This window comes from Myotis yumanensis, unplaced genomic scaffold, assembly GCF_028538775.1.
Source record: "Myotis yumanensis isolate MYYU_CA2020_CCGP unplaced genomic scaffold, mMyoYum1.0.hap1 SCAF_9, whole genome shotgun sequence".
Classification (NCBI taxonomy): Eukaryota; Metazoa; Chordata; class Mammalia; order Chiroptera; family Vespertilionidae; genus Myotis; species Myotis yumanensis.
In genome coordinates, this window is record NW_027223760.1 from 77,335,717 (window position 1) to 77,401,405 (window position 65,689).

At 39.8% G+C, this 65,689-nt stretch overlaps 3 protein-coding genes across 5 annotated transcripts; 1 reads left to right on the forward strand and 2 right to left on the reverse strand.

Annotated features, from left to right (window-relative positions):
- Positions 1 to 32,821: 32,821 nt before the first annotated feature.
- CUNH7orf25 (chromosome unknown C7orf25 homolog) lies at positions 32,822 to 35,775 on the reverse strand. 2 transcript variants are annotated; one of them, XM_070424738.1, is made up of 2 exons: positions 35,656 to 35,775; positions 32,822 to 34,696 (listed from the first exon to the last, which is right to left on the reverse strand). In XM_070424738.1, the coding sequence occupies exon 2, from the start codon at positions 34,673 to 34,675 to the stop codon at positions 33,380 to 33,382; it is 1,296 nt and encodes a 431-aa protein (XP_070280839.1). In that variant the 5' UTR covers positions 34,676 to 34,696; positions 35,656 to 35,775; the 3' UTR covers positions 32,822 to 33,379. The 2 variants fall into 2 exon arrangements, with proteins under 2 accessions (XP_070280839.1, XP_070280838.1); XM_070424737.1 differs by lacking the exon at positions 35,656 to 35,775 and adding an exon at positions 34,804 to 35,389.
- A 670-nt stretch (positions 35,776 to 36,445) lies between these two features.
- On the reverse strand, positions 36,446 to 48,315 carry PSMA2 (proteasome 20S subunit alpha 2). The gene is made up of 8 exons (XM_070424741.1): positions 48,248 to 48,315; positions 46,194 to 46,270; positions 45,104 to 45,236; positions 43,373 to 43,495; positions 42,555 to 42,636; positions 41,113 to 41,186; positions 40,053 to 40,110; positions 36,446 to 39,965 (listed from the first exon to the last, which is right to left on the reverse strand). Exons 1-8 carry the CDS (start codon positions 48,286 to 48,288, stop codon positions 39,849 to 39,851), a joined length of 705 nt encoding a protein of 234 aa, XP_070280842.1. The 5' UTR covers positions 48,289 to 48,315; the 3' UTR covers positions 36,446 to 39,848.
- A 176-nt stretch (positions 48,316 to 48,491) lies between these two features.
- Positions 48,492 to 60,693, forward strand: MRPL32 (mitochondrial ribosomal protein L32). 2 transcript variants are annotated; one of them, XM_070424739.1, is made up of 3 exons: positions 48,492 to 48,647; positions 50,616 to 50,797; positions 60,174 to 60,693. In XM_070424739.1, the coding sequence occupies exons 1-3, from the start codon at positions 48,530 to 48,532 to the stop codon at positions 60,426 to 60,428; spliced, it is 555 nt and encodes a 184-aa protein (XP_070280840.1). In that variant the 5' UTR covers positions 48,492 to 48,529; the 3' UTR covers positions 60,429 to 60,693. The 2 variants fall into 2 exon arrangements, with proteins under 2 accessions (XP_070280840.1, XP_070280841.1); XM_070424740.1 differs by lacking the exon at positions 60,174 to 60,693 and adding an exon at positions 52,172 to 53,124.
- The last annotated feature ends 4,996 nt before the right edge of the window (positions 60,694 to 65,689 follow it).

Sequence of the window (65,689 nt, forward strand, 5' to 3'; positions counted from 1 at the left end):
AAGACAGTCTATTTAATCAATAATGTTGGGAAAATTGGACAGATACATACAAAAAAACTGAAACTACACACCTTACATAATATACAAGAAATAAAATGACTTAAAGACTTGAATGTAAGACTCAAAACCATAAAAATCCAAGAAGAAAATATAGGCAGTAAAATCTCACACATTTCTTGTAGCAATATGTTTCTGATGTTTCTCCTCGGGTAAGGGAAACAAAAGAAATAATAAACAAATAAAACTACACCTAACTAAAAAAATTTTGCACAGCAAAGGAAAGCATTAAGATAAAAAGGCAATTCATTGAATGGGAGGATATATTTGCTGATAGATCTGATAATGGATTAATATCCAAAATCTATAAAGAACTCATAAAATTCAACACACAAAAAAATGAATCCAATTTTAAAAAGGGCAAACAACCTGAGTAGACACTTCTCCAAAGAGGACATACAGATGGCCAATAGACATATATAAAAGGTGCTCAATGTCATTAATTATCAGAGGAGTATAAATTAAAATCATAATGAGATATCATCTCACACCTGTTAGAATCAATAAATCAACAAACAATAATGTTGATGAGAATGTGGAGAAAAAGGAACCCTTGTGCACTGTTGGCATGAATTCATATTGGTGCAGCCCCTATGGAAAGCAGTATGACATTTCTCCAAGGAAAATACACAAACAGCCAATAAGCACATAAAAAGATGCTCCAAGTTACTAGTCATGAGAGAAATGTAAGTCAAAACCACAATGAGACACCACTTCATATTCAGTAGGGTTCACTAGAATCAACAACTAGATTATAACACTTGTTTGCAGTATTTTCTTATAATCCTTTGCATTTCTCTGGTGCTAGTTTTTACTTCTCTTCTTTCATTTCTAAATTTGTTTATTTATGTCCTCTCTTCTTTATGAGTCTGTTTAAAGGTTTATCAATCTTGTTTATCATTTCAAAGAACCAGTTCTTAGTTTTATTAACCTATTTTATGGCTGTTTTTTAAGACTTTATTTTGTTTATTTCTGCTCTGATCTTTATTATTTCCTTTCTTCTACTCACTTTGGGCTTTGTTATTTATTTATTTTTTTTAGTTTCTTTAGGTGTAAGATTATATTGTTTATTGGATATTTTTCTTGCTTCTTGAGCAAGAAAAGGCCTGTTTTGCTATGAATTTCCATTTTAGGACTGCTCCTGCTGTGTTATTGTGGATTGCTATGTTCTCATTTTCATTTGTCTCAAAGTATCTTTTCTTCCTTGATCTCATTGTTAACCCATTCATTGTTTAGTAATATTTTATTTAGCCTCCATGCATTTGTGTTTTTCTGGGGGAGGAGGGAGGTTTCTTGTAATAGATTTCTAGTTTTAGGCCATTGTGGTTAGATAAGGTACTTGATATGATTTCAATCTTAAATTAATTGAAACTTGTTTTGTATCCTAACATGTGTTCCATTCTATAAAATAATCCAAGTGCCTTTGAAGAGAATGTATATTCTGCTGCTTTGTCATCAATTTATCTGATAATATAAATTAATCTGGTCTAGTGTGTCATTTTTAAGGTCTCTGTTTTGTTTTCCTGTATTCAGCTTGGAAGTGTTTCTTCATCTTGGATTTTTTTTTAATTGTTTGAGGAAGATAGGTGTTAGTTCTTCTTTGAATGTTTGATAAAACTCCCTGTGAAGCCATCTGGACCAGGGATTTTGTTTGCCAGTAATTTTTTTATTACTGCTTCAATGTCATCAGTTGTTATTGGTCTATTCAGGTTTTCTAATTCATTTTGATTCAGTTTTGGAAGAGTATGTTTTTCTTGGAATTTGTCCATTTTGTCCACATTGTCAAGCTTGTTGGCATATAGTTGTTCATAGTATTTTCTTGTAATTCTTTGTATTTCTGTGGTGTCAGTTGTTACTTCACCTCTTTCATTTCTTTTTTTCCCACAGATTACTTAACTTTATTAGTAAAGAAATGAAACCTGAAATGATTTTCCTATTAGAAAGATAATCATTTAAAAATTATAATAATTAGTATTGATAGAGTTTTGGAAAAACCAGCATTTTCAGATATGGTTGGTGGGAATAAACTGAAAAAAACCTTTCTAATTGGCAATTTGGCAGAATACTCAAAAGCCTTTAAAAATTGCTCTTATAAAAAATTCCCTAATTACTATTATTTTTTAAATAATTCTTTATTGTTGTACCTCTTACATTTCTGATTTTATTTATTTGGGTCCTCCCTCTTTGTTTCTTTATGAGTCTGGCTAAAGGTTCATCAATCTTGTTTGTCTTTTTAAAGAACCAACTCTTGATTCCATTGATCTTTTGTATTATTTTTATAGTCTCTATGTCATTTACTACCACTCTGATTTTTATTATTTCCTTCCTTCTATTTACTCTGGGAATTTCTTGTTGTTCTCTTTCTAATTCTTTAAGTCATAGGGTTAGATAGTTAATTAACATGTTTTCTTGGGGTTGTTTTTTGTTTGTTTGTTTGTTTGTTTTTTGGTAGACTTCTAGTGCTATGAACTTCCCTATCAGGACGGCTTTTGCTGTGTCTCATAGATTTTGGGTGTGTTCAACATTTTTTCCCAGGAAGTTTTTAACCTCTTCCTTGATATCATTGGTAACCCATTCATTGTTTAATAATATGCTTTCTATCTTCCATGTGTTTGAATTTTCTGAGTGTTTTTATTGTAGTTGATTTCTTGCTTCATGCGGTTGTGATCCCAGAAGATGCTTGATATGATTTCAATCCTCTTGAACTTTTATAGATTTGTTTTGTGTCCTAACATGTGGTCTATCTTTGAGACTGTCCAGTGTGCACTTGAAAAAATGCATATGTTCTGTAAATGTTAATTAAACCCATCCGACCCAGTGTGGTATTTAAGGTCTCTGTTTCCTTGTTGCTTTTTGTCTGGAAGATCTATACAATGAAATCAGTGGGGTGTTAAAATCACTACTATGACTATATTGCTGTTGATCTCCCCATAAAGTCCTCCAAGAGCTTTTTTTATATATTTAGGTGCTCCTATATTGGGTGCATATATGTTTTTAAGGGTTATATCCTCTTGTTATATCAATCCCTTTAATACTATTTAGTGGCCTTTTTTGTCTCTTGTTATGGCCTTTGCATTGAAATCTATTTTGTCAGATATAAGTATTGCTACCCTTGCTATTCTTTTTCATTTCCATTCGTATGGAAAAAATTTTCCTTCCCTTCCCTTTATCCTGTGTGAGTGTTTTGTTCTGAGGTGGTTCTATTATAGACAGTATATATATGGGTCATTTTTTCTTATGAAAATATGACCCATATATATATATATATTCAGCTACCCTATTCTTTTTATTGGAGCATTTAATTCATTTAAATTTGAGGTTATTATTGATAGAAACTTATTTATTGACATTTTTGTTCTTTATACCTTTGTTTTTTTCTCTCTCTACTTCTTATTATTACAATAGTCCCTTTAACATTTCTTGAAATGCTTGTTTGGTGGTAACAAATTCCTTTAGCCCTTTGTTGACTGGAAAACTCTTTATTTCACCATCTATTTTGAATGATAGCCTTGCTGGATAGAAAAGTCTTAGTTTCAGATCTTTGCTTTTAATTATCTTTAATACTTCATGCCATTCCCTTCTGGCCTGTAGAGTTTCTGTCAAGAAATCATCTGACAGCCTTATGGGAGCTCCCTTGTAGATCACTGATTGTCTCTCTCTCTTATGACCCTTAACAGTCTCTCTTTTTCTTTAAGTTTGCCATTTTAATTATAATGTTTCTCTAAGCAAGTCTCTTTGGGTTCATCTTGTTTGGTACTCTCTTTGCTTCCTGAACTTGTATGGCTTTTTCCTTCACTAGCCTAGGGAAATTTTCTGTCATTATTTTTTTCAACAGGTTCTCTATCTCTTGCTCACTTCCTTCTTCCTCTGGTACCTATATGATGCAGATGTTGCTCCATTTCATGTTGTTCCAAAGTCCCCTAAAACTGTCCTCAGGCTTTTTACGTAATTTTTCTTTTTCTGCTCTGATTGAGTGTTTTTTTCTACCTTATCTTCTAATTCTCTTATTTGATCCTCTGTTTCATCGCACCTACTTTTTATTCCTTCCAACATATTCTTAATGTCAGATATAGTGTTCTTCATTTCTGCCTGGTTCTTATTCATAATTTTTATATCTTTTTATCATGCTGATGTAGGTTCCACTAAATTCCTTGTAATTCACACTAAGTTCCTGGTAGTTCCCTGTAAATTTCTTATAGTTTTCAGTAAGTTCCTTTAGCATCTTTATAACCATTACTCTGAGCGCCATATTTGATAACTTGCTTACCTCCATCTCATCTAGGTCTTTTTCTGACGAGTCTTCCTTTTCTTTACTTTGGGGGTTGTTCCTTTTTCTCCCCATTTTAGTCATCTCTTTATGTTTTATCTATGTATTATATATACTTGTTATGACTCCCAGTTTTTGTGTGGTGGGTTTTGGTAGTATATGTTCTGTGGGACCCAGTGCTACACTTTCCTCATACTGTTCAGCTGTATGCTCCAGGTGTGACCCTTTTGTGGGTTATTGAGTCTTGATTATTGTTGTCCCATTCATGGGAGGACTCTCCTCTCAGGCCAGCTAACTGTGAGTCTCAGCCACTACTACATCATGTAGCTCTTATACAGGTGCTGATGGGGCAAAATAAAACAAAACCAAAAAGACAGGAAACAAACAGGAACATACAAATATCCTCACAACAGTAATGAAAACAACAGAAGAGAAAAGAGAATTTGAAAAGAGAAGAGAGAACACAAAGACTAGGGCAAAAAGACAGGGGGAAAGGGATAATATTGCTAATAGTAAAATTAAAAATAAAGAGGATACTGGAAGATATAAGGGGCAGAAAAAAGATTCTGAAAGGAAAGAAGGGAGAGCAAAAAATAAGAGTAGAGTGTAGGAAAAGAAAATGGCAAAAAAAAAAAGAAGACAGAGAAAGAAAGAAAAAAGTTATGCAAAGGTAACAAGAAGAGAGAGAAAGGTAAAGCAAAAGAAAGAATGAAAAAGAAAAGAGTGGAGGGAGAAAGATATAGTAAAGGAAGGAGGCCAATAAGAGATCTGAAAGAAACAAGAGAGAAAAAAGCAAAATCTTAACAATTATAAAAATAATATCAAGGCAATAAACCAGAAAAAAATAAAGAAAATATTGGAAAAAAAGAACAAAAAAACAAGCAAAGCAAAACAAAACAAAATATTTCTGAAAGTCAGCCAAGTGCAGTTCATCTGGGCAGCTTATGTTGTCTGAGGCTCACTGTTTTGTATGCTGATTTCAAGCCTCCCGGGAGGTACTTTTGTGTCAGCCAATGTCAGGAGCTGTCCAAGCTTGGCTCTCAGTGTCCTGTTGTAGCTGGCCATTCTGAGGCTCTCTGAGGACGGTCTCCACCTGTCTGCTACTCTACCTCCCCCCTGAGGTTGCCTGGTCTTTATGCGGTGTCTTTAGAAGAGAGTCTTTAGGGCAGAGCCAGGCTAGCATGGCTAAGGCTAGTGGGCCCCTTAGAGATTTTGCCATCAGGTCCTCGCTGAGGGGAAATTAATCTCTACTTCAAAGCCAAACTTTTCAGTCTCTGTCATATCCTCCAACTCCAGTTCCCCCTAAAATGACCTGGTGCCTTTTGTGTGTGGGCAGTTTCAGCTGCCCTGGGCTCAGTGGGATTGATCAATGTGTCTGGTGAACACATTGCCTGCCAAGCCCCCAGGAGAGGGGCTAAGCATATCCTCCTGGTCCTAAACAATAGCCGCCCCCCCCCCCCCGCCCCCGCCATCTTGGAATATCCTCTGAGCTGTTCCCCCTACCACTACTGAACTGCACTAGCAGGGGAACCTGGGGCTTAAGAGAGCTGCTCCAAGCCCTTTCCTGTTGGGGGAGTGCTCCCAGGCTGTAGGAATAGAGGTACTTCCCCCTCCTTTCCCAGCACCGGCTGGGCTGGCTGAACTCAAAGGGCCCTGGGATCAGCCTCTCCACAATGCAGTCACAAAGCCCAGACTTGCTGGTCTGTCTCTCCAATAGAAGCCTTCCCAGTAGATGCCATGGGATGCCGTCCAAAACTAAAAACAACAAACAAAAACCTGCTCTGCGAGGACCCAGCGCCCTTGCACCTCAGGTCCAAGCAGGAGGGGTTACAATGTCAGCCCTACATGGATCCCCCATCTCTCTGCACAGCTGATCTCAGTAAAGTTGGGGCCAAGATTCCCAGGTCTGCTCACGATCCCAGCTCTCTCAGTGCGGGTCAAAAATCCCAGATCTTCCCTGCCACCAGCTCTAGTTTTTCTGTGGTGGTGGGGGAGCCCTCTTCCCCTTCCCCACACCACACCACTTACACGCTTTCTGGGGCTCTGTACAATGCTTTCAGGAAAACAGAGGGTCCCTTTAGGTCACTGCTGGATACAGCCCAGAGGCCCCTTTCTATTCTGGAGGCACACACTGCGGTGCAGCCTTTGCAGCAGTCACAGCCCAGGATGACTCTCTCTCACGGGGTTGCCAATATTAGGCATGCTCTTGCATTGGGAAAATGCAGACCCCGCCTCCCAGGCAGAGCCCCCCTGGATCCCTCTGCCCAATGCTGCTCAGGCTCTCCTTCCAGGCTCTGCTGTTGAGATCCCTGCACATAGATGCCAGACCACGATCCCAACAGGAGGGAGCTTTGTAGCCACTATCCCTGGGGCCTCTCAGCCCAGCACCAGCTCCTGGGGGACTCCCCACTTCTGAGAATCTCCCTCTCATACCAGTCTGTACATTGTTTCTCTAATGTTCCTTAGACCAAATATGTCCCGTCAGCTACACTTCTCTTGGTGTTTCAAGCTGACCATGCAGTGTTTAGCTGTAAATCCAGTCCAGGACTGGGAGAAGGGCATTCAGCCTCTTGTTGGAGCACAGCAATCTTAGATCCTCCAGGGGTGTCCACTTTCACCACTCTTATTCAGCACAGCACTGGCAGTCCTCACCACAGCAATCAGACAAAAAGAAAAAGTACTATGCATAGGAATTCAAAAGAAAGAAGTAAAACTGTCCTTATATGTAGATGACATGATATTGTATCTGAAATGCCAGGATTTTTCAGGAATAGTCTCATTAATTGCCAAGCCCATTGAGTGCTGTGTTTTGAGTTCTTATTTGGAGGTTATTGTGTTCATACCTCTTCGCCACTGGAAGGTAAACTCATTGAGTGGCCATATTATTGACTCTGAGTTCATGCTGCATCTCCAGAATGGTATCTGGCATACAAAAGGCACTCACCCCCTACTTTTGAGTAAATAAATAAATCTATCTATATATATAAAAGCCTAAGCGACCGAACAACCAAATGACCGAATGACCTGTCGACTGGTCACTATGATGCACGCTGATCACCAGGGGGCAGACACTCAATGCAGGAGCTGCCCCCTGAGGGTCAGTGCGCTTCCACAGCAGCTGCTCAGCTGACAGATGGGCGCCAGATGCCAGGCTCACGGCTGGCAAGCGGAGGTGGGAGAGGCAGCGCTACCAAGTGGCAGCGGCAGGCGCAGCAGGGCCAGGATGAGTGGGAGGAGAGCAGTGCACTGCCTGGCCGGGGCTCAGGCTACTCCCCAGCCGCCTGCCACTTGGCGCACTACTACATCCCTCAGGGGATGTTGGGCTGCCAGTTTTGGCCTGATCCCCACAGGCCAGGATTGTGAGAGGGCACAGGTCAGTCTGAGGGACCCCACTGGTACACTAATCCAGTTGCCATCCCTTCTCCACAGCTCCTGTTTGGAGGGTCTGGAACCCATAATGAATGCTCTGGCCTTGAAACAAAATACATCATACTCACAGGTCACTGGCCTGAACTACTCCCGTGGCCCGACTTAACCTCAGGGGCCAGGACACGCAAACTTCCCATGGACTTGCAAGGTGGAAAGCTGTGAATATTTGGTAGATTACATGCAATTTTACCACTGAAAATAAATAAACAGGCATGGAAGTATAGTATGAAGATGCAGAATACCACACCCATGGAAAGGGAATGAGAAAAACATATAAGAAGGTCAAAGTGGATGCTCATCCCAGCATTCTTTGCAAGCTGTGCAAAGACAATGCTTGTCTTGTGGTTACGTTCCTGCTATGTAGCACAGTAACTGATACTCAGGAAGAACTCAAAAATTATTTGTTGAATGAATGAGTACATCAAACAACTGAATGCTGTAGATAGAGTAGAAACAGAGTCAGTTTGGCCATCGCTCCTTCTATTTGAAATGGTGTTGTTTCATGGGAGGATGCAGGGTTCATGCATAAGCCACATCAGAGAGCTCATTTTTCTTTTCCCTGGAGTCAAAAAACTGTGTGGCTCATCAGAGTTACACAGACAAGTCTGCAGAAATCCAACATACTGGACAACAATAGGCTGCAATCCCAAGTCCTGGGATTGCAGCCAAGTGACACCCGCCCTCCCACCCTGGAAGCTGCTCTGCCTTCTCAGATGGAGTCTTCCGGGAGTCCCCTCCCCCAGCCTCTTTCCAGCTTTGAGATGCTGGGATTCTCTGATCCTGGTTTTGGCTTTAGCTCTGACTTGAATTATACATTGCTGAAGTCATTGCTTATTCTACCACATGGTTGTAGCAGCCTCATTTTATAAATGAAGGAACAAAGAACAAGAAAGTTCATTGAGAGTCCAGTATCACGCGTGGCTTTATGACAAGGGTAGGAGAGTGAAGCGGGATACAGGAAGTTAACCTGAAGTCAATGCCCTGGAACGCTGTAGGCATTCTCCCTCCGTGGCAAACTACCACGTGGAAGGTGCTTATGGGAAACATCACATATATGCCTCAAATACGGAATTACACACACTATTTGATGCACAAAGCCAGGCTGGAATTTCAAATTCAGCTAAGCTGTCTGAAAATTCCATCTGAAGTTTTAAAAAGAGAGAGAATATGAAGCCATGTTGCACATTTGGAGGCAGTTCCAATCTGGATAGAAAGCTCCCTCTGCTGGCCCCACACTCCTTATTCTCAGCCTTAGAAGGCGCACTACTCCACCTGGCAGGTCCAAGTGCATGGGATCATGAGGACGGCAAGTATGTGCTGGATTAGCAACCCCTGCAACGATGGGCGATGGCTCAAGGGGGAAAATCCCAAGGAAAAAGGAACAAGTGGCCTTTGGCCAGGGAAGAAGATGATACTGATGTAGCCTGAGCTGCTTCTTAATAAGTGTTTTGAGCACATATTATGTTCTCAGATGATTTTCTTAGGAACTTATGATAAATAGAAACCAAAACTAAAGTTTGTGTCAGGAGTCTGTCAGCCTCACAGACAGTGTTTATTCGAAAAGAACTCCCTCTCCATGGTGCATATAGTGATCCCGGCTCACAGCTCCCGCAACAGGCCAAAGGATTTGGGAGGAAAACAATCTGTTTTGTGGTTGAACAGGAGGCTTCCATCACCTGGACTGCTATTTCAGCGGAGTCAAAACAAGCTACAACACTCATCCACACACACACACACACACACATGTAACACATACACACACTATACATACACACACACAGCCACATGTAACACACACACTATACACACACAGCCACATGTAACACACACCCCACACAGACACATGTTACACACACCGCACATACATACATACCATACACACACAATTATAGCCACATGTAACACGCACACACACACACCATACACACCCACACACATAAAGTCAAGCACCTTTTTATTTTCTAAAATTTTAAAGTCAGCATACTCAAATTAAAAGTTAGGATTTGGCCCAGCGAGTGTGGGTGGTTGTTGAGTGTCGACCTATGAACTAGGAGGTCACGATTCAAGTCCTGATCAGGCACATGCCCAGGTTGTGGGCTCAGTCCCTGGTGGGAGGCATGCAAAAGACATCCAATCAATGATTCTCTCTCCTCATTGATATTTCCCTCTCCCTTCCTCTCTAGAATCAATAAAAGGTTATGTTTTTTAAAGTTAGGATTCAGTTGGTAATTACTCCATAGCTCACCCTTCTCTGAAGACTTTTAAGTATGCCTTCTGAAAGATGTGCTCCATCTGAATACTCATTTCTTAAGAGGTCACTCTAACCCCAGAAATAGTTTGCAGAAGGAGTGGGGTGCCAGAAATCACTCGGCCTAGTGAGGCCAGTTTTATAAGTAGGCAGAGAAGGTGAATAACGACTTGGGTATAACTGCCAGGGTTCTGACAAGCATCTCAGGCACTCTCCTGCCTGTCCTATTTCTTCCTAAATGCCTGAAATAGGGAATTTAAATTCAACTTTTTTGGCCTAAAGCCATGTATCCCTCTTAAGTGTTTGTATATTTAAAATTGTGGAGTTATTGGTACCTAGCGCATTGAATGTCAAAGTTTGGGGCACTGAGAATCAGCTCAAGAGTTTGTTTTACAAAAGAACTTAGTCCAAGTCTTAGCTGAGGCTGAGAAACCTCAGTTTCATAAGTGCCCTGGATAAGTTAGTAACAGGTGATCTGTGGACCATACTCCAGAACAATGACTTAGAACAAGAGACTAAATGTAGGAGATTATCTTTTAAGATTGAGACAAGGGAGGAGAGCAAGAGAAGGAATTCATTCTGAGATGTTGGACATTTAATCTAAAAAGAAGAGCTCTTCTTGTTTGTCCTTGAAAAGTTGAAGATACTCCTTTGGCGACTCCTTGCACACCACCACCATCTGTTCCTCACTTGCTGTGAAGAGAAGTTTGGAATTAGACGTCCAAAGAACACGTATTTGCTGAACTTCTGCTCTGAGCTACACACTTGGTGATTAATTGTGCAAAATCCTTATCGATCACTGTTTATCCAAATTCAAGAGGAAAAAAGCAAAAACAAAAACAACAGGAAAAAAAAAAGTGATTAGCTCACTCTACACCGGCAAATGCACCTTCAACTTTCCTTTTAGAGATGCTGCAAAACCTCTGGCTCAGGACGGGTGAAGTACTCTGCTTTTGGTCTCTCAAAAATAGAGGCAAAAACTGCTGAAGGACTAGTCTCAGAGAACAGAGGGCCCCAGCCCTGTTCAGATCATATTCCAAAAGTAGAGTTTGAAAAGGATTTTTTAGGAATTCCCAGGCATTCAAGTTGCCTTGAACCACCAAACTGACTATTCCTCAGGGTGACACCCATATCCCAGCATGAGAACTAAGCCCAGGTTATGGAGAAATATGTCTCTCTCCATCATGCTGCCCATTCATCTACCCTTCTCATTTATATTCTGCTGACATATGTGAAATCATTTTATTTGTGACTACGCCCCCTAGATTCAAAATTCTTACAAAGGGAATGGTCATTATTGGAAATAAAAATCTGATCAATTTAAATAAATAAATAAATAAATAAATAAATAAATAAAATAGATGTTAGGAGGTGGGGTATCAACACCAAGTGGGAGAGTTATAGAAAGGAGAGCCTTGAAATTCCTAAGCAGAGCCTTGGATCACTTTACGGTCTTGCTAACCAAGGATGTGTGTGTTTGTTGTTTGTTTGTTTTTACTAATGATCAGCAGAGTCTCTTTCTTATTGCCATAGTGCTGAGCACTGTGCTATATGTCAGACAATGCCCTAAGTTCCTGATCACTGAATCCTGCCATCTCACAGATAGAAACTAAGGTTTGGCTTCTTCTCCAAGGTTTAAGTAGCTGTGCTTTGAGGAAAAGTCTATGCCACCTAAATGTCCTAAATGGGGGCTGTTCAAATAGCCCTGAGTGGAGTCATCACAATTTTCCCACTGCTTTTACCACCAAAAAGGGACAATTCCTGAATAGCAAACCAGGTTTTAAATCCAAGAACGATATCCCAGAGATTCAGGGCATCCTTCTAAGGTCATTTTTAATCCCCTCCCTTTAAGACAGTGGTTCTCAATCTGTGGGTCACGACTCCTTTGGCGATCGAACGACCCTTTCACAGGGGTCGCCTAAGACCATCCTGCATATCAGATATTTACATTACGATTCATAACAGTAGCAACATTACAGTTATGAAGGAGCAACGAAAATAATTTTATGGTTGGGTCACAACATGAGGAACTGTATTTAAAGGGCCAGAAGCTTGAGATGCTTTAAGATGAAGAATCTGAAGCTCATTTATGAAAAAAGACATGAAGCAGCATCACTCCTCTGATGCACCACTTTGCCCCACCCCTTATAAAGGCTGAACCAAGATCCTTCCCTGATTTTAGAAAAGAAACCAAGATGCGCATGCAAAAAAGACATAAATTTTCACAACTGCAATGAGGAAATAGGTACATATTTGTATATATGTGTATATATCCTATATAATAAAAGGCTAATATGCAAATAGACCAAATGTTGGAACAACCAGAACAACAGAACAACCAGTCGCTATGATGCGCACTGACCACCATGGGGCAGGGGGGAACATGGCGGGTGTTGGCTGTGGCAGAATGGTGGAGCAGGTGAGCAGGGGCACCAGACCAAGGCGGGTCGCCAATCACTGTTATCAAGGCGAGCCTCTGGTGGTTACTGAAAATCCTTTGCTCCTGTGCACCGTGGTTCACCCGGCACTCGCACCTGCTGCCAACGCCGGCCCCGCTTGCACCCGCTACTGGTGCCTGGTGCCAGTCTTGATCACCCTTGAGGGCTTCTCCACCTCCCCCTGCTCCTGAGGGGTGATCAGAGCAGCAGCCGCCACTCGCACTGGCTGCTGGTGCAGGTCCCAATCGCTCCATGCCGTCAGCCGGTGCAAGCGGGACCCGAGCTCTCAGTGCATGGGAGCGGCAGCGGTGGGAGCGGGGCTGCTGGCAGACAAGGGGCTGGGGGCCATGGTGGGAGGGGCCGGACGGGGGCACAGAGGGTGGGCCAAGACCCACCCCTGTGCCTACCGCAGCATCGCAGCCCACAGTTTCTTTCAAGGTGCACAAATTCGTGCACTGGGTCCCCAGTATGTACTAGTATATAAAATTCTGTAATTACATTAATTTTCTATAACTGAAGAATATTCATATATCAATATTTTATTATATGTGGTTAGTTTTTCCATTGAATATATTTGTTCACTTTTGCTATCTAAAACCAGTTCTATAGTTAGGAATGTCCAGAATCTATAAAAATAGGTATGTATCAATTATAATAAAACAATAATTACATCCAAGCCAAAGAGATAAATTCTTATTCCGAATTTTTCATGAGCAATATATTGATTAAGCCCTGCCCCCAAGATTGAAGTTTTGAAAGTTGAAGGGCTTCCTTTGCATAAGTTAATTAGCAGATATTCTGAGATGCATTTATAGCCAGCACTAAAGAGTCTATTGTGAAATACATTGACTTCATAATTGCTATTAAGAGTTGCTTCACTAAATGGGTTGTCTCTATCCTTTCTTAAATTCATCTGCCTTCCTGTTGGTTACATCAGTGAGCTTTTTTGTTATTTCTTTAATGAATGTATTTGAAGTTTTACAGGTAGCGGGGGTGGGAAGGAGGTGCAATGCCTTCAAGAAGAGCGCCTGAGACATAAAAGATTAATCTGAGGTTAATTTTGGTACTTAAAATTGAAATTTAATTTAATAAGCTTACACATTCAAAAGATTTGGTTCTTCCTTAAATTTTAAGTTCAATCTATATATCTTATTCTACATGTGCCTAAAATGCTTTAACATTCACATTTAAGGGAACAGTGGGGGAAAAGAAAAAGAGAAAACTCATCTCAAGGACACAAATAACATGTGGTGATTGCCAGGGGGAGGGCAGCGAGGGGGCAGGTGGAGGAGGATATGGGGGGATAAATGGTGATGGACAGAGACTTGACTTGGAGTGGTGATCACACAGTAAATACAGTGTACAGATGGCATGTTGTAGAATTGCGTTCCTGAAACCTGTATAATTTTGTCATCCCAATAAATCCAATAAAAAGGGGGGAAATTTTTTAAAGCAATAAATACCCCCTCCCCAATAAGGGGCCTTTGGTTGATATTTGGTCCTACCTAAAAAACTAATTTTAAAATTTCAAATATGCATAAATTTTTAAAAGTCAGACAACTGATCTTTTAAATAATATAATTGTCTGATTGAACAAATAACCTTTTCCTAAATATATAAATATCGAACTACATATTTTAATAGGCCAAATTTATAAATAAGAACTTTAGATTTTCTTGATTTTATATCATGTATAACTTTAGAAAAATTTCAACCTAGAAATTCTAAATCTAAATCAATTACTCAATTAACACATTTTTAACTTGTTGACATGGCTGACTACTTAATAGACCATTCTTACAAACATATCCAGATTCCTTATTATAAAATTATTAACATAATGGTTTTGATTCTCTTAATATTTTAAGCTTAATCTAAATCTTTTTTATTAACCAATGTCACCTCAATAAATTTATTAAAATAAAGTTTTAGAAGATGCTAATCAACTAAAATTTAATTACATCACTCTCCAAAATTTAGGGACTATCTTCTTCTATTTTTAAGTCTTTATTATTGAAAGTATTACCTATGTCCCTTTTTCCCTCCTGACCCCTTCTGCCTCCCCCGCCCCCTGCCCCAGGTCTTTGCTACACTATTGTTTGTGACCATGGGTTATGCATATATGTATACAAGTTCTTTGGTTGATCTCTTCCCATCCTCCTCACCCCTCCTCTCCCCCTGCCTTCCCTCTGAGATTTGACAGTCTGTTCCATGCTTCTTTAGGGACTATCTTCTTAACAGAAGTTCTTAACATCTAGAATTATCAGGCAAGAAGCTGACTAAATTCTAGTCAATGACACCAAGGGCCACCTTCAACCATTTTTACATATTATAACAGAGACTTGATAGCATAGTGAAGGGGTTGGCATCACAGAGAACCTAAGTCTCTTAGGTTCAAGTTATATCTCTAGACCCTGAGGAAGAAGATATCTACTAAGAAGGGCTCCTGGTGATTAACTGTGCTCAAACTTTTATTTTTTTATTATATATATATATATATATATATATATATATATATATATATATATTTTTATTTCACAGAGGAGGGGAGAGGGGGAGAGAGATAGAAACATCAATGATGTGAATCATCTATCTGCTGCCTCCTGCACACCCCCTACTGGGGACCAAGCCCACAACCAGGGCATGTGCCCTGACCTGGAATTGAACCATGACCTCCTAGTTCATTGCATCTCCTTCCCACCCCCGCTACCTGTAAGACTCAACCAATGAACCATGCCAGGCGGGCACCACCACATTTCTTGACTTCCCTTGCAACTAGAGTTTGGCAAGTGACTTAGGTTCCACCAATGAAATGCACCCATAAAATGTATGAAAGGTGGCAGCAAATAGTCTGAAGTGAAGTCACCTTTTATTGTGCAGACACCCAAAATCAGACACATAAGTCAGTGTAACTTTGTGCAGTCACTAAAGCAGAGATCTCAATGCCTAGTCCCTGACTTTGTTAGTAATGAGAATTAGCAATTTTTAAAAAAATTGCTTTCTTTCTTGCTCCACTCACAAGTGTCTTCTGTTTGTTTCTTAAGCCATGCACAGTCTAGAACAGCCATGGGCAAACTACGGCCCACGGGCCAGATCCAGCCCGTTTGAAATGAATAAAATTTAAAAAAAAAAAAAAAAAAAAAAAGACTGTACCCTTTTATGTAATGATGTTTACTTTGAATTTATATTAGTTCACACAAACACTCCATCCATGCTTTTGTTCCAGCCCTCCGGTCCAGTTTAAGAACCCATTGTGGAGAAGCAAGATGGCGGCGATATAGGCAGAGGCGTCCCAGGTCTTGTCCCGGAGCAAACGGAGTAAGCAGCTGAAACTAATAACACCCACCCCGAATTGGCAAATTTACTCAGCTGGTGAGACGGTTTGCAGCCGGGAAGGGCAGACCTCCCCTGGAAAGGTTAAAAACCAGGGATCTGGGCAGGAAAGTTTGCCAGACCTGAGCCCAGAGGGTCGGAGGGAGACAGCCGCGTCTCTTGGGACAGACACAGACCCTGACCAGGGTAAGGAGTTCCGCGGGTTTGCTGGTGCCAGGAGATTTGAGATTTGGATTTTGTGATTGTGGAGAACTGAGACTAAAGGGGGCATCCTGAGGAACTGATCAGACCATGCAGTGCCCATAAGAGAGGAGCGTTTCCCAGACCATGCAGTGCTGGTAAGAGAGGAGCGTTTCCCAGACCGCCTCCTGATCACCACAGCCTCCTGATCACCACACCCTCTGTCTGTGGAACAGCAGCTGTACGTGAAGCCTCCCCCCACCAGCCAGAAGAGCCAACACAGCTGTGAACAACACCCACCAGAGGAGCTGCTGCCAACTGGAAAGCAGCTGCTACCGCAACCGTCTGAGCAGCAACCACAACCCAAGGAGCCCCTGCCACCCAGGGAGCAGCCACTGAACATCTCAACATCTACATATGTCAGCGAGATCAAACATGGGTAGGCAAAGAAACCCCCAAAGGAAAGAAAAGGAGGACTCGCCAGAAAAGCAGCTAAGTGAGACAGAGATATGCAACATGACGGAAAAAGAATTCAGAATAAGGTTCCTAGAGTACATGCACCAGATGTTCAAGAAGCAAGAAGAAACAGATGAAAAACTCAACTACTTATGCAAGAAGCTAGAAGAAACAGATGAAAAAATCAACAACTTAAGTAAGTCCCAAGAAGAGATGAAGAGTGACATAGCTTCAATAAAAAACTCCATTGAAAGTATCAACAGTAGACTGGGAGAAGCGGAGGACCGAATTAGTGAATTAGAAGACAAGGAAGCAAAACACACTCAAACTGTACAGCAAATGGAGAAAAAAATTAAAAGACAGGAGGAGAGCCTAAGGGAGCTTTGGGACAACATGAAACGAAACAACATACGAATAATAGGGGTGCTAGAACAACAGAAAGATGAACATGGATTAGAAAACCTATTCGAAGAAATAATATCAGAAAACTTCCCTGAGGTGGGGAAGAAAAAAGTCACACAAGCCCAGAGAGTCCCAAACAAGGTGAACCCGAAAAGACCCACACCAAGACACATCATAATTACCATGGCAAATGTTCAGGATAAAGAGAGAATCTTACAGGCTGCAAGAGAGAGGCGGAAAGTAACATACAAGGGATCTCCCATTAGATTATCAAATGATTTCTCAACAGAAACACATCAGGCCAGAAAAGAATGGACGGAAATCTACAAAGTGATGCAAAGCAAAGGACTGAATCCAAGAATACTCTATCCAGCAAGGCTATCATTCAAAATTGAAGGGGAAATAAGAAGCTTCACAGACAAAAAAGGGCTAAGGGAGTTTATCACCACCAAGCCAGCCATGCAAGAAATGCTAAAGGGACTGGTGTAAAAAGAAGAAATATCAAGCTCAGAAAGAAAACAGCCATACACACACACAAAAAAAGAAATGGCTACAAACAAGTACCTTTCAATAATAACTTTAAATGTAAATGGACTAAATGCTCCAACCAAAAGACATCGAGTGGCTGAATGGATAAAAAAACATGACCCATACATCTGCTCTCTACAAGAGACCCACCTCATTAGAAGGGACTCACACAGACTGAAAGTGAAGGGATGGAAAAATATCTTTCACGCAAATGGAAAGGAAAAGAAAGCTGGGGTAGCAATACTTATATCTGACAAAATACATCTCAAAGTGAAGGCCATAACCAGAGATAAGGAAGGCCACTTCATAATACTAAAGGGATCAATACAACAAGAAGATATAACCCTGGTAAACATATATGCACCCAATGCAGGAGCACCCACATACATAAGAAAACTTCTGGAAGATATCAGGGGAGAGATCCACAACAATACAATCATAGTAGGGGACTTTAATACACCACTGACATCACTGGATAAATCCGTTAGACAAAAACTCAGCAAAGAAACAGCAATCCTAAATGACTCACTAGATCAGATGGACTTAATTGACATCTTCAGAACACTTCACCCCACAGCTGCGGAATATACATTCCTCTCAGGTGCTCATGGGACATATTCAAAAATAGACCACATATTGGGTCACAAGCAAAGTCTCCACAAATTCAAGAAGATTGAAATCATAAAAAGCTTCTTCGCAGACCACGATGGCATAATGTTAGAAATAAACTACAATAAAAACAACCCAAAATACTCAAACACTTGGAAGCTGAATAGCATGTTATTAAATATTGATTGGGTTACCGATGACATCAAAGAAGAAATTAAAAACATCCTGGACACTAATGACAATGAAAACACAACAATCCAAAACCTCTGGGACACAATAAAAGCAGTCCTGAGAGGAAAGTTTATAGCTCTACAGGCCTATCTCAAAAAACAAGAAAAAATGGTAGTCAATCATCTAACTCTACAACTCAAAGAATTAGAAAGAGAGCAACAAGAAAACCCCAGAGTGAGCAGAAGGAAGGAGATAATAAAGATTAGAGCAGAAATCAATGAAATAGAGACCAAAAAAACAATACAGAAAATCAATGAAACCAAGAGCTGGTTCTTTGAAAGGATAAACAAGATTGACAAACCCCTAGCCAGGCTCACCAAGAAGCAAAGAGAGAGGTCCCAAATAAACCAAATCAGAAATGATAGAGGCGAAATAACAACAGACCCCACAGAAATACAAATGATTGTTAAACAATACCACGGGCAACTCTACTCCAACAAACTAGACAACCTGGAGGAAATGGACAAATTCCTAGAAAAATACAACATTCCAAAACTCAATCAGGAAGAATCTAAAAACCTCAATAGGCCAATAACTATGGAAGAAATTGAAGCAGTCATCAGAAAGCTTCCAGCAAACAAAAGCCCAGGGCCAGACGGCTTCACAGGGGAGTTCTACCAAACATTCAAGGAAGAACTAAAACCTACCCTCCTCAGACTACTACAAAAAATTCAAGAGAAAGGAACGCTTCCAAGCTCATTCTATGAAGCCAGCATCACCCTAATACCAAAACCAGGTAAAGACATCACAATGAAAGAGAATTACAGGCCAATATCCCTCATGAACATAGATGCCAAAATCCTCAACAAAATCTTAGCAAATCGGATCCAGCAGTACATCAGAAGGATCATACACCATGACCAAGTAGGATTTATCCCAGAGATGCAAGGATGGTACAACATCCGTAAATCAATAAATGTGATACATCACATAAACAAATTGAAAGAAAAAAACCACATGGTCATATCAATTGATGCAGAAAAAGCATTCGACAAAATCCAACACCCATTTTTGATAAAAACTCTCAGAAAGGTGGGAATAGAAGGATCATACCTCAACATAATAAAAGCCATATATGACAGGCCCACAGCCAACATCATACTCAATGGACAAAAACTAACACCATTTCCCCTAAGAACAGGAACAAGACAGGGATGCCCACTCTCACCACTCCTGTTCAACATAGTACTGGAAGTATTAGCCATTGCAATTAGGCAAGAAGAAGAAATAAAAGGCATCCAAATTGGAAAAGAGGAAGTAAAACTGTCCTTATTTGCAGATGACATGATATTATACATACAAAACCCTAGAGACTCCATCAAAAAGCTACTTGACTTAATACATGAATTTGGCAATGTAGCAGGATACAAAATTAACCCCAACAAATCTGAGGCATTTCTATACACCAATAGTGAACTTTCAGAAAGGGAGATCAGAAAAACAATCCCATTTACCATCGCACCAAAAAAATTAAGATACCTAGGAATAAACTTAACTAAAGAGGTTAAAGACCTCTACTCAGAAAACTACAGGACGTTGAAAAAAGAGATAGAGGAAGACATAAACAGATGGAAGAACATACCATGTTCTTGGATTGGTAGAATCAACATCATTAAAATGTCCATACTACCCAAAGCAATCTATACATTCAACGCACTTCCCATTAAAATACCAATGGCCTTCTTCAAAGATCTAGAACGAACTCTCCAAAAATTCATCTGGAATAAAAAAAGACCCCGAATAGCTGCAACGATCCTGAGAAAGAACAAAGTAGGTGGGATCTCAATGCCAGATATCAAGCTGTATTACAAAGCCACTGTTCTCAAAACTGCCTGGTACTGGCACAAGAACAGACATATAGATCAGTGGAATAGAATAGAGAGTCCAGAAATTAGCCCGAACCAATATGCTCAATTAATTTTTGACAAAGGAGGCATGAACATACAATGGAGCCAAGATAGTCTCTTCAATAAATGGTGTTGGGAAAATTGGACAGACATATGCAAGAAAATGAAACTAGACCACCAACTTACACCATACACAAGAATAAACTCAAAATGGATAAAGGACTTAAATGTACGACAGGAAACCATAAAAATTCTAGAAGAATACAAAGGCAACAAAATCTCAGACATATGCCAAAACAATTTCTTCACTGATACAGCTCCTAGGGCAGTTGAAACTAAAGAGAAAATGAACAAATGGGACTACATCAAAATAAAAAGCTTCTGCACAGCAAAAGAAACCATCAACAAAACAACAAGAAAACCCACCTCGTGGGAAAACATATTTGCCAACGTCATATCTGATAAGGGCTTAATCTCCAAAATTTATAGGGAACTCATACAACTTAACAAAAAGAAGATAAACAATCCAATCAAAAAATGGGCAAAGGATCTAAATAGACACCTTTCAAAAGAGGACATTCAGAAAGCCAAGAGACATATGAAAACATGCTCAAAGTCACTAATCATCCGAGAGATGCAAATCAAAACAACAATGAGGTACCATCTCACACCTGTCAGAATGGCCATCATCAACAAATCAACAAACGACAAGTGCTGGAGAGGATGTGGAGAAAAAGGAACACTTGTGCACTGCTGGTGGGAATGCAGACTGGTGCAGCCACTATGGAAGGCAGTATGGAGGTTCCTCAAAAAATTGGAAATGGAACTCCCATTTGACCCTGTGATCCCACTTCTAGGAATATATCCCAAGAAACCAGAAACACCAATCAGAAAGGATATATGCACCCAGATGTTCATAGCAGCACAATTCACCATAGCTAAGATCTGGAAACAGCCTAAGTGCCCATCAGTAGATGAATGGATTAGAAAACTGTGGAACATCTACACGATGGAATACTATGCTGCTGTTAAAAAGAAGGAACTCCTACCATTTGCAACATCATGGATGGAACTGGAGAGCATTATGCTAAGTGAAACAAGCCAGTCAATGAAGGAAAAATACCACATGATCTCACTCATTCATGGATAATAAAGACCATTACAAACTTTTGAACAATAATAGATACAGAGGCAGAGCTGCCTCAAACTGATTGTCAAACTGCAATGGGAAGGCCAGAGAGAGTTGGGGGGCAGGAGGGAGGGGAGTAAGAGATCAACCGAAGGACTTGTATGCATGCATATAAGCATAACTAATGGACATAAGACACTGGGGGGTAAGGGAGGGTAGGGGTTTGTCAAGGGCGGGGGGGAAAAAAGGACACTTATGTAATACCCTTTGTAATACTTTAAGCGAAAAATAAAAAAAATAAAAAATAAAAAAAAATAAAAAAAAAAAGAACCCATTGTGGCCCTCGAGTCAAAAAGTTTGCCCACCCCTGGTCTAGAACAATGATTCCCAATCAGGGGCAATTCCTCATCCCCCAGGGGACAGTTGTCAATATCTGGAGACATTTCTGATTGTCAGTAACTAGTGTCTAGCTGGGCAAGGGGATAGCAGACAACTGGAATGTTACTGCCATCTAGTGAATAGAGGCCAGGGTGCACTTAAATATCCTATAATACAGACTCTTGACAGCCAAGAATTATCCAGTCCAAAATGTCAATAGTGTCAACGGTGAGAAACCCCAGAACCATATAGTGTGCTCAATATCTGCACATTAAGTGGCTCTTTTAGCTCTGTGAGTTGCTTATATTTACCCCACCTGGTGAAGAGAGAACAAATATGAAAGTGGCACTTGGAGAAGAGCATGAGAGCATTGTAAGGAGCAGAAAATCTTCCTGGAGCTGATCAGTGGTGTCTGTTTGTTTGATTTGAATGAGTGTTTCTAATTCTTGAATGTTATTCTCTGGATATTCAATATTCGCAGGTTTTATAAATTTTAAAATTGTTTTGATCACAATCTACACTAATAAAAGAGAAACATGCAAATTGGTGTCACTCTGCTACGCCCACCAGCCAATCAGATGAATATGCAAATTAACCCAACAAAGATGGTGGTTAATTTGCATACACAGGCACGGAGCGAAGACTGAAGACTGGCGACTGAAGAGGCTTGGCTTCTCCGCTGCAGCCAGACCAAAGGCCTGGGTCCCAGGTGCCAGAGGAAAACCGGTGCCGGCAGCCAGGGGAAGGAAGGCCTATTGCGCAAATCTTCGTGCAACGGGCTTCTAGTCAAAATATATTCAGTGATAAATTAATGTTAATATTTCTATATCAATATTTTATTAATGTTGATATTTCTCTTACATCTTTTATTATTCATATGTACTTTTCATATATTCCTATGTTGTAGAATAAACTGGATCTTCTCTCCTGGAGGATTTCCCACAGTTTTAGAGTTTGGAGTTAGATGCAGATAATCTATCCATCTATCTATATCTATTGATCCATCCATGCATCTAGATTATCTATTATCTATTTATCCATCTACCTACTTGTCTACTTAATCTATACTATTTCTCCTTTTATCATGTTATTAGCCACTAGGATCATTGACTAGATTCATTAAAACTGAGCACTTGCAAAATAGTGGTACTCTAATTTAACTCTAAATCATTTTCTCTTTATTAGCTGGAATACTTTTATAAAGAGAATTTACCCCTCATCAACTACATTGATAGCTTGGGTTTATATTATATGGAAAAGATAGGCTAAGTGGTTGAGAATTTCTCTTTATTCACCAAGTTTTTCAACAATGTTTTGGTTCCTTAGTGTCCACCCAAGGTGAGCCATAAGGTTGTTGTTGTTGTATCATTATAAATTAATAGACTTAAACATATTTCATGTGGTTCAACCCATTGCAGTTAATGTGCTATCTTTGCTAAGTGGGGCTTTACTCAGGTTGCTACTGATCAGTGGCCCAGACACATCAATTATTTCTTTCTCCCGCTATTTAGTATTTAATGATCTGCAAATGCGCTCCTAAAAAGATGCCAAAGATTTGGAAACAGCCCAAATGTTCATCAGTAGATGAATAGATTAAAAAGCTGTACGACATTTACACAATAGAATACTATGCAGCTGTAAAAAAAAAAAAAAAAAAAAAGATGGATCTCTTACCCTTTGGGACAGGATGGATGGACCTGGAGACTATTATGCTAAGTGAAATAAGCCAACCCAAGAAAGACAAATATTGTATGATCTCACTTATTTCTGGAATCTAATAAACAAAACGAATTGACCAAGAAAATAAGACCCAAACCATGGGGGCATGGAATAGACTGACATACCTTGGTGTGGAGATTGGGGGGATGAGAAGAGATAAACCAAAGAACTTATATACTTATATGGACACGAGCAACAGCAGGGTAAAGACCTGGGGGTGGATAAGGGGTGGAAGAAGGGGAGTGAAGGAGGGGGATAAAAAATAAAATAAAATAAAATAAAATAAAATATACATGACCTTTTGTTCATTTGCATGTGGCTTTCCAGTTTTCCCAGTACCATTTATTAAAGAGACTATCTTTACTGCATGGTGTGTTTCTGGTTCCACTATTGAAAAGTATCTGTCCATATACATGTGGATTTTTTAATGATTTTTAAATAATAATAATTTACTTTAAACCAGCCCTGGAAGCAGTGTAGCTGGGGATTCATCAGAGCTAAAGGCATAGCCAGGGTCTAGCATTTCCATTCCATGGTGGAGATGCGTCTGGAACAGCATCAGACTAGTTCCAGCCCATCAGTCCACTGTGTGTGGCGTCCACGGGGCATAAAGCATGTGGGTGAGTGCAGAGTGTGAAAGCCCCACAAGCCAGGAGTCAGGCACGAACAGCAAAAGAGGGAACTCCTTTGTTTAGGAGCTAATGTATCATACAGGCTGTGGTTCTACCCATCACTAAATTCCTTTGTGAGGATCCAGCAGGGATAGCTGCCATAAGACCATGTCAGAGACAAATGGGTGGTTTGTAAACTCTGTTTCATAGAGCCCTAGCTTCATAGAGCAGTCCTATGGGCTGAGAAAATTGAGTAGTAGGGCTTACAGGATCCTCCATTCCCACCCAACCGGAGCACTTGTATTTGTATCTGTAGTAAAGATGGAAGTGTGTAAAATTTCATCTGAAAAATGAAATACTACTGTTTATTTTAAAAATTTGAAGGACAATGGAGAAGATGATTTCTAAGATCTAGTCAAGATCCATCATTCTATAATCTAAATAAACACGAGTAACAAAACATGAAAAAATGCTTAACCTCAACAATAATCAGGCACAATTCCATTTTGACATATCAAAATGAATGCTAATTATTTGGGTGGGATAATAGTATTGTGATTACCTTATCTTTTAGAAGTATTCAGATGAATAGATTTTTTTCTGAGTTTTGGTTCAAAATAACATTAAAAAGAGTATAATTGAAATAAGATTGCCCAGGTATTGATTATTACACTTGTGTATGGTATATATGAATAAATAATGATATATCAGATTCACTGTACAATTTTCTCTATATATGCTTGCAATTTTCAAAATAAAAAAAGTTCTGCCTTGCCAAACAGCAACAAAGCCCTGGGTGATTACCAGGATCATGACAAAAGGACCCAACAGTTGACCTGAATAAAGCCCCACTTAACAAAGATAACATAATAACTGCAAGGGCTTGAGTCATATCAAATATGTTTAAATCTATTAATTTATAATGATACAACAACAACAACAAAAACCTTATGGCTTTCTCTCTCCCTCTCTCTGAAATCAATTTAAAAAATTAATTACAAAATAAAAACTAGATATTTAAAAGTTTTAAGGGAGCTTGAGGACCCCTATAAAATAGCATATATTTCCCCTTCAAAACTTGGGGACAAATTACATTTATGATTCTGTGAAACAGAATATGCAGTCTGGGTATTGCTTGTCAATTGCTTTCTTCAGCTGCAAAGATAAATCATTACCAACAAGCGATTTCCACAAAGGAATCTTTAATGTCCGCATAATTCCTACATGACTTTGCCCTGACACTAATTTTTAGTGACAAGGGCCACCTCAGATGACCAGAATTGGTGGTCCTGTTGGAAGAGGATCTATCCATTTGGTCAAAAAGTGCTCCTGGTCCTGGAGCAGGCTCCATTCATGTTAGGCTATTAGGCTGTGCAGAAAAGGCTTAAAGCACCCCCGTGTGGTCCGTATGTGTTAAAACAAGCCCTGCTGTGGTTTTTGTTGTTGCCCATGCAATAAAGCCACTGGGTGCCCTTATCCCTCAGTCCAAAAATGGCAGCTGTAGCTGGAGATCTTGTAAGAGTGTTCACTTTACCCGGCCTGATACACTCTTAAATGTTAATCCAGATCTCTCATCCTAATAGTAATAAAAACAGAATTTTCTGAAGAAATTATTCTTTGGAGGAGAACAATAAAAAATCTTCAACCACATTATTTCTAAAAGTTTTAGATATTTGTATGTGCTTATGGTCTTATGTGGTAGCTTTTGCAAATGTCTTAGGTGATTTTCACTAAACTCTTTAGCATCTTAAAAAAGATCTGTTTTACAATAAATGATTAATAACTCTAAATGAAGAGAAAGTAATCATTAAAAATAAAAAATGTAAAGAATCTATCTCTGAGAGCACACTCCATCCGTAAATGAATGGAGCAGCAGAAAGAGCACAGGCCTGGGAATTAGAAGGGAAAGGGATATTGATCCTCTAGACTTAGTCCTCACAGCTTCTCTACAGGCAGATGTTTCTGTCTTCCTGATCCAAAGAGGATGTAACTCACCCAGGACACGCAGCAGAGCTGGCCTTCAAGCCGGGGCTTGCCTCACCTCGTGTATTCTTCCCCCAATGCTAGACTGCCTAGGAAGTTTTTCTCCACAGGCCTTAGGCAGGTCATGACCACCTTCCCTCTCTATTTTTCTTCTTGCAAAATTAGAACACTGAGCTGCATGATCATTCTGTTTAAAAGCTAAACCTTTGTCATTTATCTAATGTTTGTAGTGTCCAGAAAGCTGAAATGTGCTAGAGTCCAAGCTTAAGAAAAGTTTGTTCAGTGGCCACTTCCACAGTTTTGCAACCAATGTCAAGTCAAAACTTGAACTTCCACACATGCCAAAAGGTGAATATTGGTGCCTTTGTTATCCCCATGATCCAGAAACCCCACTCCCCTGATAGGCCCCAAGAAACACATAGGGAGGAGCTCTTTAAGCACACCAGGATTTTCATCCCAGAGAAAATCACACATGCCAGAAGCACAGTAGTTCACAAGGATACATGCAGACCACTAAAGTGATATTGGAGGGACATACTTCTTAGGGATAATTAGCTGGCTGCAAAATTAATACTTTTAAACATCTGCATTAAAAAAACAAAGCTTATAATTCTATTATGTTTCCTTCCCACCCTGTAACATTGTTCACAACCTACAATATATCAAAAATCATGTAGTCAGTTGGTAGGGGAAATGTGAAGAAAGGAAAAAGGAAAAAAATTAATTATAATAAAAAAAGAAAAGGGCCCCGCATGGACCAAGAATGAGAAGGCACTGAGGAACATCATTAATACAAGTCTCTGTGTTTGCCATTAGAAGGAAGAGAAGAGAGGAAAGGATAAGCAAGGGTAAGGGTCTGGATCCAAATACATTTGAAACCCATTTCTGGGAGATGGCAATTTACTTAATCTCTCTGGTCTTTTTTCTCCAGCAAGAATCTATACATTTAAAACCCTAATATGCAAATAGACTGAACAGAACAACCGAACAACTGGTCACTATGTCGTGTGCTGACTACCAGGGGTGTGTGCAGAACCTGGTGGGCGATGGCTGTGGCAGGATGGCGGAACAGGTGTGTGGGGGCACCAGATCAAAACAGGGCGCCCGTCGCTGTCATCGGGACGAGCCTCTGGTGGTTACAGAAAATTCTTTGCTGCGGACCCGCCCAGCACTCGCACCTTCTTCTGGTGCCAGAGCCGCCATTTGCACCCAATGCCAGCGCTGGCCCTGCTTGCACCCGCAGCTGGTGCCGGATCTGCCACTCGCACCCATTGCCAGTGCCCAGCGCCGGTCTTGATCACTTGGTGCAATCAGTGGGTGCGAGCAGCGGCTGCCGGCCCTGATCACCCCTGAGGGCTTCTCCACCTCCCCCTGCTCCTGAGGGGTGATCGGGGCAGCAGCCGCCCCTTGCACCTGCTGCTGGCACCAGACCCAATCACTCCGTGCAGTCAGCAGGTGCGAGTGGGGCCGGCGCCATCAGCACGTGGGAGCTGCGGTGGTGGGAGCGGGGTTGCTGCCAGAGAGGGGACCGGGGCCGCGGCAGGAGGGGCCAGGCAGGGGTGTGGGCGATGGGCCGAGACCCACCCCTATGCCCACATTGCAGCCTCACAGCCCAGTTTCTTTGAAGGTGCACAAATTCGTGCACTGGGCCCCCAGTGGAGGAATAAACCTTTGCATTTGCTGTGGCTATTCAGTGACTCAGCCTCTGACAAGCATCTGGCACATGGGCACGAGTCAAGTGCTAGTTCCCTCCTCTCCTCATGCTCCTAGTTCCTGGGTCCCTGTCTGACCCTACCCAGGAAGACTGGGAACGAGGTCCTCCAGACATCATCTAAGACCAGGGAGTGGGTGGGACTCAATACACACAAATGACATTTGCTGCCACTGAAATGGAGTGATCTCTGAAGGATGCCCCTTTGCTCCAGGCCTTCTGACTGCACTTGAGCAACAAATGGGTTCAATTCAACCTGCGTCAAAATCATCTGCGGGAGTTTATACATGCTGATTCCTGGGTGTGGGTCCCAGAAATAAACATGTTTATCCAATTCTCCAGATGATTTAGGGTACTGTATAGTTTGAGAACCAATGTTATAGGGTGAGAAGACAAAACAGACTAGAACTACAAAATTTGGGGGTTTAATCGATGTTGAAAAATACTAGTTTTCAGTTCATTATTAATAATATGTCCAGATAAAAATGGCACATGAAAAGTAACAATGACCCATAGTCCCTTATCTGAAATTCTGAGACCCACAAAGCCCTTAAAAAGCCACATAAAAACAATCTCATGTGGACTAAACTGATGAGAAACTAGTTATATTTTTTACATTCCCCACCGAATGACTGTGTTTCACTGTTGAACTATTAAGGTGTTTGTAACAGAGTGCTGCCCCAGATTTCACTACGGGGTACATGACATGTGCTATAATGCCTTTTCCTGAAGTCTAAAATATTCTGAAATCTAAAATACATCTGACTGCAAAGATTAGGGTTATGGGATTGTGGCCCTATTCCGGGGAAAGAATAAGCACGTTAATACCCAATTTCTTGTCAACCATCATCTATTCTTGACTAATCCTGGGTCTTTCCACTCCTTTGGAAGGATCTGGAACCCCACCTATGGAAATAGCCACCTGAAGTCGCGCCTTGAGGAGCCTCTGCAGCCCAACCAGCTCACAATGTGTCGATTCCTGCATTTGGTTTGCACGCCTGTCAGTGACACTTGTTTTATCAGTCTTTTCTGCTGAGTCTCCAGAGAAAAAGTAGCCTAGTAGACGAAGCTTTCCCCACATTTTCCCAGAGCTGGTCAGCTTTCCTCAGCAGAAAGCTCTTCCCGCAAAGCAAACAGAGCCACCCATGTCCCTTCACTCTGGCCTTGTCAGACCCACAGAGCAATAGTGTCATGTGGGCCAGAGCCCCAGGTTGTGAGTGGACCTGCTCAGTGCTGCCTCTCCATTTTTTTTTTTTTAATATATTTTACTGATTTTTACAGAGAGGCAGAGAGAGGGATAGAGTGTCAGAAACATCGATGAGAGAAAAACATCAATCAGCTGCCTCCTGCACACTCCCCTACTGGGGATGTGCCCGCAACCAAGGTACATGCCCTTGACCGGAATCGAATCTGGGACCCTTGAATCCGCAGGCTGATGCGCTACCCACTGAGCCAAACCGGTTAGGGCCACCTCTCCATTCTTTTTTTTTTTTTTAATTAAATCTTTATTGTTCGGATTATTACATTTGTTCCTCTTTTTTCCCCCCATAACTCCCCTCCTTCCAGCTTCCACCCCACCCTCCACCCTCACTCCCCACCCACTGTGTTCATCCATAGGTGCATGATTTTTGTCCAGTCACTTCCCGCATCTCCCACACCCCTTTTCCCCCCAAGAATAGTCAGTCTATTCCCTTTCTATGTCCCTGATTCTATTATAATCACCAGTTCATTCTGTACATCAGGTTATTTATTCACTTGATTCTTAGATTCATTTGTTGATAGATGCATGTTTGTTGTTCATAATTTGTATCTTTACCTTTTTCTTCTTCTTCCTCTTCTTAAAGGGTACCTTTCAGCATTTCATATAATACTGGTTTGGCGGTGATGAACTCCTTTAGCTTTTCCTTATCTGTGAAGCTCTTTATCTGACCTTCAATTCTGAATGATAGCTTTGCTGGATAAAGTAATCTTGGTTGTAGGTTCTTGGTATTCAGCACTTTGAATATTTCTTGCCATTCCCTTCTGGCCTGCAAAGTTTCTGTTGAGAAATCAGCTGACAGTCGTATGGGTATTCCCTTGTAGGTAATTGAGCCTCTTTCTCTTGCTGCTTTTAAGATTTTCTCTTTGTCTTTTGCTCTTGGCATTTTAATGATGATGTGTCTTGGTGTGGTCCTCTTTGGATTCCTTTTGTTTGGGGTTCTCTGCGCTTCTTGGACCTGTAAGTCCATTTCTTTCTCCAGATGGGGGAAGTTTTCTGCCATTATTTCTTGAAATAGGTTTTCAATATCTTGCTGTCTCTCATCTTCTGGCACTCCAATAATTCTGATATTAGTCCGCTTAAAGCTGTCCCAGAGGCTCCTTACACTATCTTCACACTTTCGGATTCTTTTTTCATATTGCTTTTCCAATTGGGTGTTTTTTGTCGAATCTTTGGTTTGATTATTGTGCTCCTCTGGTCTGCTATTGGGTATAATATTCTTTATTTCAGTCCGTGTATGCTTACTTTCTAATTTCTTTATCGTAGCATCGAGGGTCTCATTAGTTTTCGTGAGGCTCTGCACAAATTTATGGCAAGCCCTCAAAATTGCGATTCTTAGCTCCATATCCTCCATTTCTGTCATGTTTCTTTGTCTCCGCATCTTTTATGCTTTCTTGGTGCACCCCCTTGTGGTCTCTGTGCGCAGTCTTGTTCTAGCCAAGCCTTAATTGTTGTAGTTAACACTAGAGGGATTTGACCGCCAGGCCGACTGGCTATAGGAATCAGCTGTATGGAAAACGTCTGCCTTCCGGGGAGGCGCTAATCCAGCCTTTGCCTGAGGCGATCGGCAAATGGCTGTGCGCAGGGTTTGGGCGGGGCGGGCTCAACAGGGCGGGCGGAGGGAGCAGTTATGGCCACGCTCAGTCCCGTTCCCAGAGGCTCTGCTTCTCAGAACCCCGGCAGCCGCTGCAAACCTCGGAGAGAAAGCTGCCCTCAGGTTCCAACTGATGCCGGATAATCCCGCTTCTCCCGTTTGAGTCTGGGTCCCTAGAGACTCGCCCGGATCTGGAGCCCAGAGTCTGAGACTCACTCCCGACAGAAAACGACAACCGCGCCCTCAGCCACCAGCCTGCTTTGCGCGCGCACCTCGGTACCTTTGTATTTTCCACACTGCGCCGCCTCTGAGCCTCAATTTGCTCTTCTCTTTCCTTCTAGTTGTAGAGTCTCTCTTCAGCCAGCCTTCCTGTGGTTCTGGGTGATGTCCGTTCAGTCTTTTAGTTGTATTTTTGAAATGGTTGTTTGCGGCAGCGGTCTCCGGTGTTTACCTACGCCGCCATCTTGGTCTCCTCCTACCTCTCCATTCTTAAAGGTTTATCCTGCAAGCTTCAATTTTCACCTCTGTAATAACACTCCTTATCGTCAGTACTCAGGATTGGTAAATAGGCACACCCAGCTCCTGATCTGAGAATTACCTAGTGAAAACAGTACAGATCTGCTCAAAGGAGTCACCTGCATTTTTAAAGGGTACAACACCCCCCAAGCAGAAGCAGAAGCTAGACTAAGAGAAATAAATGCCCAGGGATGGAAGCAGACTTTATCTTAAGAAAGGCTGTGGGAATTAATTGTACATATTTTAGTTGGCAAAGATCCCAGGTTCTTAACTATCAATACAAGGCAGGGATAGAAATCTACCTTTTTCCTGCTACTCTATACAAGCTCAGCCCTTTATACTATCTGGCACATGACACTCAAAAATGTATATTGAATAAATAAATTAGTATCATGTCAATTCTGTCTTGAACACATCAAGGCCATTATAGTCCCATCTTTTCTTCCTTTAATTCTTCTTTCATACAAGTTTTTGTTGTTTTCCTCAGATTTAATCCTGGCCCACTGTTTCTTAAAAATTGCCATTGAGTCTCTAATGTCACTTTTCAGAGAACTGCTTCTCTAGTTTCATCTTTTATAAACTGTCCACGTGAGCCTGAACTTTAAACAGGCCCTGGTACTCCCTTCTGTACCTTTCCCATCCCATTCATTCCCTATACACATCTTATGAAATCTCACACTAAGAACCCTCAAATGTCATTTCCTCTCTGACTTCCTGACTCCATAGCAAGAATTACTACCTTACTGTTCCCATAGTATTTTAAACATAATTCTTTTAGAGATTTTAATACACTTATATTTCAGTTGTTCACTTCCATTTCAGACTAAGAATTCCTTACAGCAAAAAAGTTATCTTTAATACCAAACTATTATAATAATGCTCAGTACTTATAGTACTTAATAGTACCTTAATAGGTTCTCCAAAAAGCCTAAGTCCAATTTCCAATACTAGACAATTTTAGTTGCAATGCGAGTTAAATATACCTCTCTACCCTAAATTGGAACTCCAATCACAGCCATTTCCCCTAGGAAATATGTTCTGAGTAACAGACTCTCTCCTAAGAGAAACACCTCATATACTTAATTTTGCATTTCATTTCAGAATGTTCATGGACCACAATAATCAAATTCCACCTCCCCAACAAACATTATAGCTGGAAATTGAGTTTCTCTCCTCACAAAATAGGAATTGGTACAACAGAAAGAAGTCAGGCTGTGAGGATACAAAATCATTAATACTGGCTCCTATACTTAGCTTAAAGCTCAATTTTCCCATTTTAAAACTGTGAATACATATCTACTTTGCTGGTTTGCTTTGTTACAAAATAAAGCATCTAACACAATATGGACACAAATATGTCTTTTTAATTACATGTCACTCAACAGGCATTGAAGTTTCCCTGCCACTATTTCACAAGAATGAGATAATACAGTTATCACTTGCCACTTGAAAAACAAACAGGAAAAGTAGAATTCGTAATTCAAATATTTGCAACATGGGGACTGTTTGTACTTACAAGTAAAATCTAAATTTTTTTTTTGTTGTTAATCCTCACCCAAGGATATTTTGTCCATCGATTTTTAGAGAGTGGAAGGGAGGGGGAGAGACAGAAACATCAATGTGAGAGAGATACGTCGATTGGTTGCCTCCCACATGAGGATTGAGCCTGCAACAGAAGTACACGCCCTTGACCAGAATCAAACCCAAGATCCTTCAGTCCACGGGCCACTGCTCTATCCACTGAGCCAAACCAGCTACGGCTAAAATCTGAATTCTTTTTAAATGTTTTATATGTTTTTTCAATTTGTTCAAATTAATATTTTACCTTAAATGTCCTGGGTTTAGTGTGATTGTTGGCTATATTTCTTTTCAAAAAGATGTATCAATAGATCCATGGGACTTGAGAGATCAGTATTTATTTTAAAAAAGAAAAACAGGAAAAACAAAGACAAGATTTACTTTATTCCATATTAACGTATTCTTTGTAAACATACCCACAGACTGCATCTGACACATAGCAATCAGTAAGTTTCTTTTCATTAATGGCTATAACTTTAGAACCTGAAAATAACTATACACTAGTATCTCCCAGCCTGAACCTCCTATAAATTGATAAACCAATAAAAAACAAGCTTCCGTTTCCTCCAGATGTTTAATGCAAGACGCAGTGTAGCCATATTCCATGAAATGTGACTACCAGTAGGGAGGTTTGTAGCCCTACTGAATCAAACAAATAAAAGCACTGTGATACAGCTAAAAGCCTTACACAGATGTTCTGTTCTTAATCACTATAAATAAGGTTGTCTCTTGTGCTTTCTCTACTTTAGGAAGTTATATACTTTATAGATGAGAAACAAATCAACTCTACTGGTTTGAATTCTAAGTTATTCTTTTTACTAAAGACCTTTTGTTTTTCCAATTAAGATGGGAAGACCCAGCTGTTGGTATAAATAACTTATTTCTGTGACAATATTGAAAGGATATCACAATATTCAGTGTCAGTTCTGTAATCTTTTGGTAAGGGAGTGGCTAGAGGTTCTTTGCTCTCAGTAAGTGCTCTGGGCTGATGGATAAACACACTAAATTTAACACCCTGGTTGTTGGCAGCTCTGACAAAACCACTATTGGCAGTCATTGTGATGGCTTTTAGGGTGTCTCCTGTCCCAAAAATCGTTAATGAACGACTATTGATTTTTGAACTGGCCACTAGTCGCAAGGCACGTTCAGAAGGCTGGTCTGGCACCACATTAATTCGCTTAATTAGCACAGTGGCCCTCTCTCTCTCCCCAGGTCCTCCTAAAGCATCTAGAATAGACTGAAAATCCTTGACAGCAGATTCACAAGCAAACAGTTCCTTGTCCTTCATAAATGCCTCCAGCTGCGGTAGAACCTGCTCTTTCCTCTCTTGCTCTGCTTGTTCTGTTAGTACTTTTTCTCTAAAGATAAAGTGGCAACCTCCATAGCTGAGGGCAGATACATATGTGATTAAAGTAGTAATGTCCAGATTTACTCTTTTGCACACATCAACCTTAATCTCTGTTGGAAATGCAACACTTGCTAGTATATTTTCCCGGTCTACTCTGGTCACCTGGAAACATTCAGGGCCCTCTTCATCTGAGTCACTCTCACTCAGCTGGAGCTCTTCAGGGTGATCGAACAGAGAGTTAACTGCCACTATGTCTCCTCGCACAGATATGCCCATTTCTTTCAGCTTCTCTGCCATGGGGCTGGAGACACTGTTGTAAAATGCAAAGATGATGTGAGGGTTGCTATACTGCACTGGCTGCTGGCGGCTGGCCTGAAGGAAGTCTTCAGCTTGCTCAATGATGCTTTTGTCACCATACTGGCCCCGGCCCAGCCAAATATTATGCAGAGCTTCAGCCTTCCGGCCAATGGCTTTCACCCAAGTATGACCACCGTTTGCAACAACATCCACCACAAGGGTCTGCTTTTCTCCCAAGGTATCTGTGTAACCAAAAACATGAAGAACACTAACAACTTCTTCCAGATTTTCTGCTGATTCCACTATGGCTCTCAGGTGTGTTAAATTAGTGCTCTGTAAATGGGATTCCTTAATAGCTACTTTCCCAGCTTCTACTTTCTGTAAAAATTTTAATTCGGCCTTCAATTTGCTGCACAGCTTGGCACCACCTTCAACACCACCTTTTCTTGATCTAGAAAGTGATTCTGCTCTCTTGATCAGTTCCTTGGCTATGGCAATTCGTTCACAAAGCATGGAGTGTGCAGACATGCTGACAGCATTATCCCTTTCCTATGAAAAGAAAAGAAACAAGGCACAAATTGTGGCGATTAATTCTTCACTGAGGATTATAAAACTTCAATCTAGGAACAAAGCTTATGGAGGCTGAGTCTAGGCACCTGAGCTTCTGCATGTCTGATTTTGGAGACTCCCTTCTCTGACAGCTAAGGAAAGAATAACAGCTATACTTCCGAACTCTTCCTTTGGCGGGCTGGATTCTTAAAAACTTCAGACTTTCATTTCTTCAGCTTGAAGTTATGGGCTCCACAGCCTGTCCCAGGTCAGGACTAAACGCAGGAGTTGGGCAATCTGCTATGTAAGAAACTCCCTATCGGCAGCCTTACTCTGGTTGTAATAAAAGCTCAAAAGTCAAAGTAAACTGATTAAAGTAAAAAATATCCACACAGATATTAGCAAATTATCCAAAGCGAGGCTCTCTCCCCTAAACCGACCACACTAGGGCTCTCCAACCTTTTCCTCCTCCGTGAGCGGGTCTTCCTTAACCAGGGATAACCCGGGGGCACACAGTACACGCGCCAGGAGTCAAGACCGCCTCGCTCCTGCCCTTAACGCCAACCGGCACATTTTAAAAGACGGAAGGAGCCCATTAACTTGGCTTCCTCTCCGCCTCCAAACACCAACGAAACTCCATGGGTACAGGGCTCGGCCCGCGTCGGCGCGGCGGCCGGTACGGCGCCCCGGTCCCCGCAGGAGCCCATTAACTTGGCTTCCTCTCCGCCTCCAAACACCAACGAAACTCCATGGGTACAGGGCTCGGCCCGCGTCGGCGCCCCGGTCCCCGCAGCTGCGGCGGAGGCCTGCCGCGCCGGCTCGGCTCAAACGGCGCTGCGGCCGGAGGCGGGCGGAGGCCGCGCTGGTCACCCTCCAGGCCGGCCGCCGAGCTCAGCCCCTCCGGGCCTCGAAGGGGAGCCCGGCCTCCTCCTCCTCCCTCCCCTCCCCCGGCTCCTCACCCGCAGCGCCTGGAACCCCGAGCAGCGGGCATGCGCGCGCGCCTGGCTGGGACCCCCCGGGAACCTCACGCAGCAGCCCCGCCGTGACTGGGCCGCCGGTGCTCCGCCCGCGAGCCAACGCCGCCTCTGACGCCACCGCCTCCGACCTCCCGCGTCGCGTAGCCCGGCGCCGGGTGACGCAGCACCGGGATTCCCAGGGGGCAGCGCGGCCTCCCGAGCGCGGCTGAGGTTATCGCGGCCATGTTTGTTGATGGCACCTGGCTTCGGAGAGGAGGTAGAGGCACAGCCCCGGGAGCCAGGAAAGGAGCAGTGGCGCAATTCCCAGGGGTCCGAGCACACGGCAAGGCTTCACCCCAGGGTTCCAGGCAGGCTGACCTCGGCCCTCGCACCTGATCACTGGTTGGGCCTCGCCTGGGGGGGAGTGGGTGCATTTTAGTGAAGAAACTCCCTCACCCTAGCCAAGTACCCCGTGTGGCTATCAAATTCAAACCCCTAACAGGTGCCAGGCAGAGGTTACACATCTGGTAAGTGCTGGCGCTGGGATTTCTGACTCCAGGCCAAAGCCCTTTCCATTGCACCACCCTGGGCTCCCATAGAAAGTGAGTATAGAGAGGAGTGCAAATGAGCAAGTGACTTCTCAGAGACTGGAAAATTTATATTCGTCTAGTCTAGTAGAGTGCCCAAAGTCACCCAGGAGGTTAGGGCTTTATTAAAGCAATAATTTTAAAAGTTAAGTGGACTTCCAAGTTAAAAATAATTTTTTGTATGCTTTGTGTCAAAGGTAAGAAACATTCAAACCTGTGAGGAATTTTTGTGCGTTTATTTGAGCCAAACTGTCCACAATTGCTGGGAAAGAAAATCTCAATGCATTGAGATAATGCTCCAGAGAATGGCAGTTTTGCACCTTGTTTTATGCATTACAATCGAAAGAGAAGACACAAGTGGGTTACATGAAATTCATTGGTGATTGATTGGGGAGGGAGTAAAACGATAGACACAAATCTTCTACAGAGGTGGGTCCGGGATAACTGACAATCAACAATTAACATGGTGATAACGGTCTCTGGCCCAGGGCAGGGGCATTGGTTGTGCCCTGAGGGGTCTGGAGAAAGGGGAGTTACCCTGACAATCCAAAGGAATGTTATCATAGATGCAAAAGACATAGATAGGCTTAAAGATTGACTTTTATCAGGGAAGATTCTAGTCTAGTAGATGATTACCTGCCATAAACTGCTTTTAGTTAAAGTTTTTAATTTCAAACCATCCTTAGGTTACTTTAGGTCTCTGGGTTTGACACTTCTCCAAAAAGGGCACACAGATGGACAACAGACGCATTAAAACATCATTAATCACCAAAGATGCAAATTAAAACTACACTGAGATATCACCTCATACCTACCAGAATGGCTTCCATCAATAAATCAACAAACAAGTGCTGGGGAGGATGTAGAGAAAAAGGAACCCTAGTGCACTGTTGGTGGGAATGCGGACTGGTGCAGCCACTGTGGAAAACAGTATGAAGTTTCCTCTTAAAATTAAAATGGAATTGCCATTTAACCCAGAGATTCCACTTCTAGGAATATATCCTAAATATCCCAAAACACCAATCAGAAAGAATATATGCACCCCTATGTTCATAACAGTGCTATTTACAACAGCCAAGATCTGAAAACAGCCCAAGTGCCCATCAGTTCAAGAGTGGATAAAAAAGCTGTGGTATATTTACAAAAAGCCATTCACATCATGGAATATTATGCAGCTGTAAAAAAAAAAAAGGATCTCTTACCTTTTGAGACCACATGGATGGACCTAGAGATTATTATGCTAAGTGAAATAAGCCAGTCAGAGAAAGACAGGTATCACATGATCTCATACATGTGTAATCTAATGAACATAATAAACTGATGAACATATAAGTCCAGAGGCATGGATATGTGGAACAGACTGACAGATCATAGGGAAGGTGGGTGCTGGGGACAAGAAGAGATTAACCAAAGAACATATGCATATATGCATAGCCCATGGACACAGACAATACTGTAGTGAAGGCCAGGGCTGGGTGGAGGGGGTAAAGGGGTTAAAATGGGGGATATCTGTAATAGTCAACAACAGAAAAAAATGGCTAGAATCTACAGGCTGGAAAAGACTAGAATTTGGGACATTTAGAGATGCATGGAATGGATTGCTAAACCAAAGAATCTGGACATAAAGTACTTATTTTAAGGCAAATGAAAAGAACAAACTGAGAACAAGGGAGAAGTGTTCTAGGCAGCTTCAATTGAACTGGGCTTCATATTTAATGTGGCTATAGGCAGAGATTAGACTCTTGACACCAATCCATTTCAGCTAATTTTTCCTCTCTTTATTCTGTAAACATGCAGTAAGAAACTGCATGTGGTTTCTTTTTGTCCTAAATATAAATGCCTTTACTTTTCCCTTCTTTGATTTGTAGAATTTTAGCATCCCTGTTTAATTTGACATCAGAGGGCAAATTCAAAGGCAGTCTTAGCCAAATCATTATCCTTGCCAGGCCTTTCACTTGCATTAAAATATACTTTCAGAAAACCCTCTGAGATAATTAACTTGTGCTGTCACTTAGGCAGTAAGTGGGAGAGGTGAGACCTGACTAAAAACCATTCCTTTTTATCACTACCTTCCCTTTCTAGTGTGTTGGATTCACAATATATCGAGAACCCATAAGGAAAGATAAGATGAGGCCTTCAAGACAAATATCTATAATAAAAGTGTAATATGCTAATTAGACTTGACGTCCTTCCAGACGAAGCTGGGGCTTCGAGGGAAGCCCGGGTCCCAGTGCCAAAGGGAAGCTGGTGCCAGCAGCCGGGGTAAGGCAGGCCTACTCTTGCACGAATTTTGCACATCAAGCCTCTAGTCTTGAAATAAACTGGCATGTACCATAATAATGCTTCTGCCACTTAGAATGAGATAGGGGTGTTGTAACTGGGAATCCTGACAAAAATTCTCTAAGACTCTTCCCCTAAAGTTGGCTAAATTTTAATCAAAACCTTTTTAGCTAAATTTAATCATGGAAATGCTGGTATCTGTTGGTAAGAATAATGACACTCATAAACCCTCCCTATGTTCTGTAAGCCAGACTAATGATGTGATTTCTCTTATCCTACGATCTTTTTAAAAAGACAAAGGTTGGTTCAGTGGTTGAGCGCCAACCCATGAACCAGGCACGGTTCAGTTCCATGCCCAGGTTGTGGGCTCAATCCCCAGTAGGGGCTGTGCAGGAGTCAGCAGATCAATGATTTCTCTCTCATCACTGTTATCTCCCTCTCCCTCTAAAATCAATAAAAACATTAAAAAAAAAAAAAAGACAAAGAAAACTATACTATGCCTTTGCATATAATGAAAACAGTTCAGATACTCTGAATCACCTGCTTGATTGTATGGACCTTAATTTGCAATAAAGATTCTGAGTACTCTGAGATTACATGAATGAGGGATTCTTAAACCATAATTTTGACGCTTAAGTATTAGTATTTTATTTCCAGCACTCATATTCATCCTTAAATTTAAAAAGCCTGTTCTAGACTCTAAGGAGGTCTTTTACAATACACTTATCTACTTGTGATGGAGAAACCAACAAGAACCAGCACATAATTTTTCACTTACATAATTTATATCCCATAGGAGACTATTTGGCTTAGCACTCTTCTAAGCTCCAGTGCTATTTCACAGAATCACCTAGGGTTCCACTGACCCACACCTAGTGGTCCCTAAGAAACAGCTTCGCTTCCTACCTTGTCTCAGGAATACATGAATGTCTGTAGATTTTCTCAGCTCTAAAAACAGTGTTTACCAAAATCTGCATTTTGCTTTACTGAAGCATAGACAATATCTGGTAGTAAAGGAAGAGGATAGTAAGATTTGACTTAACCAAAATTGCATGAAGACTAAAGAATGACTTCACCATTCTGTTTTGCAACGTAGTTTCCAGAAATCAACGGAGATAAAAAGCAGAAAATAACTTTTAAAATTTTACTAACTCCTAAAAATCTGAAAGTTGGATTTAACAGTTTATTATGAGTTATAAGTATCATTTTAAAAACACTGATCCATTAAATCATGTAGAAATAAGTATGCAAAAGTTTGCAAAACAAAACATACTTTAAACATGTTTAAGTATAGAGATTATCTGCAATTCCAGATTTTCAGTCACTTCATTATGCTATGGCAGCCAAGTAATCCTTAACTTCAGTTGGAGTAAGCCTCCTAAATCCAGCTTCATTGCAGATTCCAACTTCTATGTTATCTTCTGTCATCTGCCCTTCAAAGCTTTCCTATTGATGAGGCAGGAAAAAAGGTCAATTTTCCAAACAGTTAATTATAAAATCATTATAAACCCAACTGTTAGATATTGAACTAACCTTTAGGGTTAATATGGCTGTATGAATGGCATCTTCAAGTTCTAGATCTTCATTATATCTAAAGAGTTTTTCAAGAAAAAACAATTATGGCACAATTTATAGTATAATAATTATTTAAACACAATGATAACAACAGCTTACGACTTTTAAAAAATTTTAAACACTCTTAAAAATACTAAGTTACAAATTAATCCTTTTAGTCACCTAATTGAGATAGCTGTCCAATAAGAAACTGAGAATAATTTAAGGTGCATTCCCAATATCAGGAATATAATCCCAATATGAGTTTATTTTAGGAAACTTCCTTAAGTATAAGTAGTTCAATATAATAAGAATGTGGTGGCAATATTATAGTAATTCTTAAAAATAAAGCAGAAAATACAGACTTTTGTTAAAATTTCTTGTTCTTTTAAGTTAAAACTCCATGTGAAATGTTTTTGAAGACTCATTAATAAAATGAGTAAAAGAAAAGGGAAGTGATTTAAGATCCTAAATTATTTAAGTTTAACAATTAATACCAGGTCTAATCTTAGCAAAGTTCATCTGTTAGTTAAAGTCAATTACAAATTTCTCACATTAAAAATGTAGAACATTTTTTGGAGAACTACAATAATGCCAAGTCTAGAATACAACTAGAAATAAGTGAAAGCAATTCATTGTTATTGTTAGGGCAGCGACAGCAGATTTTTACATAGTGCTCCACTTTTTATCAAGCATGTATATCATATACTTACTCTACCATCAATACCAGGTATTTGGCTTCACAATTTATTTTTGTAATTGTCATAATGTAAAATGTTACCACTTAAATCACTTAAAAAGTTTTCTCCAAATCCATTGTCCTTATATTTGATAGAAAGAGTTCTTAAGAAATTAAAAAATATTACCAATTAATATATTGAAGAACAGGGAGCCAGAGTGGAGAGTTTTTTGTCTTATCTGTAAGTAGGCTCGAATATAGAATACAACAACAGATTTTGAACTCCGATTATAAATTATTTAAAGAGAGCTGAAAACCATAAATTAAGATTGCTAACAAATCCAGTTATAGTGAGCGTACCTTTTCTCAAGAAAAGTTTTTCCATTCACATAGTTCTTTCCCATCGCTGTGGCTTTCCAGGCAAAGTAAGCTCCCTAATAACGATAAGGAAGAAGAAAACCCATTATTTTAAATAATCTAATTATATCGACCTGCCATTTATTTTTTTAGCTCTATAATTTGTCTCTAACTTCTGAAGTCACAAAGTAGGTTATTCTTTCAAAAAAGTTACAGGGATACAAAAAAGTAAAAAAAGACTTTTGGATGTTATGAGGAAGTTCAGTATCTTCACTGTGGTGATGGTTTACTCAGATATTTACCTATATCAAAACTCCTCAAGTTGCACCCTTTAAAAGTGTGCAATTTATTGTACACAGTTTATGTAAAAAAGCCAGTTAAAGGAAACTGCGGGTAACATAAAGCAAACAATTAAGAGTGATAGTTTAGCTTTCTAGGATTGAAGGGCTCTATAAAACTGTCATATGTATCTGAAAAGTGGTGCCCAATTCATCATATTGGTGACTAAATTAATTAAAGTAGCAGCAATATGGCATGACCTCATCTGTTGAAAAAATATACACGTGCACGCTTACACACACACACACACACACACAAATACCAAACATATTTTAAAAGAAACAACTGCCTTTTAGATACAAGGATGAAAAGGGGCAAAAGATAAAATCTAGATTCTTGTGATGGTGGCTTCTGCTACCCACTAGAAAGGAAAGTAACAGGGCTTGTTATCTAGCTTCAGAAACTCAAAGAGATGTAATAATAAAGTTCTCAAAATACTTAATTTTTCTGATTTAAATAAAATATTTTTCTTTGCCTTTTTAGATTACAAAGTTAAATCATAGGATTTGAATTAAGCGAATCTGTAAATATCTAATGATACATTAAATACGAAAGATCAGTTCCTAATGATTTTTTCTTCCAGTTCTCCTCACAGCAAATGAGACAGATGCAGAGTAGCAACATCCTTTATGAATACTTCTAACTCAGAGACCAATCCTTTGCTTTAGAGTAGACAAGTCACCCATTTTGCAAAACAAGACAGTTACATCAATGTTTCCACAGGATTAGTCATATCAAGTCAGCCCCAAGATTAAACAGATGGCAAAGAGTACAACACTGTCCTCTAGACCCATATATTTCACAGTATTTCTCAAAGTAACAGAATTCCAGACACTTAAAAAGATCTGATAAATATTTCAACAAATCATTCAATTATGTGATATGAATGAACAAGACAGGAGAACAGAGGGCAGAACTAAGGTAGCTTCCTCATCGAAAGACTGAATTACCAACACTTCAAATGTGCAAATAAATAGGAACTATTTCATACTTTCTAAAGTCCAAATGAAAAAGACAAAAATTGTTAATTTCAAAATTTTTGTTATTGTTTTTATTAGCTTTTAAAGGAACATTTTAACAATCCCTCAAATACATCTGATACTTACTGATGGATCTGACTGAAATAAATATGGTCGCCCCTCATTCCAACCACAAATTAGTAAAGAAACTCCAAATGGACGAACACCACTGAAGAAAGGAAAATGAAAATTACTTGGTTAAAATCAATCTAAGTAAGTATTAATTCTCAAGTGAAGTAAATTATCGGGTAAACCAAATTAGACTCATAAGTTCCTTAAAAAATACTTAATACCTCTTTCTGAACAAATCAAATCAAAACAAAATAATTCTCTTTGTGGTACCAAGGAATAGTAGTTAAATCATTTCGGTAAATGGAGTGACACAAATATTGGGTTGAGTAAGGGTGGAGTAACATTAAGTGTCCTAACAAAATGACAACCTTCAGCAATGCAGTTTTCTCACTGACTTCACACATCAGCAACTAGCTTTACACTACCTCATCCACGTTCACAAACTCAAGAGAATTAGAATGAATATGGATGTGTCAAAGAGTTATTGCTTTCATGGTGTGCTTGTGATCATTTCTGATTGGGATGATAAACTTGAAAACAGTAGGGTTGTTTGCCTATACTAGTAAAAAGTGTTTTAGTAACTGGCAAAAGAAATTTATTTAGAAGCTACTTTCTGCTGCTTTCCCCTATTACACAAACAGCAAGAAAACATTCAGATTTTTTCCATAAGAAAATATTCTAGCTCCAGTTGAGAAATTATTCATCATGGTGATTTTCTCTACTCATTAAATAAATACAGGAATAGTAAGTCCTCTTTTTTTAATGTATCTACTCTTCTAAAATGATTTCTTTTTCTAATATGACACATTTCAAGTAATATAAAGTCAACTTACCCTGATTGGGTATATTCTTGCATCACAGAAGCTACTCTCTGTACCAGCTGAGCTGTGGGAATGGGTTCTTGGTAAACAAGATAATATTGCTGAGCTAGTTTTCGAGCTCTGTGTACAAGCACTCTAGCAAACAAGGAAGAAATAAAGTTTAATTAAAGTGAAGACATTTTAAAGACTCATTCTCCTTCTAACAGCATTTAACTACAGCACAAGTTTAGTAACTATGTGCTCAAAGCCAGTCTTGCTACTACATGATTCCAGTTAATTTACAAGAAAACATCACAGCATCACAGAGATGAGCCACGGGAAATAAATAAGGACAAGGCAAAAAGCGACTAGCAGTACCAGTCAGCTTAATAACAACGGATTTAGTGTATACTAGTACAATGAGAGCTTTATCTCCCTCCATGGTTTCAAGATTGTGCTTTCTCCCAAGGGCAGTCACCCTGATGCTTTATACCTCAATCCAGCACACACATATACACCTGCACACATGACCAAAATTTCAAGCATTTTTATTCTCTCTGCCTCAAACTTTCCCATAGACTACACTTCAAAAAGTCTCTTTCAAAGACTAAAGGGTAGCAAATAACTACTTGTAACTTAAAAAATGTAAAATTTATCTTAAGAATATACTGTATAATAATCAAGCATATAGCAAAACCAATAGGATGTAACTTTACCTGCTTATGTACTACTGATCTGAATGAATCGTGCACATTATCACTCTGTACAAAACTCAGTTTATTCCATCAGTAGCACACTGAGGCATCCCTTCTATAAACCACTAACAGGACCCACTATAGTGAAGCATGATCACATTCCAGAGACACTGTTGCTTTTAAACTTATTAAAGGGAAATTCTGGCTCTACTTATTTTGTTCCACACAAAATCAAGAATGAAGTCATATTCCTTTTACTGTTAAATGACAGAGAGCTGTCAATCTCTTTCAACTTGTTGGTCCCTGATGTACAGGATTACTCTCTCCCCTCCTGTGAACAGATGATCATCTATCAGTGGTTCTCAACCTTCTGTCCCTTTAAATACAGTTCCTCATGTTGTGACCCAACCATAAAATTATTTTCGTTGCTACTTCATAACTGTAATGTTGCTACTGTTATGAATCGAAATGTAAATATCTGATATGCAGGATGGTCTTAGGTGACCCCTGTGAAAGGGTCATTCGACCGCCAAAGGGGTCCTGACCCACAGGTTGAGAACCGCTGATCTAGATGCTGAATGGCTGTCATATTCAGAAATTTTCAGTGGCCTTTGAGAATTCTGTCCCTTTACTAAAAACAAATAAATAAAATAAGGTCAATTCTGGACGGTGATACTTTCTTCTGCTGCCTGATGACTTTTTAAAATATAGTTTATTATACCTATTGTAACTTGTATTGCTTTTATTGTTTTTAAAATGCATTCGAAAACAGCAAAGCCCTTGAAGTCCAGCCCTTGGATGGTAGGAAAGGGACTGTGCTCAGAAAGGAGAAACTACTAAACAGAGGTAAGAAGAGTAAGTACTGTATCTATCTCCTCTTTTACAACCAACTTGCTTGCATTGAGTATCCTCCTTAAAGTAATCCTTTATGCTGCTGCTGCTATACAAAACAAAACAAAAAGGAAGTTGGGAGATTAAAGGATAAACATTCCTTGATTTTTTTTCTCCTCAAATATAGATTATGAGCAGTCATGAGACAGTGAGAAAATTAATAAATAGTATAGCATACCTGTAATCTGGGCCCATGCCACTATATACCAAGCCTATATGTTTGGTAATTGGCTCCACTTTGTGTACACTTCGCTCATCATACAGAATGGATTTCTGTTTCTTCTCCGTTGCTAATACCACACCATTTGAAGCTTAAAAAAACACACACAAAAAAAAACACTCCACCTAAATGTTTAATCATTTAAAGACTGCTTCAAGAGCTTTAGAATTATAGCTACATTTTACCAATTTCCTTTTACTTACAAAACTTTTTCTTCTGGATTCCTATATTAAAACACATTGCGGACCAGTAGTTTTATTGCTAGCTTTACCAAGTGGCCAGGCAAGTCTCTACTGAACGAGTACAAAAGTTTTACATAGATGTTAAAGGCACGCTTTAAAATTAAATACCCATTGCATTTTGAAGTTATTTATTACATATTCTTACAAGCTAGTATCTTTTTCAAGTATGATACTTTGTAAAACACTGTGTAATAGAAGCAAGAATTCTCTGTGATCAGTCTGCAATGTGTTAAAATCACCTAAGGAGCAACAGTAAATCAATTTTTCCCTCAGTGGTCATCCACATACACAAAAAAATCCCTACAGCTAACAATATTACATAACTTTCTCAAAAGTATTCCAGGACATTTAAGAGCCCACATGTTTTAAAATAACAGAATTTTGCCTACTCATCCTACTTTTCTTATAATCTGAAATTTAAAAATCAATGACAGACTTTTTTTAAAGGGTATCTTTAGATTAAGTTTTGTAATAACCTTTTCTAAATTACAGGAAGGATTAAAAACTGCCAGAGAATAGTGATATATATAATTAATGGAAAAATAAAATAATACTCAGTTATCTGAATGGGAAAAACTATAGATTATCACAACTAATTAGATAAAGGTGCTATATTTATTTTGAAAAAAAAATTTAATCACCTCGTTAGGCTTACTATATTCTTGAAACTTCAGATACTGTACATTAGAACTGTTAAAAATTATGCTGTCACAGCTTTTTATTCATACATTAATTACTAATTAATTCCATAAGAACACTGGGATAAATATTAGCAGGCATCTGAAATGAATGAAGTATTTAATTACCTTTAATGCCCACTGAAGGGGCTCCTCCAGCTACAGCAGCCAAAGCATATTCAATCTGAACAAGTTTACCAGATGGGCTTAAAAAGAAACAAAGGTATTTATTAAATTCACACATTTTCAAATATTTATTATAGAAATATCTCCAAATCCATTAATCAAACATCAAGAAATAGCTGAACTTTGAAATTTATCATAAAATTGTACAGAAGCTGAAGTTTACTAGGCGATTTGAACATATTCATAGTGAAGTGCTCATCTGTTTCCTTTGGTTATTTTCTTGTCTGCCACTTAAAGAAGTAGCATTACTATAGCCTTTCACCACTTACCTCAACCTTGTGATTTGGGGCAAGTTATTAAATCTCTCTGTACCTCAGTTTTGTAATCTAGAAAATGGAGATAAACAGTTCTATAGTAGTTACCTATTTCAAAGGTTGTGAAGATGAAATGAAGTGATGCCTTATGTTCCCGGCACAAAATTAATACTAAGTAAACACCAAAATAGTAATGTTATTAAGAACGTGAATGTGTCTGTTAACTACCAAACAGCAGCATATACCTCATGTGGGTGGAGCTATATATATTTTAGAAAGTGGAATGGCCTAAGACTTAAGACCTAGATATCAGTCACAACAAAGCACTTCCTATATAGTATAATATACACGTTTACCATATTTATCATTGCATCTTTCTGTGTGAAAACTCACTGATCTGTGAGCTCACTGACCAATCCCTGTATTCAATCATGCCTCCACCCCATTCCAACATCTCTATCTGGGATAACTGCAATAGCCTTTCTAACTACTTTTCCTCTTTCATCCTCACTTCCATCCCCCCCAGCCGGAATTACCTTTGTACCATGTCACTCCCCACCTAAATTCTACAGTAACTTCTGGGTTCACTTAAAATAAAAACTCCTTACTCTAGCCCTACAAGATTGGACTTGACCCACGCTAACTCCTTGCTCACTATACTCGAGCACATCTGCCTTATTCAATTCCTTTAGGAGATCAAGCTCTTGTCCAACTTTAGGACTTTCATACATGCCCATGTTCCCTCTGTCTGCAACGCTCTCTCACCCCTCAATCTTCAAACAGCTGGCTCCTTTTCATCTTCCAATCTCAAAAATCACCCTCAAGCATGGGCCTTTCCTGACTCTGATTACCCAATCGAAAGTTATGTTCCTTACCCACGAATCTCAGAGGAAAGGGGAGGGCGGAAAGAGATCAACCCCAGAACTTGTATGCACATATGCAAAAGCCACGGACACAGACCATAGTGTGGTAGGCTTGGGGGATGGAGGCGGGGTGGAGAGGATCAAAGCGGGGAATAGGGGGTACATATGTAATACTTTAAACATAAAGATAAATTTAAAAATAAAGTTATGTTCCTTCTTTAAGCCTCTTTTTGTAAAACTTCCCAGGAAGGGGGAAACATTTTTCAGAATGCAATTACAGGCACCAATTTGTTAATTCGTTTCCTGTTAATATTCCCAACCGCACGTGATATACAAGAATACCTAGGAGGAGATGATAGAAAGCGTAGCGCTTTCATTTTTAGTTCCTACGCTTCAAATAAGGGCATCGAAGAAACCGCAAGTGGGAGATTTTGAACGACACTAGTACGAAAGGGAAGCTAAAACTCAGATCAAATGTTAAATGGAGGCTTGCTGAGATCTGATCAACATTCCGAGCTCCAGAAGCTCCGGAGTCAGGCCGACCTGAGTTCTGAACGGGACACCCAGACGCAGCTCGGCCAAAGCTGCCTTCTTCTCTAGTATCCAAAGCGAAAGCAAATCCCTGGCTGAGGCCGGTACCTTCCCACAACCTCAGGGTCGCCCGGGACTCCCGGCCTGCGTTCCCGCGGCCTCCCGGGACCGCTTGCTCCCCGGGCCGTGGGCGGGCCCGACAAATGACTTTGCAAAGTCGTATTCCAGCCCCCTCCCCTACTGGGCCCTCCGAAAGCACCGAGCCGAAGACCAAGTCGGAAAATAAAAAAAATAAAAAACCCGGTGGGCAAAGATCCTGCAACCTCAGCCACGCAGAGAATCTCCATACCTGAAAGTAGTCAACGAAAAGCTGTAACCGCGCTCCGCCATCTTTGCCCGGAGACCCAAAGCACGTTCTCGCACCTGCGCACTACGTCCGGCTTCCTTTCATTTCCCTCAAGGCGCCTTCCTTCCTTCCTCTCCCTCTGATTGGAGGAAAGTCAGAGCCGCTCCAGAGGCATGCCGGCCGTTGTAGTTCCAGACGCCGGGGTGTCCGACTCTGCGTCAGTGCGCATGCGCGGAATGGGGGCGGGACTCGGCCGCCGCGTAGAAGGCTTCGGGGTTTGCGGCCATGCTGGTGCTGGTGGTTCCGCCGTGGCCTGCAGCCCGGGCGCTTCTCCGGAGCTGTTGGCAACGACTGCAGTGGAAACTTCAGCAGATCCGGCCAGGCTTTCCCAGCCCTCCGTGGGGTACGTAACGGAGGTCGCGGTAGAGAAGAGGTGGATGAAGGAACTCCAGGCAGCGGGGTGGATACAGTTCATACGCTGCCCTTCGCCCACGTTTCTGTCCGCGACAGGGGACGTTTTCAGGGACGCTTACTTGGGAACAAGAGACAGTTGTTTTTTCCGCACCCTCTCCGCAAAAGAAAAAGCCCTCCGACACCTTCGTACACGGAATGTGACTGAAGCTCATTAGCTCAGCATCAGGGGCCGCCACTATGGGGATCCTTTGATCTTGCCGTTCCTGTCCTCCCGCACCTTAAAGCAGTTTGTCTTTGTGTGGTGGAGTTCCGTGCAGTTACGTCCTGATCCCCGTGTTTCCCCCGGAAGCTAATTTGAATGGGAAGTGTCTTAGATATTAAAGTTTTATATGTACGTCCTGCTCCATTTCTGAGGTCTGCCCGACGTGGTGATGCACCGGCAGCCGGAAGTGGGCGCCCACTCACCATGGGCCGGAGCCGGCCTGTGGTCCGGGGGGTTATTTCCCCAGCGAGCCCAGCGGACACCACCTTCCAGCTGAGGACACGGGCCGAGCAAGGGCCTGTGCTGTCAACCGCTGGGCGATGCTGAGAGAGACTTGGAGGTTAAAGGGAATACCAGTTTGTTTGTTTTTGTTTATTTGTTTTTAAGTATATTTTATTGATTTTTTACAGAGAGGAAGGGAGAGAGATAGAGAGTTAGAAACATCGATGAGAGAGAAACATCGTTCAGCTGCCTCCTGCACATCTCCTACTGGGGATGTGCCTGCAACCCAGGTACATGCCCTTGACCGGAATCGAACCTGGGACCTTTCAGTCCGCAGGCCGACGCTCCATCCACTGAGCCAAACCGGTTTCGGCAGGAATACCAGTTTTTAAGTGTTGCACAGCCTTGTATACTTTTTTATTTTAATTTTTAAAATGTAAAATTTTTTTTTAATTTATGGATTGATTTTAGAGAGAGGAAGGCTGAGTGAGAGGGGATCAAACCCTCAACCTTGGCCAAACCGGTTTGGCTCAGTGGATAGAGCATCGGCCTGTGGACTCAGGGGTCCCAGGTTCGATTCCGGTCAAGGGCATGTACCTTGGTTGCGGGCGCATCCCCACTGGGGGGCGTGCAGGAGGCAGCTGATCGATGTTTCTCTCTCATTGATGTTTCTGGCTCTCTATCCCTCTCCCTTCTTCTCTGTAAAAAATCAATAAAATATATTTGAAAAAAAAAACCCTCAACCTTGGCTATTGGCCCCATGCTCTAACTAACTGACCCACTCAGCCTGAGCCTGTATATTCTTAAGAGTTCCTAAAATCAAAAGAAATACTGCAAGTCTGAGGAATGGCAAGGAGCGGAGAAAGGAATCTATTTGATTTTATAAACAATTTAGAAAAAAGTGGAAGTTTTTTCAAAAAAGTTGATGGTTACATAAACTAATATACAACGAGTGGTGAGCTAGTTCTTTTTCTTAGAGAACAGACAGGAATCGAGATAAAATATTACGAACTAAGTGACTTATATAGGGCCTGCCAGCTTATATGACAAAGGACCTAACTCAGTTTGAATATAATTTTTTTTAAAAAAAGCCAGTAGGCAGTGCAGTTTTCTCACTAGGTCAGAAGTGCCCTTTGGGACTCTCAGGCTTAGATTTACTTGTAAAATAAGTAGGTGTACTCCCCACCGACAGGATATGGACAAACTCTTGCTAGAATTTCACTGATTTCATTTCAGCAGGTGTCTCTAAGAAAGAAATTATACTTGTGCTTTTTAAACTTGCTTTATGTATGAGCTTTGGTATAATTTAAGAGCTAAGGTTTTCTGTTTAATGTCTATTGAATGTAATATTCTAAATTATCTATAAATATGTCTGTTTTCATATCACTCTTGATTGTTAAGGAGAATTATATTTGAAAATAGTCATTTAGAAACTAAAAACTGATTCTGCAATCTTCATATTTTATTTTGTAGAACCAGCATTAGCGGTCCAAGGTCCGGCTATACTTACAGAATCAGCAAATGATACGAATGGAAGTAAGGAGATTTCCAGCCTTTTGGATAGTATCTTTTGGATGGCAGCACCCAAAAAGAGACGCAGCATTGAAGTTAACCGGTGTAGGAGAAGAAACCCTCAGAAGCTTATTAAAGTTAAGGTAATGTGTTCATTTTTGTAGGTGTACTTTCTCTCATGACTATCACTGCATATCTTCCTTGTCTATTCATATAACCTTTGGGTAAATTATTCTCAAATCTTGTATGTCCACTTACTTCTGGCTTAAATAAAACGCAATGTTCTCAGTATGTGTGTCTGCTGTCGTGTAGCCTAAATAGTAACACAGTCAAGGAGGGAGTTTGGAGCCTGCACAGAGGACTGGATTGTAAAGAGCCTAAATGACTTTTTAATTGTGAGCTGTGCCACTCCTAAGCTATATAATTTCGAACTATTTGTGGGTAAACATTTTAACTGTAGCAGGACCTGAAATTAAAGTTAGAAGCAATAGTTATATTGAACCTTGGTTTTTCTGGCTTTTACATATTTATTCTATTCTTCATTGTGTCCAGTAAAATACTGTGAAGGAAATTCCTTAGATTGGTAATAAAAATAGCTAACATCTATTAAATGACTATGATATACCGAAGATGTGGATTATCTCATCAGTCTAACAGCCCCCCAAAGTAAACAGTGCTTTGATCATTTTTAGGATGAAGAAACTGAGGTAAAAAGAATTTACCTGCTGTCAGGTTTTGAGCCTGGCAGTCTAATTCTTGAGTACAAATTCTTTTCTTTAAATTTTTTTGTGTGTTCCTATCATCAGACAGTTCCAGATCTCCACTCTCCATTAGCTACATGGATACACTGTCTTCATTGACCTAGTACAAAAAATACAGTGTTTATTACCTTTAATCAGTTCATTTATGGCTTTAATAGCTATGTTTGTATTATTGGCATTCCATAGCAGCAGCACAGTGCAGATGAAACTCCAGAACAGAACTTACTATTAAGCTGTTACGTTCATTATTAAACTAAACCTTTAGAACTTAAGCCAAGAAGTGTTAATGAGTCAAAGTTGGGACTAGACTTAAAATCTGGAACTGAAAAATACTTCATTAATTAAACAACAATAATTCATAGAATTGGTTGAGAGAATTTAAAATTTTAGGGACCTATTATCTGATTCCCCTGACTGTTAATTCTGAGGGAAAAGAATAGCTCTTATCCTGTGCATTCATTGAATTGTTTTCTGCTACATGTATTACCCTAGGTGCTTTTTTTTAAAATATTAAATTTATTGGAGTGACATTAGCTAATTAAGTTTCAACTGTACAATTCTATGATACATTATCTGTTTTTTGCATTGTGTTTCCACCACCCAGAATCAAGTTTCCTTCCATCACCATGAATTTGGCTTCCTTTACCTTTCTCTACTTTCTCTACCTCTCTTCTCTGTGAGTGTTTGTTTTGTTTGTTGCTTTCTGTTTTATATCCTACATATAAGTGCAATCATATGGTTTTTGTCTTTTTCCAGCGGACTTACTTCACTTACTATGATATTCTGAAGATTCAAATGGCAGTATTTCATCTTTTCTTATGGTTGAGTAGTAGTCCATTGTGTATATGTACCACATCATCTTTATCCAGTCATCTACCAAAGGACACTTTGGTTGTTTCCATGTGAATAATGCTGTAATAAACATATGGGTAAATATACATCTTACAAATAAATGTTTTCAAATTTTTCAGGCCAGTACCCAAAGAGAGATTGCTGGGTCATATGGTACCTCAATTTTTAATTTTTTGAGGACCCTCAAATTTTTTTCCATAGTCTTTATACCAATTTACTTTCCCACCAGCAGTGTATGAAGGTTTCTTTTTCTCCCCGTCCTCCAACACTTGTTTTTATTAATTGGTTTTAGAGAGAGAAACATCAATTTATTGTTCCACCCATCCACGCATTCATTGGTTGATTCTAGTATATGTCAGGACCAGGGATCGAACCCACAATTTTGGCATATTGGGACATTGCTCTAACCAACTGAGCTACCCAGCCAGGGCTCTTTGTGGCTTTAATTTGGATTACCCTTATCACTAGTAAAGTTGAGCATCTTTTCATATATCTGTTGGCCACTTGTATGTCTTACCGGAGAAAAATGTCTGTTAGGTGCTCTGCCCATTTTCTAATTGATTTTTTGTTCAGTTGTATGAGTTACTTTTATATTTTGGATATTAGCCTATTATTAGAGGTATTGTTTGCAAATGTTTTCTCTCATTCAGTTGGTTGCCTTTTTGTTTTGTTGGTTTTCTTTTGCTGCTCAGGAGCTTTTTAGTTTGATGTAGGGGTCTTTTGCCTTAGGGGTTGACTTCATAAAATCCTTTCTCAGATCAAGATCCATAAGTTTAGTACATATGCTTTCTTCTATGTATTTTACTGTTCCAGGTCTTATAGTTAGGTCTTTGGTCCATTTTGAGTTCATTTTTGTGTATGGTATCAAATAGCAGTCTTTTCTTTTGCATATGAGTTTCCAATTTTTCCAGCACCATATATTGAAGAGGCCTTCTTTTCTTCATTGTATGTTTTTGGCTCCTTTGTAAAAAAATTAGTTTTCCATAGATATGTGGGTTTATTTCTGGGCTCTCAATTATATTCCATTTATCTGTGTGTCTGTTTTTCTTCCCACTGTTTTGATATTATAGTTTTGGAGTATAATTTGAAATCATGGAGTGTGAGACCTCTGGCTTTGTTCTTTTTCTCTCAGGATAGCTTTGGCTATTTGGGGTCTTTCGTGATTCCCTACCAATTCGATGATTTTTTGGTTCTATTTCTTTTTATAATGCCATTGGGATTTTGATAGGGATTTCATTAAATCTGTATATTGCTTTAGGTGTTATGGCCATTTTAACTGTTGATTCTTCCAATCCATGAATATATAATACCTTTTCATTCCTTTGTGTCTTCTTCAGTTTCTTTCAGTGTTATCTCTAGTTTTCAGTGTACAGGTTCTCACTTCTTTTGTTAAGTTTATTGCTAGGTATTTTATTTTTGTCTGAGATTTCAAACTCACTGAGGAAAGCAGTGAGTTTTTGTAGATTGATTTTGTATCATGCCACTTTGCTGTATTTGTTTATTGTTCCTAATAGTTTCTGATGGAGTCTTTAGGGTTTTTTAATGTAAATAATCATGTTATTTGCAAAAAGTGACAATTTTACTTCTTCATTCCCGATTTGGATGCCTTTTATTTCTTTCTCTTGCCTGATTGCTCTGGCTAGGACTTCCAGTACTATGTGAATATCAGTGGTGTGAGTGAACATCCTTGTCTTGTTTCTGATCTTAGAGGACTATATTGTCTTCATTATTGAAAATACTAGGGGCCCAGTGCACGAAATTTGTGCACTGGTAGGGTCCCTAGTGGCTGCCGGCTGCCAGCCGTGTATTCCCTCCCTTCCGCCAGCTACCTGCCACCACCGGCCAGGGCCTCCCTCCCTTCCCCTGGCCGCCACCGCTGCCAGCTGGGTCTTCCCTCCCTTCCCCCGGCCAGCCCCATCCCCTGGTCAAACTCCCGGACAACCTCCTGGTTGAGGGGACAATTTGCATACTATGCTTTTATTATATAGGATTACAGGTGCCCCCTTTTTGCCCCCATTGACCCACTCCCCCCACCCCAGGCCTTCACAGCACTATTGTCTATGTCTATGGGTTATGCATATCCTATATAATAAAAGCCTAATATGCTGAGTGTATGACCGTTCGTTTGACCAGTCGCTATGATGCACACTAACCACCAGAGGGCAGATGCTCCAACCTGTAGGTTAGCTTGCTGCTGGGGTCCCACCAATTGGGACTGGACGAGATGAGCCGGACACTCCCTGGAGCCCTCCCACAGTCCCTCCCCGGCCCCAATCATGCACCAGTGGGGTCCCTCAGCCCGGCCTACACCCTCTCGCAATCCAGGACCCCTCAGGAGATGTTGGAGAGCCAGTTTCAGCCCAATCCCCACAGGCCAAGCTGAGGGACCCCACCAGTGCACAGTCCATACACCGGGCCTCTAGTATGCATATAAGTTCTTTAGTTAATCTCTTTCCACCCACCCCGCTACTCCTTCCCTCAGATTCATCAGTCTGTTCCATGCTTCCATGTCTCTAGATCTGTTTTGCCCATCAGTTTATTTTGTTCATTAGATTCCACATATAAGTGAGACCATGTGATACTTGTCTTCCTCTGACTGGCTTATTTCGCTTGGCATAATACTAACCAGGTCCCTGCTGTCTCAAAGGGTAAGAGATCCTTCTTTTTTACATCTGCATAGTATTCCATTGTGTAAATGTACCACGGTTTTTTTATCCACTCATTTACTGATGGGTACTTGAGCTGTTTCTAGATCTAAGTATTATAAATAGCACTGCTGTGAACATATTGGGTGCATGTATTCTTTCTGATTGGTGTTTTTGGATTCTTCGGATATATTCTAAGAAGTGGTATCACTAGGTCAAATGGCAATTCCATTTTTTAATTTTTAGGAAACCTCATACTGTTTTTTATAGTGGCTGCGCCAGTCTGCATTCCCACCAGCAGTGCACTAAGGTTCTCTTTTCTCTACATACTTGCCAGCGCTTGTAATTTGTTGAGTTGTTGAGTTGAGAGTTTCTTATGTATCGCCTTATTATGTTGAGATACTTTCCTTCTATTTTGAGTTTTTTTGAGTGTTTTAGTATAAATTGATGTACCTTCTCAAATGCTTTTTCTGCACCTATTGACAGGATCATATGATTGTTATCCTTTATTTTGTTAATGTGATTTATCACATGGATCAATTTGCACTCTACTTGATAGTGATGTATTATCTTTTTATTTTTATTTTTTTAATTTATTTTTTTATTTTTTAATATATTTTATTGATTTTTCACAGAGAGGAAGGGAGAGAGATAGAGAGTTAGAAACATCGATGAGAGAGAAACATTGATCAGCTGCCTCCTGCAAATCTCCCACCAGGGACGTGCCCGCAACCCAGGCACATGCCCTTGACCGGAATCGAACCCGGGACCCTTCAGTCCGCAGGCCTACGCTCTATCCACTGAGCCAAACCGGTTCTGGCGTATTATCTTTTTAATGTATTGTATTTTATTTACTTGTATTTTGTCTGGGATATTTGTATCTATATTTATTAAAGATATTGGCCTGTAATTTTTTTGTGTGTTGTCCTTGCCAGGTTGGTTGGTTGGTTGGTTGGTTTTTTCTTGCCTGATTTTGATATCAGGGTCATGTTGGCCTCATAAAATGTCTCTTCTTCAATATTTGCAAGAGTTTAAGGAGGATAGCTATTAAATCTTCTGTGACAGTTTGTTCACGAGTGAAGCCATCTGGTCCTGGACTTTTACTTTGGGGGAGGTTTTTTATGACTATTTCAATTTCTTTACTGTTGATCAGTCTATTTATATTTTTTAATTCATCATGATTCAGGCAAGGAAGGTTAAATATTTCTAAGACCTTGTCCATTTCTTTTAGGTAATCAAATTTGGTAGAATATAGTGTTTCATAGTATCCTTCTATGGTCCTTTGTATTTCCCTGGTTTCCAGTATAATGTCTCCTCTTTCATTTCTGATTTTGTTTGAGTCTTTTCTTTTTTCCTTATTGTGTAAAGGCAGACATTTCCCAGTTTTATTCATCTTTATTTCCTTTCTTCTACTGACTTTGGGTTTCTTTTGTTATTCCTTCTCTAGTTCTTAAAGGTGAAATATTAGGTTGTTTATTTGAGATTTTTCTTGTTTCTTGAGGTCTGCCTGTAGTGCTATAAACTTTCCTCTTATTACCACTTTTGCTATATCCCCCAAATTTTTTTTTTTTTATTACTTAAAGCATTACAAAGGGTATTACATATGTGTCCTTTTTTCCCCCCCACCCTTGACAAGCCCCTGCCCTCCCTTACCCCCCAGTGTCTTATGTCCATTAGTTATGGTTATATGGATGCATACAAGTCCTTCGGTTGATCTCTTACTCCCCTCCCTCCTGTCCCCCAACCCTCCCTGGCCTTACCACTGAAGTCCGACAATCGGTTTGAGGCAGCTCTGCCACTGTATTTATTATTGTTCAAAAGTTTGTAATGGTCTTAATTATCCATGAAAGAATGAGATCATGTGGTATTTTTCCTTCATTGACTGGCTTGTTTCACTTAGCATAATGCTCTCCAGTTCCATCCATGCTGTTGCAAATGGTAAGAGTTCCTTCTTTTTAACAGCAGCATAGTATTCCATCGTGTAGATGTACCACAGTTTTCTAATCCATTCATCTACTGATGGGCACTTAGGCTGTTTCCAGATCTTAGCTATGGTGAATTGTGCTGCTATGAACATCTGGGTGCATATATCCTTTCTGATTGGTGTTTCTGGTTTCTTGGGATATATTCCTAGAAGTGGGATCACAGGGTCAAATGGGAGTTCCATTTCCAATTTTTTGAGGAACCTCCATACTGCCTTCCATAGTGGCTGCACCAGTCTGCATTCCCACCAGCAGTGCACAAGTGTTCCTTTTTCTCCACATCCTCTCCAGCACTTGTCGTTTGTTGATTTGTTGATGATGGCCATTCTGACAGGTGTGAGATGGTACCTCATTGTTGTTTTGATTTGCATCTCTCGGATGATTAGTGACTTTGAGCATGTTTTCATATGCCTCTTGGCTTTCTGAATGTCCTCTTTTGAAAGGTGTCTATTTAGATCCTTTGCCCATTTTTTGATTGGATTGTTTATCTTCTTTTTGTTAAGTTGTATGAGTTCCCTATAAATTTTGGAGATTAAGCCCTTATCAGATATGACGTTGGCAAATATGTTTTCCCACGAGGTGGGTTTTCTTGTTGTTTTGTTGATGGTTTCTTTTGCTGTGCAGAAGCTTTTTATTTTGAGGTAGTCCCATTTGTTCATTTTCTCTTTAGTTTCAACTGCCCTAGGAGCTGTATCAGTGAAGAAATTGTTTTGGCATATGTCTGAGATTTTGTTGCCTTTGTATTATTCTAGAATTTTTATGGTTTCCTGTCGTACATTTAAGTCCTTTATCCATTTTGAGTTTATTCTTGTGTATGGTGTAAGTTGGTGGTCTTGTTTCATTTTCTTGCATATATCTGTCCAATTTTCCCAACACCATTTATTGAAGAGACTATCTTGGCTCCATTGTATGTTCATGCCTCCTTTGTCAAAAATTAATTGAGCATATTGGTTCGGGCTATTTCTGGACTCTCTATTCTATTCCACTGATCTATATATCTGTTCTTGTGCCAGTACCAGGCAGTTTTGAGAACAGTGGCTTTGTAATACAGCTTGTATATCCCCCAAATTTTGTTATGTTGTATTGTCGTTCTCATTTGTCTCTGTAACTTTTTGTTGTTGTTAATACTCATCCAAGGATACTGTTTCCATTGATTTTTTTCCTTTTTTAAGAGAGAGTGGAAAGGGGTTAGGGAGGGGAGAAGGGAGGAAGGAGAGAGAAACATTGGTGTGAGAGAAACACATCGATTGGTTGTCTCTCGTATGCACTCCACCAAGGCCAGGAAACGAACCTGTGGCCCTTTGGTGAGAAACATCGATAGGTCACCTCCCTCATGCACCTTGACTGGGAATCAAACCCACAATCTGGGTGTGTGCCCTGACCATGAATCAAACTCGCCACCTTTTGGTGTACAGGACGATGCTCTAACCAACTGAGCCATACTGGCCAGGGCTGAAATCTCTTTTGTTGTTGTTGTTGTTTTATATTTGAGACTTCACTGTTCAGTAGGTTGATAAGTAGAGATCTTTCTTTTGTTTTCCAGTAGGTGTTGCTGAAGCATAACTCACAGTTGCATAGCTGCCTCCCCTCACCCTCCCAGAGCTTACAGCAGCCCCAGCAGATGCTGTAGCAGTAGCACTGGATGTGTCGATGACAGCACATTCTCTCTGCAACACTGAAGACTAGAAGGGCAGAAGTATTTCTCCGAGTGTCAGGCACACACTGCAGCTCAACCCAGTGACGGGCTTCTGGGATCTCTGTGGGGTGGTGGTGTCTTTGCTATGGAATATGACCTATATTCCCTGGGGAGGTGGGCATCCCTTATCTCGGCACCACCCCCATGGGGGATGTGGTAGGCGATGGGCCTCTGGGCCTGTGAGATCCCGACACTGCCTCCTGCAACTAGATGCTGCTAGCAGTGTTGTCCTTTCTGAGGTGCCTCCTCCCAGGTGCCTCCTCCAGGCTCCACTGCAGTGGGTGGGGTTGGTGGGTGGGAAAGGTCTGTTCTTGAGTTTGTGGCCTTGCTCTCCTTCCAGTAATGGCGGCTGCCTGACCTCAGCTGCCATATCTCTGCCCTGTCATTAGGTTAAGCTGCAGTATGTTCCTGCTGCTTAGAGTTGGATGTCTCTGCCCCGCCAGTCCTCAGGGCTGCGGAGAGAGTGCACTGTAACCCTGTACCTCCCCTGCTACCTATCTGCAGCTGCCCCTGTGAGTTTTGGAAGGGTGAGGAAAAGCCGCTCTGCATCTGTGGCTTTGTCTTCTGCCCGGTAATAGCAACTACTAGACCACAGCTGCCACACTTTTGTATTCCATCTCTGCCCTTCACTGGGCTTTGCTGCAGTGTTTACTGGTCACTCAGGAGGAATGTTGATTCTGACTCTGTTCCTTAGGGCTGCCGTGTGTGCGCTGTAACCCAACACTTTTCCTACTACTGAGGGGCCATAGTGAGCTCTGGGCTGCTGCTTTGATACCCATGTCTGGCCTTCCTCCTTCCCTCCTCCCCTTTCCCCTGAGATACACCCACCTTCAGATGTTTCAATGCATGCATCTCTCAGCTGTGTTTATGTGTTGAGCAGAGAATCCTCTGTTGCATTATAGCTGTCGAACTTGTAACTTCAAGGGGAGAGCCCTGGAGGTCCTCATGCGCATCCTGCTGATGTCACTCCTATTTTCCTTTATATTTCAAACCTACTTTTAAACACGTCAAAAAGACTTCTTTAAAGGTTGTCATTTTCTCATTAAAGTTGGGTAGATATGTGTAAAAACTCATTAAAATACCCTCCATTTATAACAAGACAGGGAAGTTTTACATTAAGGAGTAATCAATGTACCTATGTTAAAAAAGAAAATTACACCATGTACCAACTATACTTCACATAGGGATTTGAGTTATACTGTGATAAATCAGAGGAAGCCAGCTTGTAATGTGTCTATCATTTTGTTTTTCTGAAGATAAATTGAAAGGAAAAGTTAATTTTTTTGTATTGTATGCTTAGCATTTGAAGATGTGGAATGAAATAGAGTACCGTTTTAACTAATATGACTGCTGTGTAGATTCAAAATCAGTGGACCTGAGTTGTAGTCCCAGTTTTTCTACTAACTCAAACTCAGTGTTGTTTGTCCTCAGTTTTTCTATTAAAGTGAGGTTGAACCAGATGGTATGTGACCTCTCATGCAGAAAACTTAAATATAAGCATCACTCCTATCAGTAATTTTTTGTTCATTATTTTGCCTCTTGTTAAACTATGGTTTTTTTGTTGTTGTTGATTTTTTTTATAGCACAACATAGACGTTTGTCCTGAATGTGGTCACCTGAAACAGAAACATGTCCTTTGTGGCTATTGCTATGAGAATGTGCGCAAGGAGACTGCAGAAATCAGAAAAGAGATGGGGAAACAAGAAGGAGGCCCTTTTAAGGCTCCTACCGTAGAGACCATGGTGCTGTACAGGGGAGAGACACCATCTGAACAAGATCAGGGCAAGAGGATCATTGAGCGAGAAAAGAAGCGACCATCCTGGTTCACCCAGAATTGACACCAGAGATGTTTAAAAAGGGTAACTTAACGTAAAACATTTCTCCTGGAAAAGAGGAAGTTTTTTTATTTTTTATTTTTTGTCTTAAAATCATCAATATAGCTTAAAACATTCTTCATAAGATGTTTTGTGTGGGTAATTTGAAGACTATATCGGGAATAAAATCAAAATGTTTGTGCAGAGACTCTGGATTTCTATGTTTATTTCTATTATAAGGTTTTAAGTAAAGACAAAACAATAAAATAATTTACAATTCATACCAAGAGTTCTGTGTTTGGCTCTGATTTTGTTTGCCAGTGTTTTTTCTTACACAAGTATACTTACACAAATACTTTTGTTTAAGTAACACCTGGAAGTAGTTTATTATTTTAATTCTGGATATTGTTTTTTAAGATGGTAATTCTAGCAATAAGAAAAGGTTTGTTCTTGTTTGGGGTTTTTTGTTTTGTTTTTGAAAACTAAAATTGCCTTTGGTGGAATTTATATGGGATGCATTATGTTAATTAGAAAAAATAGTTCTTGACATTTTACATGAAATCAAAATAACATTTAGAATTCATTAAATAGCTCATGAGATTTGTAATTTATTGTTTTGGGAGAAAGACTTTTAAAAGGAGATGTGAGTGAATTCAAAGTACACAGAAAGTGTGCTAAGGATGTTGCCTTTACATTTTCCTTTTAGTGTGTCCTTTTAGTTTATTTTACATTTTTATCTCTTTGTAGCAATGACCTTTTTAACTTAAAGCAAATAATTTAATATTTCTCTCTCCCTCCTCTATATCTACCCTGAGCCCAAGGTTTACTATATTTTTTCCAAAGTAAGATAACTTATTAAAATACACAGAGATAAGTAAGTTGGGGATTATGGTTAAATGGAAAATCAGTAGACATGATAAAACTCAGGGATATGTTTTAAACAATGCATATAACAGTAGCCTGAATAAGTATTAGAATTAGGCATTTGAACTTCCTTTTCCTTGGAAAGTGTTTACATGGATAAGTCTCTACAAGTAAAGACATGGTCCAGAAATACACCACTATCTTGGTACTAAGACCTGATGGACATTTCTCCCAGATGACTTTACTAATATAATGAGAATTCTGTGAAGGGGTAATCCATGTTATTCCTAGAAGTAAAATGACCAGTTTCATGCGGTATAGTAAGACCAATAATATGTTAAAATGCAATTCATTAAAAGCAAATCCTTAAAACTACATATTGGAATCCCAGTAAATAACTCTTTTAAGGCTTGGCTTGATATGGGCATAAAATTGAGTTTCTAGAGTAGTTATCTGAATATTCTTATTAACGTACTTCTCTGCAGGTACTATTTCTTAGTATCTGACAAGCCTTAAAAATGCTGTTACACTTATTAGGTGTACCAGTTAATAATGCGAATTTTTTTCAATAGATGGAGCTACACATGTGTTGATATATATGTGATTTGATATGTATGCTATTTTGTTGTATTGACAACTAGCTTCAAAACTTCATATGTCAAATTTGCTGAAAGTATTAACATCATAGATATTTTTATGCTTAAAAATGTTGAATTTTGTGCCAAAAAAAGAGCATTTGCGGAAAGTTTTAATTCATTATTTTGAAAAAAAAAGTTATCGAATACTTCGGGAAGCTTATGGTGAACATGCTCCATCTCAAGATACTTGTGAACGCTGGTTTAAACGCTTTAAAAGTGATGATTTCGATGTGAAAGACAACGTCCAGGTCAACCAAAAAAGTTTGAAGACCAAGAATTACAAGCATTATTGGATGAAGATGCGTGTCAAACTCGAAACAACTTGCAAAAGATTAAACGTTGCTCAGCAAACAATTTCCAATTGTTTACAGCAATGGGAAAGATTTTAAAGGAAGGAAAATGGGTGGCACATCAACTGAACGAAAGACAAATGGAAAAGCGAAAAGTCATCAGTAAAATGTTGCTTTAATGGCACGAAAGAAAGTCTTTTTTGCTTCGAATTGTGACTGGCGATGAAAAGTGTATTTATTTTGAGAATCCCAAACGCACAAAATCATGGGTTGATCCAGGTCAACCATCAACATCGACTGCAAGGCCAAATCGCTTTGGAAAGAAGATAATGCTCTGTGTTTGATGGGATCAGGAAGGTGGTGTATTATGAGCTTCTAAAACCAGGTGAAACCATTAATACCGATCGCTACCGACAACAAATAATCAAATTGAACCACCCTTTGATCGTGAAACGACCAGAATGTTCCAGAAGACACAGCAAAGTAATTTTGCTTCATGATGACGCACCAGCACACACTTCAAAACCAGTTAAAGGCATGTTAAAAGATCTTGCCTGGGAAGTATTAACCCACCCGCCGTATTCACCAGACCTTGCTCCTTCAGATTACCACTTGTTCCAATCAATTGCACATGCACTTTCTGAGCAGAACTTCAAAAACATACAAAGAAGTGGAAAATTGGGTCTCTGAATGGTTTGCCTCAAAACAAGAAAAGTTCTATTGGGATAGTGTCCACAAATTACCTGAAAGATGGGGAAATGTGTAGCTAGCAACGGACATTACTTTGAATAAAGCAGTTTTGATGTTTCTCTTGAAATTATCGTGTTTTTTTTTATTACAAAATTCACATTATCAACCAGTACACCTGGTAATTTTAATTTCTTACTGTATTTTTCACTTTTATACTATTTACAAACATTTTCTTAATTTCAAAACGTAATATTTTATTAATTATATTTCACTTTTTATTTATACCTTAATTGTCTTGTGATCAGAGAAGGTACTGTATGCTTTTAATCTTTTATAATTTGTAGAGTCTTGCTACATTACAACTCAATGTATGATCAATATTTGTAAGTGGTTCGTTTGCCCTTGAGCATAATACTTATTCTGCAGTTGTTGGATGCAGTATTCTGAATAGATTCTTTATGTTTAATTTGCTGGTTATATTTTTAAGATTTAAACCCTTACTTATATTTTTCCAGTTTGCTTTAGCATTTACCACTGTCTATTTTTATATCTCTTCCACTTTTTTGTATAAATTATATACTATGTTTATAGATAAATACATGTTCAAAATTGTTATATATTCTGAGTGAACAAAATATTTTCTCATTTTGAGGTGCTTCCCCTCCTATCTAGTAATATTTTTTGTCTTAAAGTCTACTTTGATATTAATATTACTATTTCAATTGTATTTTGGTTTGTGTTTACACATTTTGTACTCATTTATATTGAATATAATATTTTTACATTTCAGTATAACTCCATAACCTATATCATTTCTACTTTTCTCATTCTTGTCTATCTTTTTTTAAAACTATATTTTAGATTAATAAACTCTTGCATTTTTTGGCAGTTTGGAAGATATGCACTCTTTTAGCAGTTGTTTCTGAGATCATAGCCTGTATCCTGACTCATCAGACTTAAATATTACTTTGCAATTTTTACCTTCTTCCTGAGTAACGCAGGACATTAGAACACTTTCGTTCAGTTTTATCTCCTCTTGAAGATGCAATTTTGATTCTGCCTAAAATATAAATCTTAAAATAATAAACAATATTTGTTTTGATTATATATTTATCAATTTCATTCCTTTTGGATCTCAAATTTGCTATTTGAGATAAGTTTTCTTGTGCCATAGGTCAGGTCTGCTAATGATAAAATTATTTCAGCTTTTGTTTTTCTAAAATATATTTAATTCATCTTCATTTTTTAAGGCTATTTTTAAAAATATTTTTTTATTGATTTCAGAGAGGAAAGGAGAGGGAGAGGGAGAGAGAGAAACATCAATGATGAGAGAGAATCATTGATCGCTGCCTTCAGCACCCGCCCCCGAGTGGGAATCAAGCCCCTAACCTGGGCATATGTATGCCCTGACAAGGAACCTCCTGATTCATAGGTCGATGCTCAAACATTGAGCCACACTGGTAGGGCTGAAGGACATTTTTGCTGTAAATTAGGAATCAGAACAACAAAGGTATTATTCCGTTAACATTAAACTTTGTTATTAAAGTAATCTTTCTTACTGCTTTTATGATTTTCCTTTTGCCTTTATTCTCCCTTCTTCTATCCTACCCCAATCCTGCCCACAGCTGTACTCTGATATTTTTAGGTGTACGTTTATTTTTATTTTTCTGGCTTGGGTTTTCTTTGGAATTCTTGAATCTGTAAATTGATGCTTTTTATTAGTCTTGGAAAGTCATTATGTAAGGATTTGTGACTATTTCCTCCATGTTTATTATTTTCTGTGTTTTCCATCCATTTATCTTATGGCTTATTTTGGATATTTTTCTTCTGATCTATGTTATCCATTTCACATTTTTTGCCTTCAAGTTTTTCTAATCTTCTGTAAATCCTGACACTGAGTTTTTAATTTTAGTTATGAGGTATTTTTATTTCTCTTTTTAATGATAGATTTTCTTTTGTTAAATTTTATTATTTATTTATTTTTTAATTTTAATGTTGACATAATTGCAGATGTTCCTCTTTTTCCTGCCCTTTGCCTACCTCCATATACCCTTGCCTCCCCCTCCCTTGGCCTTCACAAAATTATTGTCCGTGTCCATGGTGTATGCCTATATATGTTCTTTACCTAATCCCTTTACCGTCTTTAACCATTCACCCCTTCTTTCTCCTGGTTCCAACCAGTCCCATGTATCCATGCTTCTAGTTCCATTTTTTTCATCAGTTTATTTTGTTCATTAAATTCCACATATTTGTGAGATCATAGTATTTGTCTTTCTCTGACTGGCTTATTTTACTGAGCATAGTACTCTCCATCCATGCTGTGGCAAAGGGTAAAAGCACCTTTTTTACAGCTACATAGTATTCCGTTGTGTAAATGTACCATAGCTTTTTAAAATGTACCACTGCTGGTGGGCATTGGGCTGTTTCCAGGTCTTGGCTATTGTAAGTAATGCAGCTATAAACATAGGGATACATATTCTTTCTGATTGGTGTTTTGGGATTCTTAGGAAATATTCCCAGAAGTGGATGACTGGGTCAAAAGGCAGTTCTATTTTCAATTTTTTGAGGAAACTCCATACTGTTGTTTGTAGATTGATTGATAGTAGCCGTTCTGATACGTGTGAGGTGATACCTCATTGTAGTTTTTATTTGCATGTCTCTGATGATTAGTGACCTTAAGCATTTTTTCATATGTCTATTGGCCATCTGTATGACTCATTGGAGAAGTGTCTATTTAGGTCCTTTGCCCATTTTTTAATTGTATTGTTGGTCTTCCTGGTGTTGAATTGTGTAAGTTAAAATA

Coding starts and splice junctions, on each gene's coding strand:
- PSMA2 (XM_070424741.1), bottom strand. CDS start 48,288: ATGGCGGAGCGCGGTTACAGCTTTTCGTTGACTACTTTCAG. Junction 43,496..45,103: donor GGCATGGGCCCAGATTACAG/GTATGCTATACT, acceptor CTTGTTTGCTAG/AGTGCTTGTACACAGAGCTC. Junction 40,111..41,112: donor AAAACTTTTCTTGAGAAAAG/GTACGCTCACTA, acceptor AAAACTCTTTAG/ATATAATGAAGATCTAGAAC.
- MRPL32 (XM_070424739.1), top strand. CDS start 48,530: ATGCTGGTGCTGGTGGTTCCGCCGTGGCCTGCAGCCCGGGCGCTTCTC. Junction 48,648..50,615: donor CTTTCCCAGCCCTCCGTGGG/GTACGTAACGGA, acceptor TTTATTTTGTAG/AACCAGCATTAGCGGTCCAA. Junction 50,798..60,173: donor AGAAGCTTATTAAAGTTAAG/GTAATGTGTTCA, acceptor TTTTTTTTATAG/CACAACATAGACGTTTGTCC.
- CUNH7orf25 (XM_070424738.1), bottom strand. CDS start 34,675: ATGTCTGCACACTCCATGCTTTGTGAACGAATTGCCATAGCCAAGGAA.